Here is a 72,089-nt window from a genome sequence, read left to right on the forward strand (position 1 = left end):
AAAACCGGTTCCAATTTGTAGGTGTATAATTTTCACAATGAATTGATCTAATGACAGTGAAGCCACGATTTCAATTGTATGTTTGTTTGGATGCTTCGTTTTTATATTTGTGGATTTCTTCCTGTGTCTTTTGTGCACGTGTGCTTTTGTTTGCCCTTTGATTTTTAATCATTGCGCAGTTTAATGTGACCTGAACAACACACAACCAGAGGTCAGCGAGTAGGTCTTGTGCCATTTCATTAAGTCTTAAAACAAGCAGGCAGCTGCAATGTGTTCACACATCAAAAGGACAAAAGCCAGGATATACATGTGTGTTTATCTCCATTCTTTACATTGAGAAATCCAGATGTCTGCAGCATGTGGTGCTTTTATTTGCCCATTAACTTGAGACACAATTAGAGCAGAACTGCAGGCCAAGGGCTTCCCGACTGCGAACTCGAGTCAAACTGTTTCAACAGGAACAAATGCACCATGAAAAATGTAACCAAGTTTAAGCCTCTGCTGCTCTTGTTTACAGACGAGCAGTATACCTCAACACATAATCCGGCGCTATTGCAATAGGTTGTTTCAAGTGCAAACATGTTTAAGCAGGACATAAGTAAATATAGCTGGTGTCGGTGTGAGGAGACGTCTGGGTCTGCGCCCTGTGAAAGGATACATTGAATGGCCTCCCAGCACAGGAATTTCTCTTATGCAACATCTCCAATTATAAGTGTGATTAGATCATTCATAACCCTGGAAGCTGTTCCAGAGTTCAAAAGGGTTTGAGGCAAAATAATATTTTGCATCAACAAAAACAAACCTTTAGCAGCTTGGATAACAGTTTTAGCCATGTTGTTATTAAAAGATATGTAAACTACATCAGTATGACACTCAACGTATTAAACACAGGTTTTCTTAACTCTTTCCCCAACACTGACAAAAAATTCCATAATTTTTGAGACAACGCTTCCCCACCATTGACCGAATGAATCTGAATCTCCTGATCAAAACACAGCAAAGAAGAAGCAGAAGCAAGCGATGTAAGCATATGCATGTGTAAAATAACGTGAGCATCAACATTAAACAACATACAAATCAAAACTGCCTAATGTTACCGAATGAAATGTAGATGGAGCTATAGAACTGTGCAACCTTTGGGGGAATAGATGGATGAGATCTACTCTATGTATGTTTTGACCATCATTCTGAATCTCATCCAGACAAAACACGATTTTGTCAGCTTTTTGCTCAAAATGTTATTTTTTTTAATGAAACTTATCCACATTCAAGTGTTGATAAAAAAGGAAACCATGAAGCTAGAATATATGTACTGTATATATATATATATATATATATATATATATATATATATATATATATATATATATATATATATATATATATATATATATATATATATATATATATATATATATATATACAGTATATATAGCATATATAGCATATTCAGATATTAGATATATCCATATCAAAATTCAAGAGAATATAATAACGTTAGTCATTGTCGTTGTCTAGGACATCTCTCCTCTAGCTAACTTCTCTCTTCATGCTTCTCTCTCCTCCAATTGCACAACCCCCTTCATGTGCACGCGCACTAACCCCCCAACCCCCACACCCAAATCATTCTTGCCGGTTATTGGCTGGAACACTGTTTGTTATGTTTCGTGGTCCAGGCTGGGCCAGTTTGTTTTTGTTGCCGTTTGTGGAGCCTGGGCTGTCTACAGAGAGCGTGTTTTTTTACAGTGTGTTCAGGGGACAGGCAGCTAGCGGATAGTGAGGTAATGTTTGCTGTATGTGACAAAAAATGTTTCGGCCTAAAAAACGCGTGACATCACTTAGAGCACCTTTAATAATAACAAGAAATGTTTCTTGAGCACCAAATTAGCACATTAGAAAGATTTCGGAAGGATCATGTGACACTGAAGACTGGACATCACAATTTTTTCTTCATTTGCAATATTTCACAATATTATTGTTCTACTGCTTTTTGATCAAATTAACACAGCCTCTGTGAGCATAAGGTTTCTTCCAAAATCTTACTGACCTCAAACACATTTGGTTGTACCCTGAAATATCCCATTTCATCCAGTGATGATTGATGTTTTTTACGCAAACTATTGGAGTTTGACGTCTGAATACTTACCTCCCTCAGTTGCAAGAGCTTGTGTGAGAGACATGTATCCTTTGAACTTGGACAGGACTGAGGCTGAGGCTAGATTTAGCCATCAGAAGCTGCCTCAGAAGAGCCATGACACCACCGGCACCCCGAAACTTTTCATCTGTCCATTTGATTACTGCCGCACACTGAAATGGTATTAAGATGAAATGTCCCCTAGAAAAAAAGAAACTATTCTTTAAAGATATACTGCACATCATCCACCTTTCTAAACCTATCAAGAAATATGTGTGCTGGCAGTGCTTTCACAATGATTGGCGAGCATGTGAGAAGGCCACGCTCTGTGTAAAGTCTGTCACTCTGAAGTTAGCCTTCAAGACCAGAACACTTTGAAAGGGTCTATGATCAGACTTTGATCAGTGCCATTGGGCATGGAGACTATGCTTCTCTATGAAACTATGAATGGTAGATTTATGTAATGAAATAAAGTAACAACAGTAATACTGTGAAATATTATTACAATTTAAAAATGTAATTTATTTCTCTGATGTAAAGCTGAATTTTCAGCATCATTACTCCAGTCTTCAGGGTCACATGATCCTTTAGAAATCCTTCTAATATGCTGATCTGCTCCTCGAGAAACATTTCTTATTATAACCAATGTTTACAACAGTTGCAATGCTTCATATTTGAACTAAAATAAATTAAAATATTTCAAGTTGTAATAATAGTATGTTTGATCAGATAGATCAGACTTTCATTGTATGAGCTAACAGCTAAAATATTCCTAGATTGTCTCCTTTTGTGCTCTACAGAAGTCATACAGGTTTAAATGACACAAGAATGTCTCAATGATAACCATTTTCATGTTTGGGTGAACTATCCCTTTAAATGGGTCATGACATGAGAAATCAAATTTGCCTTGATCTTTTGACATATAAGAAGTATTTGTATCATTAAATCTTCCTGCAAATTTCATAGCTTAAAACGTCCTGCTCATAAACAAAGCATTTATTTAAATCTTCCCCCGCCATTGATGGAATTTTCCATCTTTCCATGTTTTCACTGTAGGGGGCGCTATGACACCTTCTGAAAGAGTACTGCATCTCTGGATCAAATCACAGGCAAAAAAGAAGCAGAAACAAACAATATCATATGTAAGTAGATGTATATGTAAAATAATGCGATCATCAATATTAAACAGCTTATAAATCAAACCTGCCCAACGTTACTGAATGAAATGTCGACCCAGGACAAGGTATAGAACTGAGCAAGCTTTGGCGGTGTTGATGAACTCGATCTCCTCCATCTATGTTTTGATCATCGTTCTGAATCCCATCCAGACATAGTCTTTGACGAAAACGTGATATTCTCAGCTTTTTGCTCAAAAAGTTGCTTTTTCTATGAAACTTACAACCACATTCAAATGTTGATAACAAAGAATGCATGAAGCTAGAATAATTTTCTTTTTCTTTTTCTTTTTTAAAGCAGAGGGTCTGTTCTTCCTTTTGATATATTGCATATTCAGATATTCCTACCTTACCCAACACATCAATAAATAAGATCCAATATATTCAGAACTCTGCAGCTAGGGTCTTCTCCTCACATGTAAAGAAATCTTCCAACATAACTGCTATTCTACGCAAACTCCATTGGCTACCTGTTCGCTGTCATATTCAATACAAGATACTCCTTATCACATTCAAAGCACTCCATGGTCTTGCGCCCCGTGTATTTCGAATCTCATCCTCACCTACTCCTCAGTTTGTACACTTAGATCTTCTGATACCGGTCTGTTGTTGATCCCACTGCACAAACTAGCATCGTTTGGTGAAAGGCTGTTTTTCTATCGCTGCCCTCACTCTATGGACTTCTATTCCCCAACACATTCACAACCTCTCACCATTACATGATTTAAAAACCCACCTTAACCTCAGATCTTTTGTGACCCGGGACGTCATTTATTTTTTTAAGTTAGACATCAACTTTCTTAGTACTTTTCTCAATCAATTCATTATAAACAATTTAACAAGAAAAGAATAATACATATAAAAGAATGCCTGTTTTTCCCACTTATATGTTTTTGTAATAATTGTATAGGGCCGCTAACGACCCGAGGAGTGTAACAGCGCAAGTATATATTTTTTTCCTGCACAACAATAATTAAATCTTTGATGGCTGAATAAATGCAATTCACCTTTATTCCACAAGGTGGCAATATCTGATACACAATGATGAAGTGACGTTTCACTCATAGTTACCGCAGGCAGAAAACAAAAGAATAGGAAGAATCATCAGGAAAGCTTGAAATGGCTCAGTGATTTACTGCAGAGCAAGTGCTGAACACAATAAAATATTAGCGTCACTGTCACTTAATTGTGGATCTGGTGAAGAAGCTGTCTGTGATCAAAATATTGATTTTGAAGATGTTTAAAGTTATTTTTGAGTTTTGAGAATGTGTTTGAGATGGCAAATATGAGCCAGATGCTGAATGTACTGGGAAATGAGCTCTGACGAGGACAGTGATGATGGTACAAAACATCTGCTCAAACTGAACCCCTCCAAGCTCCAAAAGGTAACAAAATTATTTTATTCTTCTATAATTGTACTCTAACATCAGTATATATATACATAATTTACATATACGTAATATATATATATTAATATATACTTATTGCTTGTATGTTTCGAAGACACTAGTAATGAATTTGTAATGTACTTTTAACACAAATAAAGTACACTTTAAGATCACTAATCAAGCATGTAATTATTCCCTATATAGGCATATACTTAAAGTATACTAAGTATACTTGAAGTTGGTCCAATTCAGTACACAAAAGTTCACTAAATACTAGGGCTGTCAAAAGATTAATCGCGATAAATCGCATCCAAAATAAAAGTTTGTGTTTACATAATATATGTGTGTGTACTGTGTATAATTATTTTGTATATATAAATACACACACATGCATGTATATATTTAAGAAATATTTGCATACATATACTGTATATATATTTATATAGTTTATATTATATATAAATATAATTTTTTTTATATATAAATAACACATTTTTCTTAAATATATACATGCATGTGTGTGTATTTATATATATAAATTTAATTATACACAGTACGCACACATATATTATTAAAAAACAAACTTTTATTTTGGATGCGATTAATCGCGATTAATCTTTTGACAGCCCTACTAAATACACAAAGTTATGCTTTACTACAATTACAACTAAAATATACATAGTACAAAATTAGTTGTTTCAAAATAGCACACTTCAAGTAAACTAATCATTAACACACTTGAAGTATACTGATAATTAGTCTGGCTGCAAGTATACTTAGCATTTTTATTTATTTTTTTTCCCCAGGGCAGACTTCAGAAAGATGCCAGCGTCAGAAACAAGTGGATGTTTTATTTTAATGGCGCCCCGGATAGCATCGGATTATTATGTTTGTTTGGAGCATTTTGTTTTGTAAACGAGGCACAGTGAAATGGAGAGTTTGCATAGAAACCTTTGTTGAAATCTATATATTGAATCTGACAGCAGCTGCATCACAATCTGTAAGTACTTAATTTCATAATGCTTTAATGACTGTACATTTTTTATGTTACGCTAATGTTTTCAAAACACTTACTCGTGTGCAACAGCGAGTGGCCGTTGATACTGTTTCCTATGCAATGACGTTAGCAAATCATAACAGTTGCTGTTTACTGACAAGCCTTAAAGGAGCCTCCCCTTAAAAACTGATAATTTCAGACAGGGTCATATTGAAGGTTCCTATTAACAGTATAAGTGAACCAAAGTAACATATTAAAATAATAATAATAAAAAAATCCATGTCATGACCCCTTTAAGAAATGCCCCCTTTGCATGTGAAATTACAATAATGATCAGGAATCTTGTTAAAAAATTTACTTCAAAATAAATTTTGATTCCTCATGGTATTATTTCCTTTAAAAGTGTATTACTATTTTGAAGCACATGAAAAGGCACTTTTGCCTTTTAGCTTGATAGACCTTGATAGACAAATCCTCTTCCATCTGGTCTCCAACATTTTTTTTTTCAGTTTGATATGTACTCACAAATCCAAATATCTAAACGCTCCAACATGCTCTTGCAGTAACTTGAGAGACTTTTCGCCCACTGAAACACAGATGTAGGGGATGCTCATCACAGGGAGGAAATCGCACGCAAATCCACCACCATAATTGGTTTCAGACATACGAAGACGGTAAAGACAGAACTATGACATAGGGCTCACTTTGTCTCTCTCACTTTATAGGTTTGTCTTCTCCTTGGCCTAAACCCTGAGGCCCTCCATATGTTGAAAGGTTACAAAATCCACTCAAATGACCTGTTGAAAGCATTGTCTTGATTTACTGACCTGACTTCTTTAACAAGTTTTAATTTTTTATTAAAATATTTACATTTTATTAATATTTGAAATATATATATATAAATATTATAAAGTAAAACATAAATTAAATATGTATTTAATTTAATTTAATTAAATTTTCGTTTGTGGTGTCCATGATAAAATATGATGTCTGTAAGTAGTCTGAAAGTCTGCGGGCCATAATGAAATATCTTGAAGTCACTGCAAGGTCAGGTATTCTATAACACCGAGCTTTCTGAAGCACCTGTTCTTTCTTGTCTGTCTGAAACATGTGGGTTTATAGCAGGAACTATTCCCCTGCCAAATGTTTGAAACAAAAATGTGAGCCCCGGTAAGTTCCTGTATTTGAGTGCCAAAGGTCACACAAATATAGAAGAGAAGTTTTCCCAAAAGTTTGTCTAAAAAATACCTGACAAAATACATGCTTCCGCTTCTCACTTCAATAAATAAATAAATAAAACAATCAATCTGGATCTCTGGGACATTTCAAAGACATCTTAGAAGTGTAATTGATATTTAAATCCCCTTACATATCAGATTTCTTAAGTAAAACAGACATAAAAGCATGTTGGGTGGAATACTGCATGTCTGAAGCAACACCAGCCCAGGCTGGTTTTATTCTTAGCCAAGGAGCGTGAAGTCAAAACAAGTTAGACTTCCTGCTGGCCTCACTGCTGGTTTACAAGCCAGACCACTGTCAAGAGAAAATCCCCTTTCTCTCTCTCTCTCTCTCTCTCTCTCTCTCTCTCACTCTATCTCTAGCTGAAGTTATCTTAAGGACAGTGGAGTCCGGGCTGGTACTTTTATCACTTTCTGCAGTGACTCAGAATACTTCCAGCTGCCGGTAATGAATAGCTTTCACTAACTTTCTCACATACTTTCTCTTCTTCACACACATTAATATCAACACATGAAAAGTCACACACAAACACAAATTACCCCTTATATACATCTAAAACAGTGCACACAACCAATGATGTTTCTTACACATTTGGCGTATAAATAAAACATAGGAACGCAGGGATTTGACTGGATCACGTTTCTTGAGCAGCAAGTCAACATATTAGAATGATTTCTGAAGGATCATGTGACTGAAGACTGCAGTAATTATGCAAAAAAATCAGCTTTGCAATTACAGGAATAAATTACATTTTAAAATATATTCAAATAGTAAACAGTTGTAATACAATTTCATAATACTTCTGTTTTTACTATATTTTTTAAACAAATAAACGCAGCCTCGGAGAGCAAATGAGATATCTTAAAAAAAGCACCTAATCAACCCCAAACTTTTAAATGGTAATGAATGCAATACAAACATTTGTCCTTGACTTGGAATCTATCCAGTCTCCTGCTCATACACACTCAGAAAAACCCAAACACACACCCCTGTACCCCGTTAACCCCTCAGCTCATTCTCCCTGTGTTCTAGAAAGATGTGGGTGTTGATTTATGGACCATGTCCAATCGGTTGAAATCCCCCCTTCTCCTCGCTGCAAGCCAAAGGGTCGCCGGGACATTTGCTAGGTAGCAGGCCAAGGAAAACATTTCGCGGCGTGCAGTCCCTGAATCACCAGCTAAGCAAAACTGGTAGGAGGAATTCGGGCTTGTAGTCAAAGGCCAGTGTATTCAGAAGCCAGAACCTTTCAGTCTAATTACAGACCCGCGTTACACACAGACTGCAGCAGGTGACAGTGAAACACAAGACAGTGCATCTCCTTGGCAGCTCTGGGAATTCTTTGCTTCCAAACCTATTCGGAGTGCCGAAAAGACAAACTGTTGCTCAATTACAGGATTAAGGCGAATGAATGTTTAGTAAGAGCATAAATATATTCTGACGTTGATTTAAAACAGCCATGATGGTGTTTAAATCGCTGAAAGGCACTTCGCACAGTTTACCCCAGTCTGCATTATGCTAAGCTAAATGCATCGCAGCTGTTTGGGGTTTATTTGTTGCGCAAATATTTCAGTTCAGTGACCTCCGTCTAGCTAACTTGATGATTATTAGCTGCAGAAAACGTTGTCTGTAGCCTCTGTAAGGAGCAGACAAGTCATCCGAAGGCCACCAAGGGTTTGAGATTTAGAGAAGGATTTAAAGGGGTTTGTGGGTGTGCGTGGGCTGCAGCTGTCCTGAAACAGGAGAAGTCTATGTTGAGACACCAGCGTCCATGTTTATGTTAGGACGGCTGCAGGTGGGCCACTCCAGCGGTCACGCATAACTTCACATCACATGGAGTTTCATTTAAACGTCTCTGGGTCAAGCAGTCAACATTGTCTACCCATAATCCATTGTGTTGATTCTAACATGTGATGTGATATCGGTCATTTAAGATGCATTGATATTGATAATAACAGTGGCTACATCTTTTTGGAGTGACAAAGCACCAAATTTACCTGTTAAATGGCTAGATCCATAAAAGTCTGATTAAAGGGGTGGTATAATGCCCTTTTATTTATGTAAAATAAGTCTCTGATGTCCCCAGAGTGTGTATGTGAAGTTTTAGCTCAAAATACCACACAGATATTTGTATATAGCATGTTAAAAAAACGCACCGTTTTCGTGTCTGTCCCTTTAAATGCAAATGAGCTGCTGCTCCCGGCACAGTGGGCGGAGCTTCAAGACCTCCTGTCCTTTTACCTCACACAGACATGCGCTGAAAATTTCAAAAACTTTCAGAAAGATGGAGAGACTCTAGAAGAAGTGACAACATTTCTGAATGGTTAGTTGATGAATTTATGTAGCTTATGTGAAGTTATCTTCTAGTCATTTATTAGCATATTCTGTCCTAATCTATAAATCGCATTCCCGGGGGCAGGTTTATGTAAATTTTAGGGTTAGTGATGTCACTAACCTGTGAGGAACGTTGTGTAGTCCCTACCAGCCGTTTGTTGTAGTCCTTAAAAAGCAATTTCTTTAAAAGAAAATATCACCCTTTGCTTTGAACTTTGAGCGTTGTAACTTTGCAGATGTTGTTTATGCTCAAACAGCAACATTACACACTAACTAAAGTTAGAAAAGTGAAATCATATTCAACCATCCCTTTAAACCACATTCCTAATATGATTTAAGACCGCAGACCTTTGAATTGAGTGTGACGCATGCTATTCCAACAGAACTCAGTGTGTGAGAGGACTATTCAATTAAAGAAAAAAACATTAAGCTGCTATGTTTTTTTAATAGACATTGCAAAGAGGTTTTATAAACACCAAGCACCACTATTTTATCGTATATAGCACAGCAGTGATTCTAAAAATGTTTTAAAAGGATGCAAATTGCAAGTAATATAAAGCTAAGATGACAACATTATTAGATCTCTGAGGGGGAAACAAAACTTCCCATATTAGATGTTGTCATCAAAAGTTGTGCAGCCAATCAAATTTGAGTGCATTTGCATGCAAATTCACGTGTTACTTGATAGAAGATACTGTATATAAGATAATAATAATTATTGAACAAAACTACATGATACTGATTTGCAATGAGAACATGGCTGTACTGTAAATTATTGCCTTGAATTATGCATAAAAATGTTCACTACCATTCAAATGCTTGATTTTTAATGATTTAAAGATTATTAATGTTTTTGAAAGAAGCCTCTCATGCTCACCAAAGGCTTAATTTATTCAATCAAAAATATCGCAATAAAAGTATTAGTGTGAAATATTATTTTTCAATTTAAAATAACTGTTTTCTATTTTATTATGTTGTACAATGTAATTTATTCCTCTGATGTAAAGCTGAAATTTCAGCATCATTACTCCAGTCTTCAGTGTCACAAGGTCCTCCAGAAAGCATTCTAATATGCTGATTTGGTGATCAAGAAACATAACTTATTATTATTAATGTTGAAAATAGTAGTTGTGCTACTTTTTTATGTTAATTATTATTATTAATACTTTTTTCAGGAAAAGACAACATTTTTTAAATAGATTTTTTTTTTTTTTTTTTTTTTTGGCTTGTCAATTGAATGCATCCTTGATGAATAAAAGTATTAATTTCTTTAAAAAAAAGTCTAACTGACCCCAAAATGAAGTGTATTATTGAACATTTAATAAAGGTATAGGCTAAACTAGCAAGCTAATCAGCTAGAAGTTTAATAATCTATGCTGAACATTTACAGTAGCTTGCAAACATAAGCTAATTATATATAAATAAAAATCAATAACCATAGAGGTTACATACATGTAACCATTTATAATTTCTCTGAATTATTGGCTGCCAAAAGCATTAATACTGTATGTTTGTACTTTGAAGATGTCCAATCTACAAATCCTGACTCAAAACCAAAGTTACACACTTTCTCCAGCAGACCATAAGGCACAGAAACTTTGAATGCTGGATGTTTGTGAAGGGGGGGGGAAATAAAAAAAAAAGTCTCATATAAAGTCAGATGCACAGCACGAAAGGAGTGTTGTGAACTTTGCTCTGCACTTCTCAAAATGAGCCGCATTGAATTCTCCTGTGCCGGTCTGTCTAAAGGGAGGCACAGGGAGAAAACCCTATTAAATTTAGGGGCGCACACTTCTCAAACTGACAGCCCATGCTGAGACAGCAGAGGGACAGAAAAAAGAAAGGAGAAAGAGAAAAAGCAGAAAACATCCCCCACTCTCAGACATGTCACCCATGTCAGGTCCATGTCAAGGTAGCCTGGGAGGGAAAAGAGGCGATAGCTTTTTCAGTAGAGCCAGGTCAACACAAAGAGCACCTAATGATGTGTCCAGATACAGGATGGCAGGGATGGACAGACAGCGTGTCCTCCGTTGAGAATTAATTCAGAAAACAGTCAAGAGGCTGGAAGGATGAATAATGCTCATATTCTTCCTTTTCAGCTCGAGTTTGGCTTTTTAAGAGCAATAAAAGTCAGTTCACGCAAATTCTGGACTGACAAGTTGCTATTAATGGATGAAGGTTAAAGTAGAACATTAATGTCATTGTATGATAATGAATGGGGAATTATAAGCCAATGATTTGTCAGGTTGTGTTTGGAATTGGATGAATATTTCAGGTAGCGTGTGTAGTCGGATTCCCTCCAGGCATGGGTAATGGGCAGATGTGCTGGATATGATGTCAGCAGAGACTGCATTAGACTGCCGAGGAAGCCAGTGACTGACATAAGGAAGACAGTTTGAGACACACTTCACAGAAGCTGGCAAAAAACAACAACAACAGGAATCCCCACCCACTTCTCCAACTGTTTCTCTAGTTCCGTCCGTGACATTTGACCTTACGCAGACACACTAATACACGCAGATTCTCTCATGCGACAGTGATTCTTCTCATGCGTGTCAATAAAAAGCCAAGTGTACGTTAGATTTCAAAGAATTTCCCTCTCAGTGCTGTTTTAAGAAATATCGACTTTTCCAGCAGTCGGTACCAGTCAAGTGAGTTCATCATTGACTTCTTAAGGAGAAAGCAACTGAAGCCTCTGCCTTTTTCTGACATGGCTGGACTGATTTTGACTGATCTTTTAATCTTAGCAACATGGCTCACTGAAAGAATTAATTGGACAGCAATGGAAAGATTGCGCACGCTAGGGGTAGCTTTATCCAGAGTAATGCTGGGAAATTGGAATGTGACTCATCTGTTTTAAATTGCTCACTGACGCATCAGTACAGTCAAAGTTTGAAGGTAGAGAGGTAGGGGCATAATCATAGAGAAGAAAGGATGGACAAAAGAGAGGACGTTCTGAATATAGAAAGCCTTCAAAAACTATAAACCCTCAAAAGATTTATTCTTATTTCAAGTTTGATGTTATCTCACATTTGCATGCGCAATGTGTAGCTTTATCAATATATGATGTTGGTTCAATGTAAATAAGTGAATTTATAATATAAAATTTACTCTACCATTCAAAAGTTTGGGGTTGGTAGATTTTTTTTTATGTTTTTGAAAGAAGTCTCTTATGCTCACCGAGGCTGCATTTATTTGTACAAAAGTATAGTTAAAACCGTAATAAATATTAATACAAATATTTAACTGTATTTTAATAATGTAATTTATTACTGTGACGCCTTTACTCCAGTCTTCAGCGTCACATGATCATTCATTATTCTAATATGCTGATTTGATGCTTCATAAACATTTCTTATGTTGAACACAGTTGTGCTGCTTAATATTTTGTTTAAGACACAGTAATTTTTATAGGATTATTTGATGACAGTTAAAAAAAAAACAATTTATTTGAAACATATTTTTTGTTACAATTTAAAAGTCTTTACTCTCACTTATGTTAATGCATCTTAAAATTATTAAAGAATGATTAAACCACAAACTATTGAACAGTACTGCGTAATTGAATAATAGGCTAAGCTAGTAGGCTAATGTAGCTAATGGTGTGCTAAGCTTGCACTGTGAACAGTTAGCTTGCAAAACCGATGCTAACAAAAAATAGGAACAAGAAATGTTCCTTAACAAGTGAGCGAATTCGGACTCTGAGTGTGGCGAAGTGCTGCGGGTGCCATCTTCTGGTGGGACGTGGAAATCCATTTGCCACAACACTCAGTGAATGGGTATTCGCTGCTAGTCGTTGGTTGTACACTTATTGGTGAGGTTCACTCAATAATGCCAACTACAGTTTAAGACACCACTACAAATGGCTGTCCCCTTAAATAATACATATGGTGGTATAGGGGCTGATTACGGACACAACCCATGACACTGATCCCTACCTAGACATTTCATGGTGGGGCCAATGTAGGCACAATATCGGCTTGAGGTCCATGTGCTCCATGTCAACCCTATCGGAATAATCCCCAGTATGGGCTAATTTAGATAGGATCAACAAGGAACCCATGGATAAACCAATGCAGGGGGCCCATACTTGAACTTCTTCAGACAGGGGCCGAGATGGGCCCATAGACAGACCTATGAAGGGCTTATACTGCAAGCCCATATTCATACCTATGTGGCTCAAATCCATCCTTCAGTGTAATTTTGTGGGAGTTTTCACCCGCTTTATCATCCACCAGCAGAACTTTAAGACAGCTGTAAAATAAATAACTGTACATTTCTGGTGCAAACTGGTAAAAATCCAGGAGTAAACGGGTATGTGTCTGCCTCGTCTACTTGTGGTCCATTCGACCAAAACGCATCTTAATACCAGGTGTAAACAGAGCCTCAGACACACAGTATGCATTGAGACCAATTTGTGTTTGTGGATTTTATAGATTCAGTTTACAGAGCTAAGTGTCTAGGTCACCACACTACAAACTCATCCATTTTCTCTCTTTGATGCGAGCACAGCAACACTAGATCTGGCTATTAAACTTCACCTTGAAACACCCTTACACGGTGCAATCGGGATTATTTGGGGTTACCAAGAGTGTCATGTAGAAAATAACACATTTGTTCAAAACAAAGGCATTCTGGGTTTCGTTCTCAAACTGTTCAACAGCGTAGAGAATGCCTTTGGCTCTCAACAAATGTAGCAAGTGGCGCATGTTCGCATTCAATTACCAGTTGGAATGTGTGATATGCACACATGTCTTATAAGCAAGAATTCATGAGAATAAATAAGCCACTGAAACAGGCTACAAGTGCACAAATGTGTGGGAAAACAAGGAGGATATGAAATAATTCAACCAGCTATATATCAAATGTTGAAAATGCTGGTATCTAACGCAGAAGCTCAACACCGAGATGGCATGTAAGACAAGGGCCTGTTAATGTGGGACTGGAACCCAAACAAACAATCCAGACACATTTCCTGCTGCATGAGGGGGAAGGTAGCTGTTTGTGAAAAGTGCTTACAGAGGGATCTCGATGAAAAGGTTAACGCTAAATCCACAGACAGGTTGGGAGAAGTTTCCCTGCTCTGGTCTCTCTCCCTCTCTCTCTCTTAGAATGGTTAAGATGAAAGGAAACTGTTTCTAAATCAGTAAAGAAAAGGGCAAACAGGAACTAGATGGGTTGAAGGTGTATTCTTGCTTTTTGCGAAACAGAGGTATGCTGCTTCCTTGCAAACTTCCTGATGTAAAGAGAGAGACCAAGGGCATTATTATTCCAGAACTCATCCTGCACCAGATGTCTTGCTTTTTTTTAGGTCCTGGAGGAGTGGCGTCTGACCCATGCTAACCCATGGTCTAATGAAGGAATGACTTTGCTTGGAAGTAGCTGAAAGTAAACTGCAGTGTGTGAAAACTCTGACTCACAAATTAACATGATAAATTAATCTTCTGGATTATGATTAGCTTCTCAACAGCATAAACACTGTGGCTGGAGACACTGAGTTTCTGAGCCTGAAGTTCTGTCAGAAACTCAATGTCTCCACAGTCTTTATGCTGATATGACACAATGAAGAAAAAGGACAAAGGTAATTAAAAGTAAACCTTACAGTAAGTGGTTTGATAGATAGATAGATAGATAGATAGATAGATAGATAGATAGATAGATAGATAGATAGATAGATAGATAGATAGATAGATAGATAGATAGATAGATAGATAGATAGATAGATAGATAGATAGATAGATAGATAGATAGATAGATAGAAACAGTAAGTAATACTGTTTTTATCTATTGAGACCATCATGACTGTCAAGGTCACCAAGTTTCTTAAAATGTCATTAAGGATAAGTACGAATTAATATTTCTTGGTATTTATAAAATGCAATTTAAAAAGTACATAAAATACCTTGAACGACATATTTTAAAGCAAATGTAACTGAAAATGTTTTGTAAAAATGTATTTAGGGGAAATATGCTTTTACTTTTTACGTCTCATGACATTTTTTATCATTAAATTAAAACTTTTCTTGAAAGTTTTTCAAAACCACATGAAAACAACATGAATACAAAGAACACATTTCTGAGAACCTGGCACATGTAAATAGATTTTTAAAATATTTTTTCTTTTCTTTGCCTTGGACACTCATATTCCTCACTGACCCTGAAATAGAAGCATCTTTTGGATCCACCAAACGCATAAAATGCACCACACATCTCTGGAGATGAATTGGCCTTCATCTCAGAACAAACAATCCCTTCAATTTGCATTCTACTGAGCCGTGCCCATTCTGAATAAATTGCTGCACATTTATGGATGTTATATTGAAATTCGAAGCTTGTTTGCTGTTCTTAATATGATTTCGGTTAAACATTATATGAATATGAAGACAAATTAAAGCATGAATATTTACTTTTTGCTAATGTTTTTTTTTTCTCCGTCAACGCTGTTAATGGATGTACAAACATCTGCAGAAATGAGAAAACTCTGCATTAGTCAGTGTGTTGCATTGCTTTGCAATGCACTACATGAAAATCTACGACCAGATGGTAGTTAGCAGCTAATGCGCCCAGTAATCAAATAAAAGAATCCAATACTCATTTTCTACTTTATGAAGATTTAAAAACAAATAGAGTTATTCAATTGTTTTTCAAACTGCAATTTGCTAGATCGAAATTAAACAGTTAGTTTGGCTGAAGATTAGATCCATTTTCCATGTGAACGTATCCTCAACATTTAACGGCAAATGAAAACATTACATAGGCATTTGCTTGAAAAATGAAGACATTAATGGCCATCTGGCACTGTATGTATCAATCTCAAACTTGGCTTTGAAACTCACCTTAATTGCTAAATATGTGCTACCAAATGGCTGCAAGTTATATTGATATTTAGCGCAGATACAAGCACCGAAAAGGTGGGGAGTGATGGGAACATGCCAGTTTACAAATGCAGCAATACCTGATGAATACATACATCAAAGTATAAGGATTGCACGTGTAAAAATGAATCATCTCACGTCGGCCTTCAAAATATTCATCTGGATATTATGAGAACGTATTGCATCGTTACTCAAATGTCAAAGGCAGGCAGGCGCGTTGTACGTCAAGCATGTATGCATGTGCCAGTGTATCTTAATATCTACCGGTCTTTGCATTTGACACCCCAAAATAAAATAGTAACGAGAGCCATTTGATTCATCATGTTCTCCTACCAGGACAGACGAACGCCAGACATAAACCACCTTTTAGCCATAAAATACCCCATTAAATGGTTTTACAATATCTCTTCTTGCTACTGTCTCAATACCACCTATGATCTCTTAATCTGCGCTTGATTTTACGACCCATACACAGAAGATGGTGGGCAGACCACAGCAACATCTCTCCACTCTTTTTCTCCACCCACTTTTCCCTCTCTAGACCTGCCTTTGGCACTTTACCAGATTACCTCTGACAGGCTGACTGACTCGAGGTGAACCTCGGTGATGACAGACAATGGCTTTTATCAGTGACTTGCACACCGCAAGGCTGCTGTTCTGAAGATTAGGTCCTGTGATCCTGATTTCCCCCCAAATCACGACTGGAGCTTTTGAATATTTCTTCTTTTTTTATCTAAGGGGTCAAGGTTTGACTGGTTAGCCTTTGCAGGTAAATACTATAGCTACACCATCTTTCCACCTCTAACACCCGTTTAAAAGTATAACGTGTATCCTGACTAAATAATTAGTTTTTGCTAGCAACATATCTATCCAGGCTCTTTGGAAAAACGTGCCTGTGGCGACATTTTTGTAAAATGACATTGCTTATTGCACATTTTGTAACACTTTCAAAGTGGAATGTCCAGTGATTGGTGCTAAAAGCATGTTCAGTTTTATCCGAAAGCGATGAACGTGAATCTGGCAACTTTTTATTACGTAGGTTGTAGAACGTTAGTTCTAATGTCCATTGAATTGGGGTAAAAGGTTTAAGCTCTATTTTAAAATAATGTACCACCTACACTAAACCATACACTAACCTAACAGATAGTCTCAAAAGAAAATGTGAGATAAAAATACATTTGTTGAAGCTACCATCGCGTTTTAGCTCTTTTGAGCTCTTTAAGTCTTTGAGTTCTTTTATCGTGACTCATGTTTTACCAGACTCAGAAAGCTCTGCATCACAAGTGCATTGCTGTACCAGGTGAGGTACAGAGCAAGTTTACTATGTCAGAAAAGTCATACATACGAGGCTGGTTATGTGATGCAAACATCAAAATATTTAGTTTACAAATCATGCATGGTAAAAGTAATTTGAATTCATAATATAGTATTGGGCAAGGAACCTTGTGTTAAATTGACTTACCTTTTCTCTGTTTGCTGCCTTTGATGTCACAGCCCAGGGGTGCGTTTCCCAAAAGCATTGTTAGCCAACTTTGGTCACAAATTCAACGAGTTGGTATTTTCCGAAACCTTAGTTCCAACAAACACCCGCACACAACATCGGAAAGTTGTGTAGTTGGAGCGACAACTCTCGACCTGATTTAAAAGCATAGTTTCTTGTTTGCACGTCATGTTGACTTAATAAATCCTTACCTTGAGCAAAATAAGCAAGCTGACATTTAGTACAATCTAATATTTTATTTCAAATATATACAAATGTCATTACCATCTTTTAGTTTGTCAAGAGTATTAGAGCGTCCTCAGATGACACGTCCATACTTTATAGCGAAAAATCAGCGATTACTTCGATCTCTAAGGGCCCTATCATACACCTGGTGCAATGCGGCGCCAGGCGCGACGCAAGTGTTTTTTGCCAGTTTCATCCCGACGCAGTTTTCTTTTTCACATCCTGTGCCACGTTGATTAAATAGCAAATGCATTTGGGCCCATTCGTGCGCCCATGGACATGCTGGTCTGAAAACGAGGTGTGTTCGGGCGCATTATTGGTGCGTTGCTATTTTGAGGCAACTGAAATAGACTGCACCATTGACTTTAGACCAGGTTTTTGTTGGTCAATGGCACAGTCTATTTCAATATATTTTCTTTGTTATTTAAAGGGAGCATTAGTAATATGCACAACACGCATACACTCTGCTTATTACACACACAGGGATGCGCAGTAGCACACAAACTAGCCAAATATTAAAAATAAATGGATTACAATGTAAAAGATTATTATTGTGTACATAAAGATATGGTGGAATCCGGCTTGTCCCGTAGATGGTCTGCTTGCACGCTTTAACCTCGTGCAAGCAGTCTTTCTGCTTGCAAATTCCGCCATGTAAATAGCAAATCCGCCATGGCGCGAGCGCAACTTTATGTGCAAATTAAAGTTATCACTCCACCACCTGCGTGACATCATTAACTAACATGTTTGAATGACAAATTTGCAACAATACGGTTTTGGGAAACAGTCCTGACTAGCTAGCTGATTTTTTCAACTATGCATCTTACTATGGTAGTTAAGCAGCGAGTTATAGTTGTACGGGAAACACACCCCAGTATAGTTGCTAGTCAAGTGTGCTAGCATCAGCATTGTCAGGATGCTACTTTCCTACTCTCAAGTGATTAGTTACATGTAATTTATTGTTCATTTGATTGGCTCAAAGCAATCCAAAAGAAGTTTATATAGGCAAAAATAAATAAAGAAAAAAACCCACTCTTCTACTGAGATGAATGAGAATGCTAATGGATAGCTAACTCCTGGTGTTACAGTCCTCACAAAAACCCACAGGGCTGGTTTTTAATTGGCTCATTTCTTGACTATGAAGTAGTGCTTTTAATTGACTAGGATCTTTATTGGCTAAGAGATAGGGTAATAGGAAGCAAATGGACAGAGGGGGAAAAGGGGAGGGGGCAGAGAGTCTGATTTACTTTGACATCAGTGGGACATGTACCGCATGGTTTTCCCTGTCTAATATTGCTAGGTTTGAAACATAACCTTGAACTGATGATATTAATGCCCTCTCTCCTGAACACAAATTTACATTTCAAAAATCTGATGACCTTGGACATATGTATGCTTGCTTTCTTATAGCATCAGCATATTTTGAAAGTAACATTATTTTGAAGTTACACTCTGTCAACAACGTTTTCACTATGACAGGTCAAACAGTGATAAGATCGTATGGAAATGCTCGGCAGACAACCTGTCTATGCAAACACAAATGACCACATGAGGCAATGCTTACTAAAATGCTTAGCTATACAGTAGGAGGTCATCAAAAGAAGTCCAAAATCTGACAATGATGTCAGGTTCAATAAGTAAACTCAGTATAAACCAATAAAAACCCTCAGGGGTGATTAAATTATGAAATATGCCCAACGTAATTTTTTTTTTTAACCCACCTGTACCACAGATGTGAGCTGGCAGCTTTAGAGACATATTCACAAAGCCATCCCATGTCCTGTGGTTTCATTGGGAATTTTCTAGGAATAGCATCAGGCAAGTTTCTGTAGCACACACACACAGAGCGTTCGTGTAAAACAGGATTGTATTGTAGTATTGTATGTGAGTGTGGTGTCAGATCTGTTTATAAAGGGGTGTTACTGAGATGAAAGAAGTAGTATTTGGTTGATCATGTGATCTCAAAATGGCCCCATGAGGTGACCTGCTACATGTACAGTATAAAAAAAAAATGCATTTACTGGGTTACAGTGATGCTGTATTCACATGCTAGGATTTATCATAAATACAAGTTTCCTAGTCAAACATTGGATATGAATGCCCTCTCGAGTCATAATTATGCTTAATGATACCCGAGTTTATTCTGAGGAATAAACTAATCATGTTTCATGTTTATGCACATATGTAAATAACTATTTGATGCATATTGTATGTTCAGCGAAAATATCACTTATTTGTCCAAAATTCCTGAATCATCAGCAAGCTGACATCTAGATAGTGCAGTAAATGTATACAAAAGCATAATGTGTATATGGTTGTTAACAAATGGAATGTGACATTTGATCAAAAATTCACTGAATTTGAATTTGATATTGACTAAAAATCTATACTTTTTGGCTTTAATACACTTTCCACAAGAATGAACCTGCCGTCCTCCATGATTCTTATTCAGTAATTCAGTTTCTAACGCACATTTATAAAAGCTACTTAAATGTCCTAATTGAACTAAAGCCTGACTTAATCTAAGCCCTGCCTGTGAAATCAGGCCTAAATGTATTATTTTACTTTTTTTTTTTTATGTGCATGTATTTGTATATTTTTAGTAAAGAAAAAAAGAATGGATGCAAATTTAAATAGTAAAAATAAATGTCAAAAAAATTGTTTCATATCTACATTGCATCAAAGTAAACTAGCTGAAATTCCATTTTTGTTATTGAGCTACTTTAAAAGGTCTGGTGTAGATTACCCTATACAATACTATTGGTGATATATGTGAACTTAAACGGTAAATGATCTGCTCCATTTACACGGACAAGGACCCTTTTTTCTCTCTAAGAGCCAATTTATTCAGATGCTCTGGGTTTACTTGTCCATTAGCTTTCAAATGAAGATACTAGTCATTTAAACACTGCTCTTAACCTGACAGCTCAGAGCACTGTTCACATCACAACAAAGCCAAATGGAAGTTCCCAGACAGTAATGAATATTTCAATCAGCATAAGGCTTTAATAATGTCATACCCAAAACCATCAGAGAAGATCTGTGGGCCGCAGGGGCTGTCATTCAAAGAAAAAGTGAGGATGTTAGGTCTTCTGTTTGGGGAAAGCACCTGTCAATCATGACTGAAGCAGCAGGAAAGCATCTGGCCTACCCAATCAGGAGAGGTCCCAGCACAGCAGGTCCGGGACCAGGAAGAGGAAAGCCATCTGGAGAGAGGCTGGACTCTGAAAGGGCCACACGTCCTACAGTTGACTCACGACAGATATACCAAGACTTGACGTGATTTAATAAAACGTGTCTAGGCTAAACCTGTCACTCAGACAAAGAGTCACACAACTCTCTAATGAGTGTAAATCCCAGCGCTCTAATACACATGTACCATATTTTTGGCATTAACACCAGGACAGATTGGGTAACAGCACATTATTGTTAACTAGTGGCAGTCATTCTTCAACAGAATGCACATTTCATCACTGTCTCAACATGTAGCTAAACTGGATCACACTGTTCAAAAATATACTGTTAAAGAAAGAAAAAAAAATCACTATAAAAATCACGGTGACAATATTTCAGGTATTACGGGACAGCATATTGATGGCATATTTTGTGATATAATGTTAATATGCCAATCTACTTTATAACAAAATCTGCTTTTTACCTTAACATGTACTGAAAACCACCACAATAATACAGGTGATAAAATAGAAAGCCATATGATGAATCATGTGGCCCGTCTATAAAACAGCCAATATTTGTAAAAGACAAAAACAAATATGACACGAAAATAATGCAATAAACATTAACTAAATAGCATGAAATTTTACAGAAAACAGCCTAATGTACATTACTGATAACAAAAATGACAAAAAAAAATGTTATTTAATGTACTCATACAGTGTTTGATGTGCCACACAGGGATTATAAATTATACAGTAAAATATATTATACAGTAATTTATAGGTTTTACATGCAAAAGCAATATATATATAGATATATTAGTAAACATTTGAAGTGGATCAATATATATATATATATATATATATATATGGTAAAGAAAACTTAACCAAATTAATAGATTTTTACTGTAGCATTTTTACTGTTGTTTTTTTTCTATAATATAATGTAATACATCTACAAAGATGTTTGAAAGGATGATCATATTTCTACCTTTTTGTAAGGAAAATACTTGCATATTTATGGATTAGGTAAACACAGTAAGACCAGAAAAGTGCATTAAGAAAGTAAATAGGGTCATTGATTGATCTCTTGTTGACATTATGGGATACCTTTGACGACTACAATAAAGTCATTAGGGAGCAAAATAATGCTTTTTTTGTAGAAATACGGTCATCAGCGCAAATCTTTATAGATTATTAACAAAACCGTTAACTGGTGTGAAAAACAATGAACAAAACGATCAAAGATGTGTTCCAGGAAATCGGAGAGAGCGGGAATTTGTGCGCTACATTTACCAAATCATCAACATGATTAATAGTGGATTACACATCATAAAAATAGAGACCCAATTACTGGCGTAAATTAGAACCCAGCATTACCACCATGCTAATAAGCACTGAACATAATTGCATTTACTGCGGTATAGCCAGGCGAGATAGATAAAGTCCCCCTCTATCTCATTAATCTCTCAATAACGTCCACTGCGTATTTGTGCCATTATCACTGTGATTATATATAGTTGCTGCATTGAAAAGAAAGAACAGAGTGCTCTCGCTGCTGTATTTCGGAGCTCGAGGAAGGGTTTTCTCTGGCCCTTGTAGAGAGCATAAAACAGATAATTACCAACTCTAAAAAAAATGTCTCTTTTGTGCAGCGGGCTGAAAGGTGAAACTCTCCAAGCTTTGAGAAGATAAAGCCCAAAACAAAAGCAGGCCTGAATGGTCACAGGATTAGCTTTAATAGCAGTAATTACCAGTAGGGAAAGCAGTCGGAGCTCTCTGGCCATCGCACAAGGCTGGAGGTGAGTGATGTCTAGGGGGTTGAATGCGTGAATCGAGGCCTCTCTTGGCTATCCGACCAGCTGCCTGACTGTCTGCCTCCCTCCCTTCACATTCATTTGTAAAACACTTGGGCGAACCATTCGCCAAGGCCCTATTTGCCACTAAAAGCTGCTATGTCCTCTCAGCCACAATAATGGGCCATGCATAGAAAAGGAGGGTCCTCCATCCCAGTTGCTTCTTGAATTACAATCTAGGGTTGATGGTGATGATGAGAGAGGCCTTTAAATTACAGCAACACGGGCAGCTCGCCTCCACCACTATAGGACACTCAAGCCACACGGGGTGTCCAAATTAAATTAAATTATCCCTATTGGAATGATAAAAAGAGGTAGCGGGGGTGTTGTTGTTTAGAGACAAGGGAGGCCGTGCGCAGATTTGGCCTTCAGACACTACAAAGTACTTAGAAGCAAACTTAAATGGTGGATTAATAAAAGCCCACCACGTTAAATAAGATGTATGTTTAATGTCTGACCCACGATCAGTGCCTGAAGCTGCAAGGGACGTCTCTCGTATGGCAGCTGCACCTTCATGAATTGGAACTGAAAGAGTGGTGATTGGTTGCTTGCATTGAAATGGAATTGTCAGCCATTAGCCACAATCACTCTGATGGACGGCACAATGCAACATGGCTTCATACAACCAGCAAACAGTGTTTTATTTTTGATTTAGATCTAAAATTCTATGACAAATATGTGAATTTGAGACCATAATAAAGCTCCTGTTTCAATTTAACTGGGTCTTCAGAAAATGCTTGAGTCTGAATTATTGCAACAGGCTCTGCAGGGCACTTTCCAAGAAAAAGGTAAAAAAAAATAAAATAAAAAAATAAAAAAAACCTGAAATAATATTTATAAACGACACCATTCAACTGTTCAGCAAAAGAAGATGCTTAACCCTAAAAATAACAAACATAAAAAATAAATAGTTGATCGTCAGCCATAGGAGGTCAAACTAAATATTGAATGTAATGTTTTTCTATTATATGAGGTCTGAATTTTTGCAACCCTGTAACCAATATGTTGGGACATATCTAAACATTATTTAGCACTGATTTTGTTTTATTCAAGCTTCTATAGAGAGCAACAGTGCCCGCCCCCTTTTTTCAGTGGCGCTGGTTCCAATTTTTCCATTAATTTTTCCCAGATGGATTTTAAAAAGTCTTTGTTAGAGAGTTACATGTACATTTAAATTTAGTTATTTAGCAGACGGTTTTGTCCAAAGTGACTTTAGGACTAAGTTAAGCGAGTCATCGTGAAGAGGCAAAAACAATGCAAGAAGTGCTCAAAATACAAAGTTCAGGCATTGGTCAGAGTAGCATAAGCCCGATAAGGGAGGATTTTTTTTTTTTTTTTATGAGGTTAAGTGCTCACGGAAGAGATGAGTTTTCAGTTGTCTTTTGAATGTTGTCAGGGATTCTGCATTCCGGATGAGGGTGGAGGGTGAGGGTGAGAGCATTCCACCAGCATGGAACTGTGAATGAGAATGTTCTGGAAAGTGATTTTGTGGCTCTCTGTGATGGAACCACGAGCCGTCGCTCATTGACCGATCGTAGACTTCTGGTAGGGATGTAGACTCGTAGGAGCGAGTGAAAGTAGGAGAGAGCTGACCCTGTGATAGATCTGTACACAAGCGTCAATGCCTTGAACTTGATGCGAGCAGCGAGTGATAGCCAGTGCAGAGAGATGAACAGAGGAGTGACGTGGGCCCTTTTTAGCTCGTTGAAGACAAGACGAGCTGCAGCGTTCTGAATCATTTGTAGAGGTTTAGTTGCACATGATGGAAGTCCAGCCAGAAGAGCATTACAGTAATCAAGCCTAGATATGACCAGGGCCTGGACGAGAAGTTGTGTTGAATGCTTAGGAAAGATCTTCCTGATGTTGTGCAGTGCAAACCTGCATGATCGAGCTGTCTTTGAAATTATAAGCCATGAACCAAGCCAATCAGCCATGAGGTGAATCACAACACTACACACTTTGATTTGAAGCAAAAACCTTTTGAAAATTGGACAAAAAGAAAAAGGTACAAGACTGTGAACTTAACGGCATTAGTGAAAGAAATAACTACAATCCCATGAAGCACTGCGAACAGCATAATCAAATTAAAAACGATGGAGAAATATGAAACTACTCATTTACAAATGTTTATGCATACACAATATATTTTAAGTTTATTGCAAAATGTGTATACAGAAACATTTAAGTATTTGAGAGCACAGAGATCGACTCGATTGCATCATTCGCAGTGCTTCATGGGAGTGGATGGAGCTAAAGAGCTATTCTGACACGTGTTGCTTTTTTTCGACTATCTGATTGGTGTAATTTTCCATACAGCATCATGGGTAATGTAGTTTTTCACCACGAATTCCACTGTTAAAGATGATTATTTTAAAAATATACTGAAATAATGCGGCCTGATGGTTTCAGCAGAAGCAAATAGCATGGATTAACAACCTCACAGTAGGTCTGTCTTTAAAGCTTAAGTTAAACATAGAACATATATACAAGCATATGCTGTTTCCCTATGGAGAAAATGTTTTGTTTTCAAAATTTGGATAACCTAGCAGTAAGGTCTAGCTAGTTCAAAACTAACTAATAAACTTGTATTTCCCATAAATTAAATGAATTCATTTTCAAAAATGATGATGATTTTATTAAAATGTACATTGCTTCTTACAGTATTTTGAGAAATAAGGTTAACAAAAAAAAGACAATTATTTACTTGTCTTCTGATAAGGAAGGAATATATATATACACACAACAGAAATGATCCAATTTGTGCCTCTAATGCTTTAAAATAGAAGTAATAGGATAGTAAAAGTGCATCACATTCAAGAAAAGTGTCAAATGGGATTGTTTCACTCATTTCGGTCTTGTCTACACAGCTGCTAGGCTGCTGGCACCAGGAAACAAACAATGTTTCATCTCTGTTCACTGGTTACATGTCCAATACAAAATCTAGTTTAGGTTTTTATTATTTGTCTTCAAAGCTTTACACAAACTGTCACCATATTGCATTTCTGACCTCCATGAAGCCTCCGTAGCCTTCATTATACCAGGCCTCATAGATCCTAAAACCAATTTTTTCTGTCCACCCCACGGTCCTGCCTAAAGCTTACAAGTGATTGAGTCTGCTTGCATCCTCACGGCTATGGAATAGTGAAATGAAATCAGTGCTTACAACATCTTCACAGCCTGCCAATGTGTTTGTGAGTCGAATCAAGTGCCTGGCACATGTTTGATGGAGCTGTGATGTCATAATGCATTTATAACCTCTGTTCCTCTTTCCTTAAAGACACTTGTGGTTATGATCTAGTATTCACTTGAAAGCTTGATCTCTGTCATCTTGTTTGCATAAGCCGCACAAGAGTCACCACAATAAATATGAGACCAAAGCAAAGGCACATTTCTGGCTCTCAGTGACACATGCATACGATCTGGTATCCATCTGTAAAAACCACTGTACACTGTGTCACACTTGAATAGTCACATGCTGAATGGTCACAGAGTTAAATGCATTAATACATACAAAGACACTGTCTCCGCAGCTGAATACAATATAAGAAAAAGAAGAAGAAAAAAAAAAACACGGAAATTGGAAAATGTCACTAGCCCTAATAATGTTCCTGAAGAGTTTCCTTGTATATCTGATATTGAACTGTACGTGCCAGTTTTCGAGGGACAGTTTTAAGTAAGTGGCTTATCAGTGTAATTTAAACGTCTAAACAGGTGGTAATTTCTGAGAATGGGAGATAATAGGCCTTTAATTAAATTATTTAAATGAATACTTTTACTCAGCAAGGATGAAGTATATCAATCAAAAGTGACTGAAATATTTTGTAACATTATAAACATCTCTGTGTTCTTTAGAACTTTTTATTCATCAAAGAAGCCTGAAAAAATGTATATCGTTTTCACAAAAACATTGAGCAGCACAATCATTTAAATAAATGATTGATTTAAAATGAGTTGAATACAAATACACTGATATATATATACAGTGTATTTGTATCCATTATTAGGAACATTAAACAGATGTTCCTAATAATCCTTTAGGTGAGTGTATATATATATATATATATATATATATATATATATATATATATATATACATATATATATATATATATACACTCACCTAAAGGATTATTAGGAACATCTGTTTAATTTCTCATTAATGCAATTATCTAATCAACCAATCACATGGCAGTTGCTTCAATGCATTTAGGGGTGTGGTCCTGGTCAAGACAATCTCCTGAACTCCAAACTGAATGTCAGAATGGGAAAGAAAGGTGATTTAAGCTATTTTGAGTGTGGCATGGTTGTTGGTGCCAGACGGGCCGGTCTGAGTATTTCACAATCTGCTCAGTTACTGGGATTTTCACGCACAACCATTTCTAGGGTTTACAAAGAATGGTGTGAAAAGAGAAAAACATCCAGTATGCGGCAGTCCTGTGGGCGAAAATGCCTTGTTGATGCTAGAGGTCAGAGGAGAATAGGCCGACTGATTTAAGCTGATAGAAGAGCAACTTTGACTGAAATAACCACTCGTTACAACCGAGGTATGCAGCAAAGCATTTGTGAAGCCACAACACGCACAGCCTTGAGGCGGATGGGCTACAACAGCAGAAGACCCCACCGGGTACCAATCATCTCCACTACAAATAGGAAAAAGAGGCTACAATTTGCACGAACTCACCAAAATTGGACAGTTGAAGACTGGAAAAATGTTGCCTGGTCTGATGAGTCTCGATTTCTGTTGAGACATTCAGATGGTAGAGTCAGAATTTGGCGTAAACAGAATGAGAACATGGATCCATCATGCCTTGTTACCACTGTGCAGGCTGGTGGTGGTGGTGTAATGGTGTGGGGGATGTTTTCTTGGCACACTTTAGGCCCCTTAGTGCCAATTGGGCATCGTTTAAATGCCACGGCCTACCTGAGCATTGTTTCTGACCATGTCCATCCCTTTATGACCACCATGTACCCATCCTCTGATGGCTACTTCCAGTAGGATAATGCACCATGTCACAAAGCTCGAATCATTTCAAATTGGTTTCTTGAACATGACAATGAGTTCACTGTACTAAAATGGCCCCCACAGTCACCAGATCTCAACCCAATAGAGCATCTTTGGGATGTGGTGGAACGGGAGCTTCGTGCCCTGGATGTGCATCCCACAAATCTCCATCAACTGCAAGATGCTATCCTATCAATATGGGCCAACATTTCTAAAGAATGCTTTCAGCACCTTGTTGAATCAATGCCACGTATATGTATATATACACTCACCTAAAGGATTATTAGGAACACCATACTAATACTGTGTTTGACCCCCTTTCGCCTTCAGAACTGCCTTAATTCTACGTGGCATTGATTCAACAAGGTGCTGAAAGCATTCTTTAGAAATGTTGGCCCATATTGATAGGATAGCATCTTGCAGTTGACGGAGATTTGTGGGATGCACATCCAGGGCACGAAGCTCCCGTTCCACCACATCCCAAAGATGCTCTATTGCAGGGGTTTTCAAACTGTAGGTCGCGACCCATTTGTGGGTCGCAGATTGGGAAGAGGTGGGTCGCGCAGTCACTATTGACTGCAGCTAAATTTACGTTTTATGAATGACACACACACAAACATTTTGCACGATGTACCAACGTTAAATAGAAATAGCTATGAGATCGCATTACACAGGAGAATTCAAATGTCACGAAAGGCGCTGCATTTCCCAAAAGCATCGTATGCCTAAGTAGATCATAAAACCGTTGCCACTTATGGTCTCTACGATCAGCTTAGCTCCCGATGCTTTTGGGAAACGCAGCGGAGACCTGAATCAGCCTTTCGTGACATTTGAATTATCCGGTGTAATGCGATCTCATGCAGAATGCAGAGCAGTGATTGGAGTAAACGAGTTTCTTAACCGCTTAATGAACCGCGCCGCTCTGAGACGCTGAAATTGTTAACACAACATGTCGCAAGCGCGCGCTTTATGAAACAAATCGCACTGATTTCTCTGTCGTCTGTTCAACACAGCACTGTTGTCTTTCAGAGATATGGTCGTCGTAAGAGTGCGTTGTTTGCGTTCCCTTGCATGCATTTTGCTACAACGCAAAAAAATATAGCCTATATATAAAAAGAATTTCACATGTACACACACGAGCACGAAAGCGTTTTCTGTGCTGAACAACGCAATGCGTTTAACAACACTCACAGCATAAATATTAGTATTGAAATTCTAGGTCCTGGGCCTAGCCTACTGTCAAATAAAATTATTAGTCTATTATATTTTTTTTATATTCTGATTTTTGTCATATCAAACCTTTGGTTATGATTAAGCTTACTTTTAAAATCTTTTTTAATTTCTTTAAATTTGTTCTTCCATGTCTGGTAAATCAGTTGAGGCAGCAGACAAAAACTACTCAGTATTCTTCACATTATTTCAACAGCCATTAGGCTGTTAGGCTCTCAATTTTTGATAATGTGCCAAAAGTTTGTATTGCAATTAAACTTGTCATTCATACTATAACAAGGAAAAAAAACTGCTCCAAAGAGAACTAACGCCTCCCACCCCACATTCATGCCTTAAAATTATTTTATATTTGGTGGGTCTTGAGAGAGATTATTCTTGTCTAGGTGGGTCCTGGAATGGAAAAGTTTGGGAACCCCTGCTCTATTGGGTTGAGATCTGGTGACTGTGGGGGCCATTTTAGTACAGTGAACTCATTGTCATGTTCAAGAAACCAATTTGAAATGATTCGAGCTTTGTGACATGGTGCATTATCCTGCTGGAAGTAGCCATCAGAGGATGGGTACATGGTGGTCATAAAGGGATGGACATGGTCAGAAACAATGCTCAGGTAGGCCGTGGCATTTAAACGATGCCCAATTGGCACTAAGGGGCCTAAAGTGTGCCAAGAAAACATCCCCCACACCATTACACCACCACCACCAGCCTGCACAGTGGTAACAAGGCATGATGGATCCATGTTCTCATTCTGTTTACGCCAAATTCTGACTCTACCATCTGAATGTCTCAACAGAAATCGAGACTCATCAGACCAGGCAACATTTTTCCAGTCTTCAACTGTCCAATTTTGGTGAGCTCGTGCAAATTGTAGCCTCTTTTTCCTATTTGTAGTGGAGATGAGTGGTACCCGGTGGGGTCTTCTGCTGTTGTAGCCCATCCGCCTCAAGGTTGTGCATGTTGTGGCTTCACAAATGCTTTGCTGCATACCTCGGTTGTAACAAGTGGTTATTTCAGTCAAAGTTGCTCTTCTATCAGCTTGAATCAGTCGGCCCATTCTCCTCTGACCTCTAGCATCAACAAGGCATTTTCGCCCACAGGACTGCCGCATACTGGATGTTTTTCTCTTTTCACACCATTCTTTGTAAACCCTAGAAATGGTTGTGCGTGAAAATCCCAGTAACTGAGCAGATTGTGAAATACTCAGACCGGCCCGTCTGGCACCAACAACCATGCCACGCTCAAAATTGCTTAAATCACCTTTCTTTCCCATTCTGACATTCAGTTTGGAGTTCAGGAGATTGTCTTGACCAGGACCACAACCCTACATGCATTGAAGCAACTGCCATGTGATTGGTTGATTAGATAATTGCATTAATGAGAAATTGAACAGGTGTTCCTAATAATCCTTTAGGTGAGTGTATATTAGAGGCCTACTTAATTGTAGAAACAACATTAATATTTGATCTAACACGCATACAGAAATTTAATAAAACACTTCACAGACTTCAATACATAAATTATAAATTTAATATAGATTAATCCTACAAAAGTTATTCAAGAGCAGTGATTGATTTTCTCTGTCTTATTGTTTGATTTACATTAATGACAGACAGCAGCCGGTTTATTAGACAACTGTCCCTTGAAGCACATGACGCGGATCTGATACATATCTGATGTCGTCACAACTCTTTACAATCATTTAAGACTTTTTAAACTCATTTAAGACTGCTTACGAGGATACTCGACAAAGCAGGCATTTTGGCATATTTTTGTGCGTTTATGTCCGTTAAAGCACGACAGAGAACTCAATGCAGGTTAAATCTGCACGCCAGTACAGATTTAAGTTGTTAGGGTTTGTTTGCGTCTTATCGTGCTTGAACAGTTTAATATCACTTGAATGAATGATAGAGTGATCATATAGTACTGTAGCGCAGCAAAAGGATGACAGGAAAAAATTGCTTTAAGTATAATTGCTTTAAGTATAAAAAAATTAGAAAATGCATGCGTTAACGCCCTAATATACTTCAGATCTCTTTAAAGTGTCAGCTTTATGTGAATTTATTATACCCTGATCACTTTTACAGACAGGTGGAAATCAAACCCAGCACCACACCTATCCATTTCTTTATTTACCCCCAAATCAAGCTCTCAAAACAAAAAAGTTACCCAGTCCTGTCACTTGGTAATCTCATTTTTACTCATCATAAATTACCTTCTCTACACATCGCCTAGTGAGCTCAGTGGGGCCTCCTAGATTCTCAACCAGCAATTAAGTGTTGAATAGGAGTTATCGTGTGCCGTGACCTCCTGTGACCCACTCATTGAAAAACCACTGCATTCTCTCTCTATTGAGCCTGTCTTTAGTATTCAAGGCACTGGCCACTGATTTTAACAGTACTATCCTTAGTAGAAAAAAAGGTCAGAGGGTCAATTTAGAGAAATGCAGGCTTTGTCATAAATCAGTCTGATCGAAAAATGCAGCGTTTCACCAATTAAAACCTTGTCTGAAAGCAAATTAATTTGATCACAACATACATAGATCTTTAACACTGTAAAGCCTGACATATGAAATAGTAGTCAGAAAATAGTCAGAATTTTTTTTTTTTTTTTATTAGAACATTAAAAATGTTTGCATATGTGTTTTATGTTTTGTACCACATTTGATACATTAACATATTATTAGCTTATAGTTTTTGGCTAATATAGTATGATATAGTGAGAATATTGAGCTCACACTCAACGGAGAAAAAAAGCCTTAATTTTATGCAGAGGCCCAAACTGAGCAAAAATATGCAATTTGGTGCAGTTGCTGATATTTATATGGCCAAAAGCTAAGATGAAATTCTGATATCTTTGGATGTAAATCAATCACATCTTTATAACAGTATAGCAGACTACTTACATAAAATGCAAATAAATATAACATGTCAATCTGTATCTCCAAATAATGTGTCTTGGCAAGATGATATTTAAAAGCTTGGACTTAGCTCTAAGCTCTGCAGTTAATATTGTGGAGAGCAAAATATATAATGCAAAGCAATACAATGATGATTTAGAGATGTGCAAATAAACATTCTTCACAAGCCTATTGTATTTACCTACTAAAATAATAATAATAATAATAATAATAATTATATATATGGATAATCAAGTAAACCTAAGTTGTTTCAGTCCAGTAATTGTTCATCTTGAAATATTACAATATAAAAGGTATTCTTATGTTTACATTATAAAAAGTATTAAAGATTTCAGAGCAAAAGGTCATGTGAACCAAGACATGAAGGAAAGCGTTTTTAGAATTAGGCTGAAAGGCCTTTTACTTAATAAAAAAAAAATTAAAATAAAACTATGACCTGTCAATCATAGGGCAGAAGGCATACAGGATTGCATACAACAGGTTTTTCAGCAGAGTTTTGATCATGTTGACAATAATATACTTGAATGTTGGTAATGTAAAAGTCTAGTAGAAGTCTACCAGCTAACATAAACAGTGAAAGTTACCTTAACAAGGCGCGACAGACACTATTGAACCGGCTTTGATCCGGTCCCTAACAGAATATCCACTGTATACCGCTAATGATTTTTACAGTAGCTTTATCTGCTCCCAAGCTCATTAGAGGTAAATACGTTTAATCGCTGTTTACCGAGTCAATAGCTAACATACTAATCGCTGTGGCACAGGGCGGCCTTTAATTTTCATGGACAACATCTTGAACGACAACAAGCAAGGTGTGTTTTAGCCAGCTGCTGTTGAAAGGGTAGAGTTCATACGTGTTAAATGCGCCTCCTCACCTTCAAGAACCTTCATCAAATGTATTTGTCGAAATGGGAGCCCATCAAAAACAGCTGCTAGCGCCGGGAAGCGCGTGTAAACAGTGGTGCTTCGGTGGTAATTGGTGTGGAGCCTTTCATGAAGATAAGACTAAATACATCCATCACACAGCAAAACCTCTTTATTTTAGATCATTTTCAATGACACCCTCTTTTCTAGCCCTCAAACATCCATCTACCTTTTTTTCCCCCAACATAAATGTGACCTTTCATGTTTTTTTTTTCCTTCTTTGAGATGTTATTACCAAAACACTAATTTTACACCTCAGCCATTATCCTGAGTGGCCGTGGGCTCACGTTACAGGGGCGTTTTATGATGTCATATTTCTGTTTGCAAGCGTGTGATAACAGAAGGACTGACAGGGCCAGTAATAGGTGCCCAGTGAAATGTCATGGTCTATCAGCGGCCCAGAGCAGCACAGGAGGGCCGTTGTAAGACAGGGGCCAGACGCAGGGCCTCCGCTGTTGTTATTGGTGCTGCTCTGTCTGTGTAGAAGAGAGAGAGTGAGGGAGCACAGCAGATGTGACCTCCTCACACACACAGAGCTCCTTTTGTGTCCCAGTTATTCAGTGTTCCTCTGGGTCTGCCTCTGCCCTCAACCATTAACAGCAACTGCCCGTAACTGCGAGAAAATAAAATAAAAAAGAGAACGGGCAGCGGACACGCATGCAACTGAGCAACAAGGCTCAGTGTGTTTAGAAGAAATGTACAGAGAAGCATCAGGAATGTGTTTTATTTTATGACTGCTTTCAAATTTTACACCTCTCAGGCAGGGTGTATTCTGATTGGACTCGCTGAAATCTTAAAAGTGTATCTTTAGGAGTGCCGTGGGCCCGTGGCTAATGGCACATGCTCTGACGCATCGGACAGAGGTGCTCGTGTGAGAAAAGCAAGTTCAAGTCCAGCATGCATCATTGTCTGATTCGATTTCTCCACTGCTCCCCATTCTTTCCTCTTGTACCAGTTGTTAAAAGTGGTCAAATAAAATAAAATGCAAAATAAAAAGTGCACAATACAATTTATACCTTTATTCTTTTTAATACCTTTAAAAAAGAAAATGATTAAATGGCATTTCAATGAAAAGATAAACATGTCCATTTAATACAAAAATATTTATTTAAAAACTGCAAGTATAGAAAACAGTAAACTAAAAAATAAAGTAATAAATTAAATAAAAATGAAAATAAATAAATACATAATTAAAAAAGTAAATAAAAATACAATTAAAATGATTAATATATAAAATATAATATAAAATAAATAAATATAAAACAAACAGACTTGATTTTAAAATAAAATAAGAGTTTATATAATAGGCATTGGGCATTGAGGCATTGAGGCATTGGATATCATGGAGTTTAAGTCCAGCTTGCAACATTACCTGACTTCATTCACCCTCTTTTCTACATTGTTTCCTCTTTTGCAACTTATCCAACTGTTTAAAGTGGTAAGTAAGCAAGTAAGTAAAGAAGTAAGTAAGCATCTTTAAGTATTCATAAAATCAAATATAAATTAAAATAAAATAAACACATTTTAGGAATAAAACAATCAAATATTTTTATATTTCTCAATTAAAAATACAAATATATTGTATTATTTACTTTTATTTTAATAGTAAATTGTATTGCTGAAAGATTATTCACAGAATATTGCACAAAAAAAAAATAATGTTTTTTTGTGTGATCATCCTCATATTCAATAAGTGTAACTGCACATTAGGCAGTGGATATCAGGGCATCGAGCAAATATTGGCCTCTTATCTTGCTGCCTGTAAGAAGCAGAGCAGGATCATTTTCTACAGAAGAGCTGCCACATATCCTGCACCGGGCCAAGAACTGCTTTATTCAATTATCTCCCTTGCTTAGCAAATACAATTTCCCTGCATAAATCATCCAAATGATCCCTATGACTGTCAGGGCCTCACAGTGGATTTTTTCAATCTTATCAGCTGAGGCCCAGCCAGGTTACGCTTTATCCTGCTTCTGTGCTCAATATCTATTGAGATGCTCCAATTGTCTGTTTTGAGTTTCAAATCCTCTGCTATCATTCTCAGTTCCTGATAAAAGTGACATTAAGCATCCAGCCACCAAGTCAGTAATCCATTACGAAGAAAGAGTATGCCAATTTAACTAATCCACCAAGCAATGACCCTGTAACCTTGACCTTGTAAACAGCACAATGGGGGGAGATTATGTATGAATATCTGGTCCAGAGACTCTAAGTTGGGCTTCTTACAGGACCTTAAGCTCTGGCTGTTTTTGTCCAGTTTCAGCCATGCTGGAGATAAATGCCCTCAGGTCAGTAGTTTGAGATTTCGCTGGTAGCTAAATGGAAATATTTTGCCCTAAACCTTATGAGTCCACGCTCGTCATTCATTTTTAGTTTAAAAACATCTGTAATATATTGATGTGAAGAGACCAAATTCAGCTTGATTCCAAACAGCTGTTCCTCAGCCAATAAAACAGTCCCAGTTTCACACAGCAGAGCTCCAGCACTGCTTTGAGACAGGCTAAATGCTGAAGGGACAAAAGCTCTAACAATGTTCTCCAAATACAATGCAGGACAAAGACCTCCATACCCTACTGGGTCAATAGTGAATGAGGACAGAATTATTTTAGTTATTTTGCTGTGGACCCTCAGCTTTCCCACTTTGCACACACCACTCAAATAGCACTACTGGTTTTCTGTGGGTCTCTAAGAATATTCACTGATATGAAATTAAGGATATAGATTAACTATATATACAGTACCAGTCAAAAGTTTGGAAACATTACTATTTTTGATGTTTTTGAAAGAAGTCTCTTATGCTCATCAAGCCTGCAGTTAAAAAAACAAGCAAAAAAAAAAAAAAAAAAAAAAAAAAAAAAAAAAAAAAAAAAAAACAGTAATATTATGAAATATTATTACAATTTAAAATAATGGTTCTCTTTTTTAATATACTTTAAAATGTAATTTATTTTTGTGATGCAAAGCTGAATTTTCATCAGCAAGTACTCCAGTCTTTGGTGTCTTATGAATCATGATCCTTCAGAAATCATTCTAATATGATGATTTGATACTCAGTTATTATCAATGATGGAAACAGTTGTGCTGTTTAATATATTTTTTTGGAATACTTTTTTCAGGATTCATTGATGAGTAAAACGTTAACAGCATTTATTCATAAAAACAGCATTTATTCAAAATAAAAACATTTCTAACAATATAAATCGTTACCATCACCTTTTATCAATTTAACGCATCCTTGTTGAATTAAAGTACTAATTTCTTTAAAAAAAAAAAGTTATTGTTCCCAAACTTTTGAACGGTAGTGTATATTGTTACAAAAGATTTCTATTCTAAATAAATACAGTTATTTTAAACTTTTTATTCATCAAATAATCCTGAAAAAAGTATCTCAGGTTATAAAAAAAATATTAAGCAGCACAACTGTTTCCAACATTGATCATAAATCAGCATATTAGAATGATTTCTGAAGGATCATAAGACACCAAAGACTGGAGTACTTGCTGATGAAAATTCAGCTTTGCATCACAAAAATAAATGACATTTTAAAGTATATTAAAAAAGAGAACCATTATTTTAAATTGTAATAATATTTCATAATATTACTGTTTTTTTTGTTTTTTTTTTTTGTTTTGTTTTTTAACTGCAGGCTTGATGAGCATAAGAGACTTCTTTCAAAAACATTAAAAATAGTAATGTTTCCAAACTTTTGACTGGTACTATATATATATATATATATATATATATATATATATATATATATATATATATATATATATATATATATATATATATATATATATATATATATATATATATATATATATATATATATATACATATATATATATATCAGTACCAGTCAAAAGTTTGGAAACATTACTATTTTTAATATATATATATTATTATTATTATTATTATTATTATTATTATTATTATTATTAATCAACGATAATAATTTGGGTAACACTGGTAACTAGTTGCTTATAAGCATGGATAATAGTACGATATTGCCGTTTATCATACTTATAAAGCACATATTAATGCCTTTTTCTGCGTGACCATATTCTATATCCCTTAATCCAATATCCAACTATTAATAGTAATTAAGATTACTGAGGTAAAAGCTGTAGGTACAGGTTAGTTAATAGTGAGAATTGGGGCCTAAACTAAAGTGTGACCAAAATTTGTAATGAAAAAATAATTTGTAACATAACAAATAATTGCATATGTAAATAATTTGGACAGACAGACAGACAGACAGATAGATAGATAGATAGACAGATAGATAGATAGATAGATAGATAGATAGATAGATAGATAGATAGATAGATAGATAGATAGATAGATAGATAGATAGATAGATAGATAGATAGATAGATAGATAGATAGATAGATAGATAGATAGATAGATAGATAGATAGATAGATAGATAGATAGATAGATAATTCATTCTATACATTTATTTTATAAATTTACATTTTAAAAATGGCTTCATACTTTTGGAGCCCACTATAAATCATTTATTTATTGGCATAATTAAATCTCTGTTATGAGAAGTGAAAATATTGAGTGACAGCTTCACAAAAATCAAGAACAAATAGATTTTTCAAGCAATTAGATTCTTATTGCCAGTTTTATTAACTAGAATATATTTGCTCCATATGCTTTATCATTCATCATCAAAAAATCTAGAATGACACAAACATGTCCCGGGAATGACTTGGAAAGCCGGGTGCTGTCATCCCTGCAGGCTCATATCAAAATCAATCATCACTCACAATGATTCACAGCGCGATGAAAAAACGTCAATTTTACAGGAGCCATCAATTGACTGGGTTGGACTGACAGGAAGGATAAATATGAACCCGAGCTTCTTCCTGGCAGATCCACACCTGTGCGAGTGTGTACAGGATCGGGAGCTCATTAAAATCCAAGTGTGATCCCTGCCTGGATCCCTGTGGAGCCGCAGTCATCAGACACCCTTATGTGATAAATACAGCATCAGCTAGAGAAATTGAACCTGAAACAAATGGCCTTTCTCACTGTCTTTAAAAAAGATGACAATAACCCTCCTTTCTTCTTTGTACTCCTAAAGGATATCTGTTCCCTCACGCACACAGAGCTTTGAAGGAGATTTTTTTTCTTCTCTCGCTAGTCTTTTATATGGAACAACTGTTGTTGCATATGAAGTTTAATTTGCCACTTGTAGTATTGAAGCAGTGTGAGTGACTTGGTTTAAACATTGTAATTTATGGCTTGCGCTGGCTGCACACAAACAGGCTTATCATAAAAGGTTGCTGCAGTGTTTAGGTAAACTCGACAGGGAAATCAAGCCTGTACATATGTTTCTGTTTGAGCGTTACTCCATACGCCCACAGAGAGACAGATTCCCTGAACAGAGAGACCCTGACCCATAATCTGTCCTCGGAGTCTGATTTGTCCTTATTTACATTTATGAAAGATGAAGAGGCTTATATTAAATATCAGAGCAACAGAAGTGCCGGATATACGTTTTACCATTAATATCATTAATACCACACACACACTCATGTTTTATGGGGACTTCCCATAGATATAATGATTTTTATACTGTACAAACTGTACATTCTATATACTAACCCTACCCCTACACCTACCCATCCCAGAAAACTTTCTGCATGTTTACATTTTCAAAAAACATAACTTAGTATGACTTATAAGCTGTTTTCCTCGCGGGGACCAAAAACTGTGTGGAGACATTTTGCACGCATACACGCACACACGCACTCACAAACACACACACATTATTTTATGACTACAGTAAACTACAGTTTGAAAGTTTGGGATCGGTAAGACTAAACATACAGTCAAAACGGCACTGTTGTGAAATACTAAAACAATTTTAAAGCTATTTTCTATATTAAAATATTTAAAAATGTAATTTGTTCTAATATTCAGCAGTCTTCAGTGTCACGCGATTCTTCAGAAATAATTCTACTATGCTGATTTGGTTCTCAAAATCATTACTATCAATCAGTGTTAGGGCGCAATGCATTTAAATGTACAGTCTCTGTAAAAAGTATTTCACCATTAAACAAATACGCACTTGCACACTTTTTTTGGCGACAGTGGCATGAGCTGACGTTACTTCTAGACAGACAAAACTGAGATAAAAAATGCAGGCTGCGACATCTAAAACCAAATCTCTGACCCCCAAAAGAAAAAGTTGTAAGATATAAGCAGCATGATAGGATTTTCAACACTGTTAGAAAGCCACAAGGGTGGAAATCTGGTCTTTTGTCTGATGTTAAAATATGTTTGATGAGCTACGGGTTTCTGGCTGCAGTTGTCAAAGGGCTTGTGATCTCTAGTGAGAAATGATTCCCTTCATTTCAGAGCTGCACACACTCCTGCCTCAGAGAGCCGAGCGGAGTCAAATGAAGTGAGACCAAGTTACAAGAAAGTGCATAAAAAAAGGCTTGTGCGACTGCCAGAGATAGTCCAGTTTTGCTTAGGCAGAGCGAAAGAGACAAAGTGCTCCCATTCACTCCTTAGCTTCAATGAAAGTAAGATGCACGCACACACACTCTCCTTCTCTCTCTCCATCTCTCTCTCCAAGGCATTTCATCTGATTATGAGTACTTTGCAATCTGCGACAACATGATTGATGCTCCACTTTCATGAGGGGAATTTTAACAGCACCTCTTCAGCGCTCAGTGCACACCCAATTATGCGTCTGAGCCAGTAACCTTGAATTTATGTTGCCATGGCAACAAATAAAAAAAAAACGGAGAGGAGAAAAAAAAATGGTCATGCATTATGGATTATCATTGAAATTCTACACCCCTACCCAACATAATGAGAGCTCGGGACTTAATCAAATCAGCCATTCTGGGTGACACAAGCTGAAGAACTGACTTCCATTGTTGGGGCGCCTAGAGAAAGGCAGCAGGCCTGACGGGCCGGCAGCTGCAGGGCTGCAGTCTGATAGATGGCTCCCATATACATCAGTGAGCATATAGACAGATGGTCCTCAATGCTTGGAATTTCCAACCCAGGAAGCAGCTGCTCAGACTAACCTCTGCTGTTCATCTCACCTTGTTGTCATGGAACATTGAGCAAGGAAGGAGAATGTGGACAGCTCCACTTGGAGCCCTGCCTGAGACGCTGTTTGTGCCTCATTCTTTTTCGCTTCTCCCTTTCCCTCTGGTCTTTTCAGTTCCCCATACCCCCCTTCTCATCTGAAGGGTGCGACGGGGAGGAGTCTCCCCCTCATGCCAGGTCTCAAAAGAGGGATAAGAAGACCAGAATAAATAGGATTTTCCGTTTTACTAGAATACTTTCTCTGTCTCTGCCGTTCCTTCAAATGTCTTCTGACAGACGACATAATTGGGAACCACATCACTGGCTCCTGATTAATAACAATGTGGTGGGGATGTTCACGGTGACACCAATTTTTAGCAACAAAGAGATAGGAAGTTGTTTATGTTCAGCGCCCGTTGTCGATACCATGTAGTCGTGTCCAGCTGCACAACAAAGTTGAGAAAAGTTAACTTTATGCAAGTAAGCAACAAATCAATGTGGTGATTACCAATGGAAGTGAAGTCAGTGAAGGTCACATGATCTGTGTGCTACTGCAGTCGAGTGAATTCAAGAGGGTTTGATGTCACTGCTCTATGGTTCTGTTATTGTCGTTGCTCACATAAAACGTAAAAAATAAAAATACTTGTGACTATAAGTGCTGTCAAAGTGACTAATCACAATGAATCGCATCTACCATACCATAAATATACATACACAGACACAAACACACAGACACACACACACATACATACATATATGTGACCCTGCCTGGACCACAAAACCAGTCATATGGGTATTTTTTTTTAAATTGAGATGTATACATCATATGAGCTGAATAAATAAGCTTTCCATTGATGTATGGTTTGTTAGGATATGACAATATTTGGCCGAGATGCAACTATTTGAAAATCTGGAATCTGAAGGTGCAAAAAAATGTAAACATTGAGAAAATCGCCTTTAAGTTGTCCATTTATGTTCACGATTGTGCTGCATTCACTCACAAATATTAGTTTTTTATATATTTACGGTATGAAATTTACAAAATATCTTCATGGAACATGATCTTTTATCCTAATGATTTTTTGGCATGAAAGAAAAATCCATAATTTTGACCCATACAATGTATTGTTGGCTATTGCCACAATTATCAAGAACCACAAATATTACGGCATTGCATTATTCTACATTATATTCAACATTATGTATAGTAGTTTAATGTAGTACTGACACTAAAACTCTGTAACTTGTTTTTTCAAATTTTTCTCTAACGCATTTTCATTTTGGGTGAACTATACACAATACAGATTGTCACTATCCACGATACATATTGTTGCATTTTTGTATTGCGATATATTGTGACACAATATATTGTTACACCCCTATTTATTGACACTCATTTTTCTTCATATCATTTATTATGCACTGTACAAATGCTTTCCCCTGAATGGTCATTTTTACTATAGCACGGAAAAATAAAATGGCATATCGTTTTAATTGGCAATACATCTCATTTACGATCCGATTTTCAAACGCTACAGCCAATTTCGCAGCCCACCAATAAAGTTAGGGCATTCAGGAGTAGACACAACTTATAGCGACCAACAGTACAGTGACCTAATGACCTGCGACCTCGAGAGACAAAATCGATGTCAGTTTGAACAGAGCGTCCGGACAGCATAGAGACCCTCAGAACAGCGTTTATACCGCACAGCAATGATTCACATTAATGATGTAACCAGGCAATAAAAACAGGAGGGTGACAAGCCATATATTGGGCCAGAATATCATAGAGACCTAGCATCCACATAGCAACGCCCTGGCAACCACCCAGAACCCCCTAGCAAATTGCATGTAATTTTTAGATCACAAACGAAAAAAAAAAAAAAAATCTGCTTTTTTTTTTTTTTTTTTTTTTTACTACCACACATTTTCCACTTTTCAAATGCCTTCATCTGAGAGATGACATAGTTGTGAATCACATCTTGATTAATACAATACATTTCTCTTCTCCTGGGTCCTATCTGAGCTGCTGTGGCGGCACAAAGGCCTCCACTGCTACATCAAATATTGATTGCTCTTGTATATTTCTTAAATGTATATAAGCATTTTTATTAGCTAAAAGGCAATAGGTGCTTGAAGCACCTCAGTAACCGCCCCCTTTGGCATGAATCAAGCTCAGAGTCCTCAGTCGACTGTGCAGTGGGAATTGGCAGGCAGGGATAAGAGAAAAGCTCAACTGCAAGATGTTAGTCATGGGCTTCCAACAACCTAATCCAGGACCCACAGAGAGACGTGGACTAGTTCCTCAAAAGAACTGTTTTAGCTTCACATCTAGACCACAAAGACTGCAAATGACACACTGGGAATCTCTGGAAGAACTGATAGCGATGCTAAAAACACGAACGAAAAATCATCAAATAGAGACAACAGCCAATTCGAATCAGTTTTATTAAAAAAATGGCAGGATATGATTATATAAATATAAAATTATTTTTTTCCAGTTACACTGGCATATTTGGAAGAGCAGATGTCATCCAAAAAATGGATGACATTTTTTTGGTTTGCCAGATGAAATCTGAACCAGTGTCACTTGATGGCATGCGAGTTTTTCTGTCAGGAGTTATGTACCCTGCTTCACTTAGGCTGTTAGGTTACACACACCCACAACTGACACAGTTTTACCCTCCGGCAACAGACACAAACCTGTAGGAAGGGTTTGGTAAAGCTTCAACTATGCTCATGATATATAATTCATATGCCTTTTGGGTGTTTGTCACCAATAATAAACTTGTGACTCAGAATAGAGTCACAGAGAAGTGAAGAAGAGTGTGGAAAGGACATTCAGTTCAAATTAAATCAAATATTGACATCAACTGCTATGAGATATGGTTGGGTCAATGACAGTGATGAATAAGTATTCATTTAAATATTTAATCGAATTACATTTAAATGCAATACAATTCATTTAAATATATTTGTTTGGGGCACAACATCCAAAATGTCATGTTTATAATATTAATAAAATTAAATAAAATTAAGAGAGGACCCTCATGACTATTTGTGACTATTTGTAAGGTATTACTTTTCACTTGATGGTTATCACATGATTTTTAAAATAAAAAAAATAAAAAAATAAAAAAATACAAATAAAATAAAATAAAATAAAACAAAAAAATAAATAAAAATAAATAAAATAAAAAAAAATAAAAAAATAAATAAAAAATAAAATAATAAAATAAATAAATAAAATAAAATAAATAAAATAAAATAAAATAAAATAAAATAAAATAAAATAAAATAATAAAATAAAATAAAATAAATGGAGGACCATGCAGACCCAACATGTCTCTTAAAATATCAGACCATTTGACCTTTTTATGATAAGGCAGGGTTAGTTCAAGTTATAGGTCAAATGTAATTTAATAATAATTCAATTAAAAATTAGTAAAAGAATAAATTTACCTTTAAATACACATTCATTTAAGGTGCAAGTACTTTTTACTTGATGGTTATCACATGAATTTTTTTTTAGGCTGAATGTCTTCTTGAAAATGGTACATTTCTAAGAACTTGACACATTTTAAACTAGTTTTTTCAAAGAAGAAAAAAAAAACTCTAGTAACATCATGAGATAAATTTAGATATATAACTTGATCTATGTTTTGCGTCCCCTGCAGTAACCTTTCTTTGATGGCTTTGGAAGGAGAGTCACAAGTACGGCTTGGTCCTAATTAGCATTTAATTAATGATGCATGCATATGCAAAGCAGCATTTAAACAACGCTGATTACCTCCTACCTATTCACAGGCCAACAGTCAAACATGTCTGACATGCGTCCGCCACATGTAAACGCCCCACTGAAAGGTCAAGCCTAGGAAGTTCATTAACACAAGAGTGACGTGCTCCTGGCCAGCGTCTGGTCCCTTGGGTATGTGAAGAACAAAATGACAGCATCAACACATGATGTTAATTTTGCAATATTTCTTTTCAATTTACAGAAATCTGGTGCACTGCACATGACATGCAGAGGGGGGGAGGGGGTTCCCTTTACTTCAGTCCCTTATTTTAAGTAAATCGTGCATACAATATAATAATTTGTTCAACCTCGTTTTACTAAATGATGGCCACATTGTAATAATTCGTTCCCTGGTTTTAGTTAAATCAAAACGAGGAAACAAATTCAAGGTGGCCACGATTTACTAAAAAAAAGAGAACGAATTAACAAGTCGTGGGAACGAATTCTTGATTCGTTGACTAAACGAGTGAACGAATTTTAAAACGAATTTACTAAAAGGAGACAACGAATTCTTAATTCGTGGCCACAATATACATATTTTTCTACGACTTTGGTTCACATAGAACATGACGTTGGCACATTCATTGGTGTTTACACGACAACAATGTACTAAAAATGGAAACTTTTTTTCTTATCTTTTTTCACGTACGTTGTCAAAACAATCCTTGTTCACAAGGATCTGTGAAACGACTAAAAGCGCTGTATTATGCATGCCATGCCATTAGTTGGTGATGTCACTTTGTAAAAAAACATTAAGCGCCTATAGACTGAACACGTTACAGTTTTTACAAATTCACATTTTTGTTGTTTACACTGAGACTATAACGGTATTGTTTTCAAAAACTTGCACTTTGAAACTTGATTTCAAAAGCTTTAAGGCTGCCAAACCGTCGTTGTCATGTAAATGAACGGTCAAAACGCATGAAAAGTTTTCCGTGTAAATGGCCCCTAAATTGTAAAAATCTGTCATATTATTTTACAGCCAATTTTATGCTATTGAATATCCTCTGATAGCAATGCATACTGCTCATTTTGATCTTATGTGATATTTATGCGCAAGCAATGACCTGTAATATAGACACACTTGTCTTTTATTGTTCAAAGGTGCAAGAAAAATTTACCAGCGTCACTGAGGCATTCATTAATGATCGCATGCGATGTAAGTCTACATTAGCGGACATATTTATTACCACTTTTGTAAATGATTGTCTTTATTGCTCTTGTGATTATGGAAATACTCCCCCTTTTTGACTTGCAAAGCCCATCAGTCTGCCTATTTATTATTTATGTCAAAGTTAAGGAATCTGACAAAATCATAATGGATACCCTCTGCCTTGTTTATCATATTCAATACCGTATGAGAGTGGTTTGATAAATCCATGCCCAGCCTATGTTTTCATCTTGTGGGCATTTTTGCCGTGCGGCATGATTGAACTCAGCCCAGTCGGGCCATAACGCAGTCAGGGTAATGAACCTGATGACAGCATAACGCCGTCCTGAAATCTCATGCATGAAGGGACCGGCGAGCCATACCTCAGCCTCCCATGTCATTTGTTATCGTTAATCCTTACATTTATGGCTGCAAATATCTTATTAGGAGGCGTGCCCGAGGTATTTCACTTCGATTCTAGGCTCCATGACATATTGATTAGATCGGGAGGATTGCTTGAACAAGCCCAAGACCTTGACTTTAGACACCTCCAAGGTATGAATATGAGGGTCTGGCTCATATTCAACATCCAAGGTAATTTCCCTTTGAGGGGAATCAAGGACAAGTCTGGCCTTTTAGACCTCAAGCAGGTATGGACACGGGAGACGCAGAGTGAGTTGTGTCAGATGGATTACATTTCCGTGTGCTTATCTATCCTCATTTTAGTACAGCCAACGCTTCAGAGAATAGCTTAAGTTTAATCGGTCACAGGAAGACCAGGAACATGCATTAAGACAGTAGACAGTAATCAATTTTCATTCAGTATTATCATTTTGTTGTAACTTTTCCATTCCTGATTCCATCATAAATCAACATCTACAAAACAGTATTTCGATAGTCCACTTTAGACATTCTGCAAACTATAAGTAACTTTGCAAATACTGTACATGTCAAATAACTCTCATAAGAGTATTAGTATTAGACTTTTAGGGTTAGTAGAATAAGTTGACATATTGCAAAGTTACTTATAGTCAGTAGAATGTCTGTTGGGGGACCATCAAAATAAAGCAGATATTATTAAGCAGACAGTCTACTAACACTCTAATGACTGGTAGCTGAAATAGTTGCAAAGTTACTTGTAATTAGTAGAATGTCTAAAGTGAACCATCAAGTGTGTTACCAACATTATATTCTGGTAAAATACCTTAAAATAAGAACTTACTTAAAAAGCAATACTTGTTTTTGAAGGAAGTCTCTTATGCTTGCCAATGCTGCATTTATTTGACTAAACATACAGTAAAACAGAAATATTGTGAAATAGTATTAATTATTATATTTATTATATATTGCTTTATAACCTTAACCAGACTCACTGAATAAATCCACAATATTCCAATCAGCAAAATGGTTAACTCTTCCTACCAAGGCAGGACATAACATGCTCTGCTAAATGGAATTTAAACATGCACTTTAAGTTCCATATAAATACATTTAAATGATATAGACAGTATTTAGACATGTATACAGAAAGTTGCCATTGGTGAAGTCAGTCTCACAAAGAGTGCATTCACGTACTTGTGGTTGGTATATGGTGATGTCAGAGGAAAATTTAAATGTTTCATGGCATTACCAGAATATTACAGTCATATTTCAAATCCAGGGGTGATTCATAGAGAGAACAGCATTCATTCCACTCAGCAATGTGGCATGTTCATGATGTAACTGGATGGCACAGGAAAAACCCCTATCAAGTTTATATTATACTGCTGTGAAGGTTTGTGAAACTTTATTCGAAACACTTAAAACTGTTTTAGTGGTGCTTGCTTAGAGATATAGACTTAAAGTTACAGTGCAACTTGTGCTATTTATATAAATGATTTGCACAATATACTTGCAATTTAGTTTCTTACAATTATTGGCAAATTACATTTTGGACAATTTTCAGCTGTCTGACAAAAAAAAAAAAAAATGAGTCCAATTTTCCCATAACATGAACTGCAAAACAAAGTGCAGTTATATTTCAAAATATTTATCATTTTTCAATAATAATAATAATAAAATACTTAAAACAACATAACTTTTCTTGCAACACAGCACTACAATATTAATTTGCCCCTATTATGGTTTTACAAATATTCCCTTTCATACAGTGTGTAATATAGCTGAGAAGAGGGAGGGATTTAGAGAGACTGAATCATCGGACGAGTCGTTTGAGAATCAGTAAAGACATTTATAATGTTTTAAAATATTTGTATTTGTTCAAAGAATTCTGAAAAATACGCATCACGCTTTCCACCAAACCAGTAAGCAACAAAACTTTTTTCAACATTGATAATGATTTCTGAAGGATCATGTAACAAAATTCAGCACTGTCATAACAGGAATACAGTACTTTTTAAAATATATTAAATAGAAAAGTTATTTAAAAAAAATATAATAATTAATACTATTTCACAATATTTCTGTTTTACTGTATGTGTGGTCAAATAAATGCAGCCTTGGCAAGCATAAGAGACTTCCTTCAAAAACAAGTATTGCTTTTTAAGTAAGTTCTTATTTTAAGGCATTTTTTAGTCAAAGACTCATTAAGAGGTCACATTTTTCAACGTTTCTATATAGAGCCCAGAATACCATCAAGACTTGGGGATTAGCTCTTTAGACTTGGGCCAGTAAGCAAACACCTAGCAACCATTCAGAACAAGTTAGCAACCACATTGCACTAAAAACCACCCAGAACACTTAGCAACTGCATAGCAATTGTCTGTCAACATTCTGAAAACCCTTTCTTCTGAAAATGTAAAAATCTAGTTTCATTTGTTTTGTTAGATGATAAAAAAAAGCTTACTGAAGAGACAAGGAAAGCGTTCTAAATTTAGATTGTTGCGTCCTAATTTGCTGAATTGATTCCTTCGGGACAGTACTTTTTGTCACAGCTAGACCTACAGTATTTCGTATGTTAATGACAAAAAAAAATGCTTTTAATTAATCCTGTTCTGGACATATCATATATAAATAAATTGCCTGTTTAAGATGTCAGTAAGATTAATGGAACGACCAACAGACATACTATTTATGTAAATTGCATTATTGCTCTCAGTAAACTCAAGACCCCTCTAATGGGTTTTGCTCACCTTTCTGGCAGGGAGCCACAGCACCCAGAGAATAGAGATCAAATGGGCCGGGGGTTATTTCACATCAAGATCTGGACCTTGGAGTCTTTAGCCTTCCTGTTCATTGGGGTGGTAAATTACAGGGACAGGTACAGGCCAGTTTACTGCTTTGTTTCCAGTCAAGCCGGTTTCCAAACACAGTGTCACTGGAACTGCTTTAAAAAGGCATTTAATATAAATGATCTGGCATTGATTGTGATGGATTGGCTATGCAGGGACACCTTGTCTTCAAGGGCACTGAGGGATATGCTGGATATCATTCTGGATTGTACCATCCCAGTAGATGTTTTGTGAGTCCAATGTCACCTGTACCCATATCATAAAAATCTAAGGGATATGACAACAATAGGTTCTTCCTCCAAAGAGTCAAATAATCCATATAATAGGTGTCCTTTAACATCTTTATAGTGACAGGTACAGTCACCCCATTACTTTCAATGAGAAACCTTTGATGTCAATACATTTTGTCTGCATGGAACTCATTTTTCACAATATCCTTACAATTTCAATCTAAAATGTATCCATGGATTTGTCTACTCATTTAATGAGGTGCAAATGCATTTGAAAAAGCATGGGCGATGATGATAGTTGGGATTTAACTTTCAAATTGAAATCTGATGTTTTCTTTTCTCTGGTGTTTTCTAAAAGGTCAGCTTTTGACAGGGATAGGATTTTCTTGTTTAGTTGGCCAACTAGAAAATAACTTTGAACAGAGTTTATAAGTGACTATTGGAAGCATATTTATACCTTCAGAGACTACAAACCATGCAACATTTAAGCTTTTGAATTAATCCAAGAGGTCAATCTGTGGTGTTTTGACCTCGTTTGATCAAATGAGCTTGAGTTCCGGGTCTCCCATGCTGACATATACAGTATATATTACGTAAGTGAATGGAGCACAAACTTTGGTGTGATCACAGCTTTTATCGGCTAACCAAAAGAGAAAACTTGAAAAAAAAACAAAAAAACAAGCTGCGTCCGATGTTGTATACATTTGATTAATTTAACAACCATTAAAAAAGTATGTTCCATATTCTGTAGTGTGAATAAAATCTGGATGTACTAAATATGCCATGTTGTCATTGTCATGTGATTTACGATGTCAGTCGCATCGCTTCACTGCCATTCACAACTCCTCTCCAGTGGCTTCATGGGATAGTAAAGTGTCCATTGGATGCCCACTTCAGAATCTCGCCAGAAGTAGTATAGGTCACTATTACTGAACTCAGACATACTACTGTTTTGTTTTCATACACGTTTTTGCCTAAGCATATTCGGACAGATGGTGACAACTCATCAAAGCAGAACATCTAGAGAACTTTTATTATTCCCCATTTTGGACTTTTTCCACATATGGGGACAGCTGATTTTACATTTAAATTCTTGAGAAATGAACAGTTAAAAGTGTGGCCAGATGTTAGTCCCCCTGTAGTCAATAATTGTATCCCTCAAAACCCATCTTTGATCACCAAAATGACATATTTAAATGTAACTCTACACCCTTGCCTCATTTAGTATACGCGGTTCTATGAAATTAGCCCCACCTCACCAGCTCAGAGATCCACACGTTGACGTGATTGGTTACAAGGTAGTTTGTGACGTCAGAAGCACCAGCAATTTCCAGTCTTTGTTTTAAGGAGAAAATACTGAGCAATGGTGTTGACTTATGAATTTGTACATGGTTTGTCTTAAAGCATATTAAAACACCACATAGACATATAAACAACATTAAAAGCTTGATTTTCACCACAGGGGGACTAAGAAATGATGAGAGATTAGTTTCAGTGTAGTACAAATGTAGATTGTTTTTAGTGAAAACGATGTCGCCTTAAAGATACTAGTTTTTGATATCTACATAGTGGTATGCAATGCCTTAGGAGTGGGAACAGGTTTGATATGAGCAAACTATGACCCATTGTTGTTTGTATGTATCAGGTAAACCCATCCATTCAGTATTGTCGCTGAACGGGTGAGTATAAACTAACTCATACAATGATTTACACATCAGACATGAGCTCATTTGTCACCAAAGAGTGAACAAACCAACAAACAAACAATCCAAAGAAACCACCCCCAACTTTCAGGTCACTTTGGCTGACCCTCAGTTGTACTAGCAATATTGCTGAAGTGTGATCTTTCTCTGTGTTTTGACTCCAGTGTGCTGAATTTCAATAAACACAGCAAAGTGACCCGGCAGGACAAACCTGCAGACAGTGTAATAAGGCTCTGTTAGGATTAATGAGCTACCCTCGGCATTATTTGTTATGTTATATATCTTATTGATTGCGTTGTCTTTGATCTTTACATGGACTTTCTCACCAAGCTCTGGTGCGGTTTGCCTTCTTGGTAGACACCGAAGGTTGAGTGGGCAAAACATGCAGAGCATGATCTCCTTCAGGGCACCGGGGCAAGACATTTGTTCAGTACATTAAGAAACTGACAAAAGAAGGCATCATAAATGCTCCTGCAGTGTTCCAATTAAAATGAGCGAGGGTGTCTGTGAAGTGTAAATGAGGAATAAGTTGTGTTTTCCATTACATCGTAATGAAAAGTCAATAACAACGATTTACTTAGCAGGGGGAAGTTCATAATGTGATAAAAAAAAGCATGCAGCTTTGGATCAGCAGGCAAAAATAACAAGCAATTAAATGTTTGATGCAGTAAGGAAGGTTGGTATACATAACCATGTATCCAGTTGTGGCCAATGTGAGATCATTAGTATGCATACATTAAGTCTGATTGTAGCACACCTATATTTTAGTACATTTGCACAAAGTATCAACACGATGACAACATCTTTAACACAAACTGTCTGAAATGTTCTGGACATTTCTTTTCAGACCAGGTTATTTGTAAAGATTTGTACATCTTTGAAGGTCAATCTGTTAATATTGTACATTTTAGAGTCTACCCAACATAGAAAATGTGTAAATGTTATATTATTAAGTAGACTGAACAGATCAAGTTAAAGTGTCATGACAGATAAATCTTGTTGAAGTCTATAAAGAGAGGGGGGAAAAAACAGCCCACTAGTTGAGCATCATTTAACTTGCTTACCAGCATGGTCATTGTAATTGCAAATGACAAGACATAAACAAGAACTGTCAAACAATTAAAATCTGTAAACAGCACAGATGGGTTAGTAATAGCTGATTGGCTGTCTGAATACATTTTCAGAGCCAGGTCTAAAAGCTCACAGAAAATGAAAGAGATAGTTAAAAAATAATTTTCTGTCATCAGTAACTCACCCTTCATGTTTTTTATATATATATATATTTTTTTTTTTTCTCATGCAATTACAACAAAAAAGGTATTGAAGCTTCAAAATGAACAGGAAAGCACCATAAACGTATCATAATAGTAGTTCCAAAGACTTCAACTGCATTAAATATAATTCTTCTAAAGCCATATTTTGTAGGTATGTAGGTTTGCATGAGGAACAGATAGATATGCATGTTCTGAAAATCCTGAGATCCACCCTAGCTCTTATTGATAGAAGTGATTCACTAAGATTTCTTATTTTGAGTAAAATATTGTTTTTAACAAATCTGCAGCTCCATTTCACAAATTCACCTTGAATGATTTGCTTAGTTATCCACAGAAGCAATAAAGTCAAACACGAGGGTGAGTAAATGATGAAAGAATTTCCATTTTTGGTTGAACTTATTCCTTTAAAACTCTTGACTCAGTTGACTAGATAATGATATGTTTATTTGAAGCTGAAATGCTGGTGCAGTCTGGATTCCAACATAGAGAGATTGCTCATATCAGACTGGATTGAAAATGTGGAACACTTTAAACCCTCATAGCAAGTCATGATAAGGAAAATCCTTCTTGAGAGATTTTCCAAAGTTCGACATCATGAAATAAAGAGCTTTCAAGCCAAATTCAGTGAAGTAAAGAGAGTCACAGAGAAAATAAGACAGAGAAGTCTGGTAAAGAGAGAGAAAGAGAAAGAGCTGAGGCGGGAAAACAATGCAAACGAGCATATGAATATTAATGAGGAAACAAAGGCCTTTTGAATGCCTGTATTCCTGTAGTGTATTTATGATGAATGAGGGCCTCAGTGCAGTGTGTCAAGGTCTCATGACCAACAAATAGCAGGCTAATGACAAATCTCTAAAACATATGCTAATAAAGCTCTTACAATGCATTGCATTCTTTGACCTTTGGGATATAACCCTAAAGGGCAACATGAGAGATGTTAAATTCCAAAAACTAACTGCAATTTATTACAATGAATACATTTTTGATGTGGGTTATCACTGAGCACTGGGTAATCAAACATCACAATGTTACAAACATATCCTATTGTGCCCACAACACAATTTAATGTAAATCTGATGATTTGTTGCTCTACGAATTGCTTATTTAAATGATATTTGACTAATTTGACACACATATAAAAGAAAATGCCCACAGTTAATGCATGGGGTAACATGGTGCTTTTCTGTGTAATGTTTGTCTGTCTTTCCTCGACTTAGATAACCAGTTATAGTTGCTTATAACTACAGTTGACAACAGCACAAACATACTGTAAATGGACCTTAAATTACTATTAAACTATGTTTAAATGATGAACATTTACACTAGTTGAAGACTCAAGGCATTTGTGTAGCCTAATAAAAGCTAGCCTAATAAAAGTATAATTTTATGGAGTGAGTCACCTCATAGGGTGCCATGTTGACATTGCATGCCAGTGAATAGTACTCACTTTATCTCTGAAAACTTCATGTTATGCATGGGGAACAAATGTATCAATATAAAGCAAAATAATGCTTTATGTTGCAGTATAAGTACAAGATAACTGCATGTGCAAATCCAAAACCCAATATTACTGATTGCACCTTTAAAAACTGAATTACAAGCTTAATACTCTAAACCAATCAATTATTGCTCAAATCAGATTCTGAAGCTTTCCCGACTCTCTTCACACCTTCATTGCCTCCAGTAACCAAGACTTAAATCCCAGGTCGTCATTAATCTGCTGAAATCTAGACTAGGTTTGATATTAACTTAATTCTGTCATACCTCAACCCAACACTCTGAATCCCTGTCAGGTATAAATGAGGTCTGCAGTAGTATTCTTAATTCCCTTTAGCCCCGGGCTAGAGTGAGAGATTCCTGATACTTATCAGTGGCATCCTGTGGGGTCACACCACACCTGAGCAACAGACAGGGTGACAAGGACCCCCATTTCTCAATGCATTTTCCCTCAAAACATGGGCTATACATACAGTAAAGCAATGACAGTTACTTTTACAAGCAAACAAAACAGCATTCACCAAGAAATCCACCTTTCTAAAGTCATTTGATGTGCTTTGCTCTTTGGTTTCAAAAACTCAATGTTTTACCACCAGGCAAGGGCTAACAAATAACCCCCAATAAAACAGAATCTCACTGAAAATAGCAGACACTAAGTGAAAGAAAATGCATTGATGACCTCAGGGTTATACATCACTTTCTGCCCTCTCTTCTGACATCTGATCATCAGCCAAGACATTCATTCCGTTCAAGATCAGCACATTCATCTCCTACTTTCAACATCTTGCTGCTTCCTCTGACCTTCTTCAATGCCTTTCATCTGGATGTTTGGAATTATAGGTTGGCATTTAGTCAAATACCATCCAACGTTTTTTGGGTGTGTGTTGCCCAGAACAATCTGCTTAACCTCAACAATCTGGGTTCAATAGTGGCTGCTCAACCAAAAAGCGGCCTTTCTCTCCCAGTGACTGAAGCATTTACAACCTGGATTTGATCCTCCTAGACCTACAGAATTTGACACTGTTAAGTACCAAATATAAAAAAATGGATCCTCAGTTGGTCCATTGATGTTTGTCAATTTCTTGTTGTAAAAGGTCTCTTTGACTCTGTCATCAAATAGCAACAACTACTGTATGCCAATGACACTCCAGCCAAAATTGCATACCTCTTTAATTTTTTTCACCAAGATCCTTTCTCAGGTTTAATTTCACTACTAGATAATCGTATCTGGACTTTCAATGCGTTTTCCCAATCATATCACATATATCAATTACACAGTTGCCATGTATTTGGTTGTCTTCCTACTCTTTCCACTCAAAATGCTCTTAGCTACATTCAGAAATGTAGTTTATACATCCTGTACTCATAGTGGAACTATCGTAAAACATTTTGTATTTGCTGATTTCATGGAACAGAGAGATGCGAGTTACTACACTCTAAAAAACAGAGATATTTAAGTGAGTATAACCTCTGATCGAGGTGTTTCAGCATACTGTTATTCAATTTTCTACTGTAATTTACTTTCAACTCATATGGATGTTTTTCCTTCCCTTCCCAGCCTTGATCTCTGATTGCATGTGGTAGTTAGGTTTAATGAGCTGATTCTAGTGCAGAGAGCTAATTTTGTTAATATAAATGGACCTTTTAATATACAGTACGTAATGGTTTGTTGAACATTATGTTCTCAGTGCATACCTCTTCTGAATAAGCATAACTGGCTTTGATCATGGATTTAATCTAATTTAATGCGGTACAAACTGGAATTTGTCTGTTTATCTGTACTGTATGTGCTATAAGGCTCCAGGTACCTTTTTCACCCGCCAATGTCTACTCATATTGGTGATTTGCTGCTTTACCGTGTCAATAATTTTTTTTATGCTTTGTGCAAGCAACGTCATAATGAAATTTTTCTTACATTGTGTGACTCATTAAATACCCTAATAAAAGATAAAACACTCTAAATCTACACATTATCTGATTATTTTGACCTAAAATTATATCTACTCTCAACAGATGGTAATATGCTGCCTATAATTTGCAAACACATGGCTAGGATCGCTCTATTTCTGCAAAGTAAAACTGACATATTTCATAAATATGAGCCAAAAACTTACATGAATCTGGCAATGAAGAAATAAGCTTGGCAGGGGCCTCTGTGGCAGTAGTGAGCTTCTGTCTGCTACTTCAGCTGTCTTTGTATCCTTCACTTGTTACAATGGTAATTTCAGGCAAGTTTACATATGTTCCACTATAAACTTAATTGGAAATTATATATATATATATATATATATATATATATATATATATATATATATATATATATATATATATATATATATATATATATATATATATATGTGTGTGTGTGTGTGTGTGTGTGTGTGTGTGTGTGTGTGTGTGTGTGTGTATGTATGATACATTTATTTTTATCAGAATTTATGTTTTATCACATATAAATTTGGGATAGGGCAATCTCACCAATGGCTGACATGGGGAGGTCTTCTGGAAACCTCTTTGAAAACAATCGCTATTTTTCCAATTTAATTTAGTGACAGAAATTACACACTTCAACTACACCTTAAGTAACTCACTAAGGTACAGTTTCCTTTAGATAATCTAGAAACACCTTTCCTGATTTAAACACAGGCCCAACCAATTACATTAGACACACACAGGCAGCTCTAACCAGCATTTAGAGTGCACCTGCTCCAGGTGATTTGACACCTCTGGGTATCACACTTCTCTGAATAGCCTCCCATGAGGCGGAGTCCTGAGTAAGGTGCCATGTAAGGCAGAGGACACAAGAAGGAAGTGAGAGAACTACACCTCTAATTGTTCATGACACACGACACACAACACTTACTGTGAGACTGGGTCAAAAACCAGGACGGGGGGAGGGATCTAGCCACAAGGAGTCTTTTATCTTTAGTTAATGACTGAACAAATATGCTTTGCCTTCATGCTTGCCTCTTTTGTGGGTGTGGTTACCCCTCTGGGTCACCGTGTAGCTCTCTAATAAGCATCCTCGCACAAAAGCCCAATATTTGCTTGACTAGCGGGGCCTCTGGATCCTTGAGGAAATAAGCACGAGGGGCAGAGAAGAAAGGGGGTGAGAGGGTGGGGATGGGGGATTTAACTCTGTCAGATACCAACAGGAACAGATGGAGCTTGATAAATCCTGAAAGGAAGGCATTACCTGCCCAAGTCACCAAGCAGCCACAATTATCACAGGGCTTTGGGTTCATTGTCAATCAGAATGGCAGTTAAAGAGAGGCAGCAGCTGGGGCAGATGGTGGGGATCCAGCATGGCTGGGGGAGCAGCCATGGTCCAGTCCTTAGACAATCTCTCGCTCTCTCTCTTTGTCTCTCGTACTAAGTCTCAGAGCTGCTCGGTACACTACTGTTGATTACAAAAGAGATTTCTGGAGACGGTGAACCTGATTGGTCCATGCTGTGTCATGTTAATTAAATGATGTTTGATATTCATGAGCACCCTATGCATATTGATCGTTCCGTTCTCATTTATACATTACCCAAGGCTGTAACCACCATATTCATATTCAGATTAGGGTTGACCAATATGGGTTATTTCAATGTTTGATAAAAATGGAGCCATTACATGTGGTCCTCCTAATTCTTAATGTATTATTACATCCATGCATTTGTCCACCTTGACTGAAGATAATTGAAAAATGAATATTCTTGAGTGAATGGTCTGCTAGTGTAGCTGTACTCCAAGTTGTTTGTTCATTCATTCTCCCTTGATATATGAACTTTGCACAAGTCGACTATTCTTACCAAACCAAGATCATAAACACACTGCTATTAAAATGTATACCAAACCCTTATCCTATTTCCTGAAACTCTACACCAGCTTCCCACTAGGTTGTCTGTATGTAAAGAGGCATACTGTAGATGTGGCTCTGGCTCACGCAAGGACAGTTGCTGAGTTTGTCTCCCAGTTTCCAGGCAGACTCCTTCTCCTTCGGTCTCTGCCAAAGCACAGCAGCGCATTTCACTTTCAGCGACTACTTCCATTCATCACGGGGCAGGGGGTACGAGTGGGTCTGGATCCCCTCCTCCCTCTTCTCATGGCTGGGAGCACAGTGTTGCACGGACCCCTTTACTCCCTGCGGTCTCCACGCTCCTATCCACAACTTTCCACAATGGACCCTGACTTCATTATGGGGGCCTGGCTTTTTCTTGGTCTCCCGACAGAGGCATCATTCCTCCTACTTTGTTACGCCACTCTCGGACTTTGTGTCTGGGACCAGCTGATAGTGAGGTCAGGCCCATCCATCTGCCAGGGCTGGGAGCTGTGATGCAGAGAGAGGAGCAGAGGTCCTCATTCAGCAACAATGCCCATTAACAATGCTAACAGAATCCCGGCAAGGCCGGAGGAGGGGACGGGATGGGGGTAAGGAGGGAGGATGGTTGTCACTAGGCAGATAATAAGATTGCAGTGATTTGATAGGTTTGCGGGACTGGGCGTTGAGCGGGTCCTCAAGAGTCTTGGATGGTTATTGATTTTCTTCACTTGTGTTTGCTGCCAGCTGTGAAGTTATGTACATGTGCAGAGCTCCTTTCGGGGCAATGGAGAGTAGACCTATTGAGGTTGGGATGGTGTTAAAATGACTAGTTGCTATTTGAGAATAGCAACTAGTCATTATAAGTTATAATAATTAAATAAATGCAGGTGTTTCATCTTACCTAACACAAATTACTGCAGAATTGTCAGAGTGAGGTGAGGAAAGCAGCTGTTATTTTAGTCTTGCTCTGTTGTGATTGGCAGGATTATGTGGACATGGTCTTCCCAAACGTTTATTTGGAACTCCATCAGGTTTTCTGCACCTGGCAAAACACTATTTCAGAAAATGTAACAGGCACCTGTATTATTCATCACTGGTTCTTACCTGGTCTACATTTTTATAGCCTGAGGCACAAAAACTCATTTATACACCTATAGGTCACATAATCCACAAGCTTAAACTGGTACGCATGATGCCCAACCCTTGGATTTAAGCCAAAAGTGCTTTTCCCTCTCTCCTTTTGAAGAGTCACTGTTTTGCATTTGAAGAAAACCACAATGTCAAAGTTCATTTGGTTCTCTGCCAGGCCATGTCACATGCTAGGAGTAGAAAATGGCTTCTTAGTCTAACAATTACCTAGCAGCACTGAGTCACCAAAATACACGCACATACATGCGCATGCGTGCGCGCACACACACGCACACATGCATGCAGAGACATAGAGGCTTGTGTTGTGTCTCCTTTGCCACTTACTCGCACACACATTCTCACTCATACAGAATACCCACGGCGAGTGCTGATAATGTAGCAGACATCTGAATAGTGGAGTCTGCTCCTTATTACTCACATAGCACTGCAATCATTTGCATGTGAAAGAGACAGTCGCCTTTAATGTGTCATCTAAAGTGGATGGATGTTGACTTCAATTGTGATTATTATTTAGAAATTTCTGGCTTTCCAAGTGTCCAGTATATTCCCTAAAACTTTCAATCGTATATATTTTTTCTGCTGTTAAAGCACCAATTTGATGATATTTGCCTATGTACCCAAAGTTTAATTTGATATTATTCACCTATTTTAAAGTCAACCTGAAACACCATTTGCAAGCCATTTTACTTTCGTAATGCGAAACATTTCTGAAGTATTAGTAGTATTAGTATGCTAATCCAAATTCAGCCTTTGCATTAGTGGAGACGACTTTATTGTTACTCTATTAATATAAATATATAAATACATATAAATATATAAATCTAAATTTTTTTTTTTTTTTTTTTTTTTTTTGTCTCATTCAAAATAATGTGTTTCATCTTATTCAGATGTACAACACATCCACAAAAAGTCATTGATTATGCCTGTTTGAGGATATTTAAATGATCCCATATGTGCAGGTAAATTAGTAAATGGTGAATGCTGAATGATTGTGGTTTTGTCCTATCAGAGCCATCCTGTCAGAACAGTAATTGACAGTCTAAGTGGGTCAGCTGAGAGGCCAGCGCCTGTTAATTTATATTCCAAGACACATCATGCATATTCATGAGCTCCTGCTGTTTTGTCTATCACTGAGCATCATACTTACTGCATAATTGTATTTGGAAACCCAAGAGCTGTCTGAGTGGTCACACCAATTCAAACACCACTGTATTATTTCATTACTTCCAAATGGAGAGAGAAAATAGACACTTGTGGCAAATGAGAAAAGAGAAATAGTCAACACTAGTCATACCCACACTGACTGCAATTAAATCGCAACATCAGGCAGACATCAATCGCAAGACAAGAAACAGGCAAAGACCTGAAACGTGCACAGAGTAAAGGCCAGTTCACACCAAGAACAGCAAATATAAAGATAACTATAATGATAACTATACTAGCATCCACACCAGCAGACGAAATCGTTCTGTTTATTCTAAGCACGTTTGCCGCTTTAAATGCTCGAGCCCCTGAAAGCAGGATGGATTCTGATTGGCTGAAAATGTTTTTTATTGTTCATCAGCTGGAAAAAAAAACGTTCTGAAAGTGATTCCAACAATATAATTTCTCTGTGCCGTTGTCGTTACAGTTGTGGTGTGAACTCTGCCATTCTTTTACTGTATATATTTAGAACGAACAAACTATATATGTATCGTTATAGTTATTGTCCTTGGTGTGAACAGGCCTTAAGCATTGAAGGTGGGATATATTTGGACTTTCCTAAAAAAGGCCAGGGATGATATATGATATTTAATGTCATAATAGTCTGTTCCACACCAAATATGTTATTTTAACGTCACCATAATGGCAGTAACAATCATAAAGTCACTATCTTCATGCCTTACAAAACAATGCTAATATTTTTCATGCCTTTTGCTTTGTTTACAAAGTGATTTCAAAGGCATATTTTGCAGCAAACCTAAAGGTTTGTTGATGTAAATGATGCATACCTTCGCCATTAGAGGGTAATTGTGTAATTATGGGCTATTTTGGCTCTGCAAAACATACATTCATTTCCATTCATTAGGCCGTGTGGTTCTTCCCAATGAACAAACAGGCTGATGTAAGCCTGCATAACGCATGTTGTTCATTCTTTTGTGGAGTATTTTGTATTGATTTTCTTTTGATGGTGTATATGAAAAACAGTTTAATCGCAGTTACATTCAAATGAGGTGGTCGAGAAACTCTTAAAGTCAAGGGAGTTTCCCAGTGTGAGTCGTGATAAACACATCAACTCACCGCAAACAACAGTTTTTGAGATTAAAACTGGTCACAACAGCCCACTGCTGGGCAGATTATGAATATCAAACTGCATATTCTGGAATGTGTTGATGCACTGTCAGCTACTGGCAGACTGAAAAATCCCCGCTGTCTTCCTAAATGAGAGTTTTCTGCATATATTTTTCTGTAATGGATTTTTTTTTTCCAGAAGCTTTAACACAGGGAAGCAGTGGAAATGATTCACTATAATGATGTCCAGGTGAATGCTGTCATCAAATTAACTCAGTGTAGACAGGGGATGAGTGTGTGTTTGTACATTAAGTAATTAATTTGGATTTTCTACATGCCTCAGCTTAAGACTATGATAATATCTCACAAAAACAAATCAACGAAGAAAGGACGCAGGTTTAAACACGAACCCAGAATTAATTAGGACAGTGTGGAGAATCAGAGCCAATTCATAATCACTCTTATGACATAATAGATCAACCAGACACAACCTGATCTACAACAAACACACAAACAGTAACACACTATGATGCTCAGAGGGCTAATTTACAGAGGATGCAGTAATTCTCAATGTGTCTGCACTAGATTAGTGTAGTGGGCTTTAAGATTAGGCATAGCCCTAATGGAAAATGTTTACAGACTCAGGGATCGGAACTTTAGCCTCTCTAAAGGCTGGCCCACATAAAAAGATTTGTACAATCTTATGAGATTTTCAAAATGTGAGAAACTAAAAACATAACAATAAAAAAAAAAAAAAACATATTTAACAGTTTTGTTCCTATAGTCTGTGGAGTGCCGGGATGTGACAAAGACACTGGAAATGTTGCGGTCAAACGTAACTTTAGAGTAAACAAACATGGTGGATGACAGGGAAAAAAAGAAATGGTGATAATAGTGTTTGGATTTCTTTTTACAGAAAATGTGCGTAAAAAATAAAAATTAAAAATAAAGTCGTGTTATACTTCCATCAGCTCACTTTCTGATTTGGTATTGTTTCGTTCCATGTGACAATCTACAGAGTGCGTGTGAGTTTGTCCTCCCACACGACAGGATTTCTGATCGTACATATTCAACATGTTGGATATTTACAATTTGAGATCAGTGCAGCCCCGAAGTTCTTACGAGCAGATTCAATCACTCTTTACACACATCACACCACAGGAAAATCTGTTAAAATAATCTGTAGAACCATCAAGATAATCTGGACTTCACCTAGGAGAAGGGGAGAATTCTTCCTCAGTATCTTGTAGTGTGTGGATGCCTTAAATGTAATAAGACAGACTATTTTACAGACATAGGCTATTTTAAAGATAACAAAGTGGAATATACAGTTATGCTCCCAAGTTAACTAATGAGTGGTTCACACAAAACTGGCCATTATCTTTGCAAATCAAGTGATTATCTGTAGAGAGATAATCCCTTAAATGTACTTCACACTCATGTTTCTCCAAACCTGTATGACTTAGTTTCTTCAGTGGTACATGCAAAGAAAAAAATAAATAAATAAATTCTAAAGGTGCAGAATTTCTGCAACATTTTGTCAATAGTACAGCAATGTATGAACCACAGCTTACACAAAAGTCAAACCAAGCAGCTTTCAGTTAGTCAATAGCCGCGTTTCCACTGTCGGGCCAGGGCCGGGCCGTGCTAGTGCGTGCCAGGGCCAGTCGCGTTTCCACTGTCACTTCCGGGGCTGGATCGGGGCTTACTCGAGGCCAACGGCCAGGATTTCTGGCCCGTCGAATACCTTGGGCCAAAGCGGGCCAGCTCGGGCTAGAGGAGTGGTTACCAACAGAGGAGGAGTTTACCAGTGCCGGATGATTCTGTCAGCATTAAAGACTTAAAAATAAAATAATTTAACTCGCGTTCATGTTTAAATGCCTTCTGTTTGTGATGCAAAAGACTATGCGCGCTAACCGTTACCATAGTAAACATAGTAAACGCTTGAAGATACGCATATAAAAAAAAAACATAGCGAGCGCTTGAAGAAATCAGACCAATCTTAAAGGCTATCACAGTCATGTTTTTATTTTATCTGTCATAGCCTACGTCTCGTCTCTTTAAACCGGACTATCATAAAATAAAGTAACTTTTTTTTCGGGAGCTTCCTCTGTTTCTCTGACTGAAATATCTGTATGGGAGTCGAGAGATTGCTAAAGCTCCTCAGGTCGTGGCATAAAGTTGTAGAAATTATCATTTTTTTCTAAATGTGATGTAAATATGATAAAGAAACAGACGCGACTGAAAAAGTAAGTGTGTCCTCTTTCTTTTGTGAAATAGACCTAACGGTAATTTATTTCTGAGTGACTAATGTGCAATTTTGACATAAATTAATTCATTATTATCAATGTATCACTTTTTATTGTAAATCTGTGGTAAAACATCGATGCTTGGGTTTTTAATATTCAAGTAAACAAACAAAAAAAATGCTAGCAAATGGCCGCTTTTATCGTGTTTGTTTTCAACGCTGTTTCCAGTGATTTCTGATTAGTTTTCTGATAAAACTTCCATTTGTTGGTGAAAGGATGGGTTAGTGTGACGTTGTTCCAGAGAGGCGTGTTTTAGTGAAGCGCTGTGGAGCTTCTGGCCCGACAGTGGAAACGCAGGCCCGGTGCTATTGGCCCGAGGCTATTAGCCCGGCACGGCCCGTTTAAAGCCCTGGCCCGACAGTGGAAACGCGGCTAATGCTGTGAACCAGTTGCAAAATCTGGGGAAATATTTCGCTCTCACACGAAATTCCCTACCGTATTGATTCCCATTGAAATGACTGGATTCCGAAATTGCTCAATTTTCGAAAAGCAAAAATTCACAGAAGCATCGATAAATGTGACTGCAAGTCTATGATAACAAAATCTCATTGGTTAGCCAACATTCTTTAAAATATAATCTTCTGTGTTCCTCAGAAAGAAAAAAAAAAGAAAAATCATACAAGTTCGGAATGACGTGAAGGTTGAATAATCATTTAAACATGCTCGTTGTATTAAGAGCAACCAATCAAATTAGAGCTTAAAAGATCGATAAAGTACTTTCCAACACCCTTCAGAAAACCAGGTGCGATCTGTGGATTTGAACTCAAGTTCCCCACATGAGTCTCGTAGCTTAAAGTTCACGCTCTAACCGCTAGGTCCCTATTTCCAGTAAGATAATGGCCATCACACACCATTTTGCAAAAAGGTCACAAATCAACATCACTTTTCAAAACGATTCTACGTATTCTTGCAGATAACATAAAGGTTCCTGGCAGAGGCCAAAGGTTTCCAATGCTGCAATTTGATACATGCCATTTTCCTATCAAGCTTTTTACAAACAGTGCTGGTGTCAAAGAGAGCATTATTTCCCCCATTTCACCATTCTAAAATTATGAGCCACCTCTATGACAGTATTTCCACATCATTTTTACACTGCTTTCTGGACTGCACATTTCAGGCCTTCAAAGTGAGCATGTTAACGCATTATTTCGATCTGTAAAAAATAAAAATAAAAAATGCAGGTTCACTTCTGCTGAGCTGAATTTGGACTGTTCTGTAGAAGAGTTCTGTTCTGCACATCTGTTCGGTTGTCAAGGCCAGAGTTCTGCTGTTAAATCATCAATCCAGGATGAGCTACTGCACCAGAACAACTTGGAGCCTCTCATCCATGCAGCACAGCTACCTCCCTTGTCAGAGTCTCCTTTAATATGAACATAATTAAATTTGCGTGGATATTTCTGCGCGCGCTCTCCTGACTAATGTACCCAGAAAGGTGGAGGATGACTGGAGATGGGATTCAACTTCTCATTAAAGACAAAATCCCTCCCCCTTTCGCAGAAATGTATTTTTGATGTTTAGGAGCACATCTCCCCGAACTGCACACTAAGCACTTTAAGACCACTGATGAAAACACTCTCTCTGCGTTCCTAGATATTAAATCTATATTTAAATACATGCTGTGGGTGCCCGCGATTGTCGGCGGTGGGACTCGCTCACCATATTAATGGTCTTAATTTAATCATCCCAAGATCTTGGAAATTAGAATGTGTCAACATGAAATAATAAATAATGGGAGGAAAAAAGTGTGGCAACTCATTTCAAGACTTTTCAAAAGGGGGTGTGGTCGGCACGTTAACAATTCTAATTAGATTTGCCCAGGGTAATGCTGTCTTTAACTTCATCAAAACCAAAAAAACTGTCACATGTTCCCCTCATCCCCCGAATCTGCTGATGTTCATTTAACCTGGAGTTAATTGAAATAACACATGATATTCCTAGAGGGAGTAAGGCAGATGGGGAGACAGTTAAAGGACAATAAAAGCTTTGAATTATTTGAATTTAATTAGATTTTTTTTTTTTTTTTTTTTTTAACTAAACTTGCATACTGAAGGTTTGATCTTTCATGGTTTAACCCTGCTTGTGACGCCAAAATTCATAAGACAGGATGCCATTGTAATACCTAATATGCTGGCCACACAATTGCACGACCCCATCCTCCAGCTTTGTCGTACCTCTCTCCATCCCTCTTGTCAGGGGACTCGATGCAATCGCCACACAGCCTGGCCACTGATGGCACACGAGCCGTGAACTTGACAGAGCATGGACAGAAGCGGGTGGAGGACGAGATGGATGTTGAGTGGGCAGGGCCTCAGATGTGCTACGGGGGCCCCAAGGGTCCGCTAGGAAATGAGATCCCCATCAGTCTATGACTCTGCAGATGCTCCTCGCATCTCCAGCCTTCATGCTTCATTATGTACCAGTATGACACGTAATAGTCACATTTGCCCTCAGTGAAGAGGACTCATAATTATTTGTGGAATGAGTTAAGTATTCTGAAATATTGCTGAGGGGTTCAGGCTTCCAGATTTCCCTTTAAAAATGATGATTGGGAGGTGAAGATAGATTTTTTTTTTTTTTTTTTTATTGTTCCAAAGATCTCTCTGTAAAAAACAAGTCTGTTAAAATAAATGTTAGAACTGGTGGCTGTGATTGCCAAAAATTAACTGTGAAAAATATCATTGTACAGTATCTCATTCACTATATGTGACCCTGGATCACAAAACCAGTCACATGTCGCACGGGTAAATTTGTGGCAATAGCCAACAATACATTGAATGGGTCAAAATTACTATACATATATACACTACCAGTCAAATGTTTAAAAAAATTAAGATTGTTTTAATGCTTTTAAAGAAGTACATTATGCTCACTAAAGCTGCATGTATTTGATTAAAACAAAACATAAAAAATAGTAATATTTTAAAAATGTAGTTCTGAAGGATCATGTGACACTTAAGATGTGATTAATTGCTGCTGAAAATTCAGCTTTGCCATCACAGGAATTACATTTTAATATACATTATATTTAAATAGAAAATTGTAATTTTAAATTGTGATATTTCACTGCTGTTTTTATTGTATTTTTGATCAAATAATGCAGCCTTGGTGAGCATAAAAACTGTTAAGAAATATTCCAAACCTTTTACCAGTAGTGTAACAATTCACTTGAACAACAAAAATCTGCCTTAAAATTGTTCACTAATATATGGAAGTTTGCTTCTGACATGGAATAATAACAATAAAAAAAGGTAATTGTGACTTTTTATCTAAAAATTTCATGATATAGTCACAATTGCGAGATACAAATTTAGAATTGCATGGTGTAAAGTTGCAATTGTGTGTTATAAAGTCAGAATAAGTCAGTTAAAAAAGGTCAGTCTTTTTTTCCCTCAGAATTGGACTTTATAACACAATTCTGAGAAAAGAGTCAGAGAAAGAGAAAAGTCAGAATTGTGAGATGAAAAAGTCGCAATTATCTTTTACATTTTTATTCAGTGGCGGAAACAAGCTTCCATACTAATAAGCATTATAACAACAACAAAAAATTCAGCAGATGATGACGTGATGATACAATTAATCCCAATTAACCTAGATTATGCAATTCACATGAATAATCAGACAGCCTACACAAACAAAACCTCATCATGCTAACTAGCATGTCCCTATTATAATGTAATAAACATTAACTTAAAACCTACAATGTTAAATGTATATATACAAATGTATATAATGAACATAACTTTGAACTATTAAAAAACATCAACTACTTAAATAAAATGTAAATTATGTGTAACTTCCAGTAACGTCATATTAATTGTTTTCACATGCCGCAAATGTTCCTGACCTATTTTATGTTTTTTTATATATATATATACATATTGTCTATGTATATTATTTTCACTATATATGGTAAGTTTACCAGCTGAGGTTACCCAATGAGCAAGCTTGTGCTGTAACTATTTCTGTCACTATGTTTGCATCACTGAATCATTATTTTCCTGTTGATCACTGTGAAGCTGCTTTAAAACAATCTGTTTAGCATAAAGCGCTATAAAATTAAGGTGACTTGACTTGTTAGTGCTATCAAAACAATAAACAACATATGTTAGAAACACTCATTTGGAAGCATGCATGACAACATCGATTGACAACAGACATCTAGAGTTTCCTACAATATATTCAGCCTGTTGTAAATGTTCTGGGCATCTAGAGATAGTGATCAGCTCAGTGCAGATGCGGAGCAAAGATGCGGTCTGACTCCATAAAGTGGCGGCCGTAAAGCATGCCTGGCGCTCTGAGCTCATAGAGTGAGGTCACCCTTACACACATGCTCTCACACACACTTTACGTCTAACGATTGATAGCTGGTGTCTTCTCCAGGCAACATCAGTGCACATCCCATTGAGCCGAGATGTAATTTTATCTATTGCCAGAAGCAATTCTTCCCCCTCAAAATATCTAATTACTGTGTAATTTGCTGCCATTTTGATATGAAATCCAAAAATGATGATGCTTAAGAGTAATGAGACATTAATTCAGAATCACTCCAGATAGACGTTTCGGGTGCTTTTCTTTGTGATAAGCCATGCAGTGGGGGATATTATGCAGCCTTAATGTAGATCTGCTTATTACAGTAATTTGTATGGGCAGCCTGTGTTTCATCTCTTCTTTTTTTTTTTTTTTTTTTTGTCTCTTCGTTTCTCATTAACATTTTCATGATGATTTGTTGGTTGTCTGTATTGCCCCTTTTTTTTTTTCTCACTCACTCTCCTCCTTTTTTCTAAACAACCAAGCTGAATTATTATTACAACAAAGAAGTAGTGTTAGAACAACTGTGGAAATTTTTTTTAAGTATGTAAACACACAAACAGAGAAATTAAGTCCAGGACTGTGAATAATGTAGGGGATGTCATTATACAGTCTCATTCCATTCCATCTCTCTCTATCACACACACACACACACACATATATATACATATAGGGAGTAAAGACTTCCTTGGAAAAAGGAAGTAAAGACTCTTCCTGTAGTAGACAAGGAATTGATAATTTCATGAGTGAAATTAGGAAAGACAATCATCTATGAAATATTGGCTGTGAAAACATAAGCATACCCTGTCCAACTGTGATTGAACAAATGACAAATCTCTGAATTATTCATCAAAAATAATCACGACAGCTCAGTCAAGAATTCCACTTAGATGTCTTCCTTGACATTTTTACAGAAAACACATAATTAATACTAGAATAATTGATTTGAAGAATTGTAGGTCCAACATTTAATTGAAATATTGAAATGCTTGAAGTACAGCTATAGTCACACTGAATTTACATAATACCCCAAATATTTTCTATCATCCAGGGCATCATAAAATGTCCTGTAGGAATATATTTAGGAGTATAATGTGAGAGGTGAGACATCTTCGATAAATGACAAAAACAAACAAACAACAAACAAACAAAAACCAAGTGTAAGAAAAAAAGCATTTGGATAAAAAGAAAATATAGTCAGCAAGTTGTGCCTGTGTTAACAGACCAGTGAGTTTGGTCATCTTGTTGCCTGGTAACAAGCCTTAAGATTGATAAAGAAAGCCCAATTTAGGACTACTTTCTGTAAAAATCAATATGACATAGCCGACATGATGATTTGAGATTGACGAGCCAAAGCTGCCATTAGTCGAGCAAAGCCAGACTGAATTCCATCTGAGAGGTATTACAGGTTCTGCCTTCCGCATTTAGTCACACACTGTTGCCTCAAATTAGGAGAGTTGATATCTCTTAATAGTGTTAAGAGTATACTCTTAATACTCTTACTATATTGTGAAATTAAGTTCTTTAGTACAGACTGATTAAAAATGTCTATGTACATCTGTCCATGCAGTCCTTCTGAGGGACACCTACAGTAGTGGACGAAGTGCACAAATCAAGCACTTGGGTAAAACTATAGATACCCTAATAAAATATTATTCCAGTAAAAGTGCTCCTTTTCAATTTTACTTGAGTAAAAGTACAAAAGTACTTGATTTTTACTTTTGACAAAAAAACAAAAACAAATACTGCTTGGTTAATGTAAATCAACTAGTTTACGAATCGGACACCACTATCTTCATTTCATTTTAAGATATGTTACAGTAAATGATAAGACTAGATAATGGCTAACTCTTAGTAATGGAATGAAAACAAACGCATTTAATCTACAGCAAAACTCCCATTTTCTTTTATCAGCCACTGAACTGCTTTATTTACAGATTAGCGACTAATTTAGATGATCTGGCTGGTCAACAATGATGGATTACCTTTAATCACAGAGCCATTTATGAAAAAGCAGAAAGTATAGCACATCTGACCTTGAGCTACATAAACTCTCATCACATCATCTAGTGTAGCTCTGTTGCACACTTGGTCAAAAACAAGATGTGCTGCAGTTAGGTCAAATCGGTTACATTTGCCTAAAAGAAGCACTATCCTATTTGAGTTTGGCTTCAAGACCACATCAAGTGAGCCCATAAGCCGAGAGAGGTGGAAACCCCCACACCTCTGAGCCACAAGAGGAGCTGCTGATGGGCAGGAATTTGGACCCTGTGAACCTACCCAGAAAACTAGCGACAGGAGAGGAGGAAGAAAAGGAGAAAGAATAGGAATTGGCAGCATGGTGTGAACATACTCTGTGTATCACTGTGACCTGTGCTGACACCACTGTCATCACTTCTTCCGTGAGGCTAGAGGAATAGGGGGGTTGAGTGAAGGGAGGGGGATGTTTTCCACTATAGCCAAGCGGGTGGGATGGTTCAAGGCAACCCAGCATGGGTGTAGAGGAGTCGTACATGGATGAATGTATGATTTAGTGGAACAGTTTTAGAATTCACAGACATTGTTGCCTGGTGGTCTGCCGTGCCACCTGTCAAGAAGTTATGTAAATCTGTGAGCTGCAATATACAATTCTGTGCTACAGTATTTCTGGGAAGATTCTCATTTGTTTAGGTCATAATAGAATGTTCTAGTAGATTATTGTGGTCAACTGGAAGTTTCTTTTTATCTGAACACATTTCACCACTTATCCAAGTGGTCTGAGGGTGAGCATTTAACCTCATTGCACCAATGACTACAAGACTACAGTAATTGTTGGAGTTGTAGGAGAGTTGAAGATTTCAAGAGTGAAATGGGGTGAAACTCAGGAGGTAGTCAGACTCAGAAACACATGTTGGAACATTCCATTTGTAATCTAATAAATGTATTAGAAAAGCGCATCAGGGTAGTGTTGAAGCATTTAATAACATGCCTTTTACGAAGTCTTGATTTTGTACTAGTACTAGAATATGTTTTCATGCTTGATTGTTCAAAAAACGAATTATTCATCACATATTTTACATTATTACAGCCCCTCTCTCCCCAGTCTGGTTGAACACGTCATTTTCGATGAAGCTCCTCCTTTCAAAATACGAAATGTGCTGTGATTGGTTAGCTGGCCCCGTTTGTTGTGATTGGCAGCGCTTAGTGCGTGTTCAGGAAATATCACGCCCCTTCATAACAGCGAGCTCTACTCTGATGTAAATATTAACAATGGCGTAAATTTCAAACCCGGTTCAGACCCTGACAATGTTAACGAACAAGACGATTGTGCTGAACGGATTTCAAGCACAGACTTTGCAAGCACGAATTTCACAGGACGTTTCAGAGTGGTATTTTTTTTTTTTTTTTTTTTTTTCTTTTACAATGTTATCCACCATTTAATCATATTTGTTGGAAACTATGACAATACAAACAGCAATCGATCACAAAACCATGGATAATTTTCCTAAGGGGTGGTGAACAGTCTTACAAATGCAAGAGAAGACCTTGATTAGCTGGTTCAGATGTGTTTAAATAGGGATGAGTAAAACTCCTAGAAAGTTGTACTCCAGGATTGGACATCCTTGGTTTACATATTCATGCCCAAGACTTCAAGGAACTTCTCCAGCTTCCATAACTTTTTGTTTTGACAGTATAACTGTCTTAAAGTACAGTAACATGCCAATGTAGTAAAATCAGAGACCCAATGGTCAATGGTCGCAAAAATGGTCACAGAAACTGCATCTGAGATGCAAGTTACAACATTTTGTAACAGGCTGTCTTGCAACTTTTGATTGGATCACCTGGTTTATACCAGGTATAAAAACTGGGCCAATAATGGCCCTTCCTTAAACCTTAACTCCACTAACCTGCTAACCTTTTTTTTCCCCACCAGATATCCTGTTTAGAGTGTTGCTGCCTCTGTGTTGTGTAGCAAGGTTAAATGCAGAGGAACCTCCACCATCAATCAAGCTGATGAAGTCACTTGGATGAGGCCTGAAACGTCTTAAGCTACAGAGAAACAAAGAGAAACATGTCCGGTTGACTAGAATGATGTATTACAACATATGCTATAATCTGAAATCCTAGACAAATCCAGCTCTACAAGTCTGCCTGCAATGTCTGGCATTTTGTTTCTCTGAGAAGCAGATATCTGTGTCAGTGACCCCAGTGGCCATTAGTTCTCAGTCATTCAGTCCATTGAGGCCACAGTAATCCCACTCACAGTCATTCACAGCTTTAGCGCAGCACTCATCTCAGTTGCGTAAACTATTAATTGTTTAGCCTTCTAGTCCATCACAGTGCATGCAGTCATCCAGTGCCTTCCCACCACTCTAAACAATGATGAGGTAATCAGTCTAATCGGATCTCTATGTCCCCACATTCCTAGGATCTGGAGAATCTTTGCTGAAAGGTAATATCACCTGTCATTTTCAAATGTCTGAGCTATTCATTCTATCATCCGAGAGTGGTTCGAGCTCCTGGTTGATGTGGTTATTCATTGTGCCGCATACTTAGATGATGTAATTCACCTTAAAGTGTCTAAATAAGTGGGCTGAAGGATAAAATGGCAACTTACTAAGGAACAGTGGGGGCTTTTGAGACTTCACACCACTTATTAAAATGTGCAAGCTCATGAGATAAGCATACATGTCATCATGATGGTATTACAGAGTCAATGTTTGCAGAGAAATGACAGCGTGATGAAGTAATATGATTTATCAGCTACTGCACATTTGTAACTGAAGCCTCAAGCCTTGGAACCAACTACTGGCTCATCCAACAATTATGCCAAAGCTTGAGTCTCATCTCTGTAAAAGAGAAAGACTAGAAGATGTGGTTTTAGGTTAGCATTATAAGGACACAAGAATGGCGGTCACTATCTTCAAGTCTCAAAGACAGGGCACAGGGACTAGTGATTGGCTGTGCTCTCCCAGACTCAATATCTGAGACGGCAGACTCAGTTACTGGCACGGTTACATCAGTGCTGGCATGGGCGGCACAGACTGAGAGGAGACATTACTCAGCACTATCCATTTCCCCCTGCGACGCACACTGATCTGCAGATATTAGCATGATTACATTGTGAGATAAGGTGCTGATAAAACATCACATCGTGTTTCCTTCTTCACAGCACGCTTATCAGTCCCGAATGCGAAAACCAGCGCTTATCTGGACAATTAATCATATTGTTTTATGGCAAATGGAATCTCAAAGATTTTTGATAACAGTAAGATATCCCTTTGAGTTCCTAATAGGCCTAAAATTATAATAATTACATAATGAAATTGCTTTCGCAGTCTTGCGTTCAGATCA

The sequence above is a fragment of the Squalius cephalus genome (genome assembly GCF_949319135.1).
Source record: "Squalius cephalus genome assembly, chromosome: 20".
Lineage (NCBI taxonomy): Eukaryota > Metazoa > Chordata > Actinopteri > Cypriniformes > Leuciscidae > Squalius > Squalius cephalus.